At 42.7% G+C, this 72,089-nt stretch overlaps 1 protein-coding gene across 1 annotated transcript; it reads right to left on the bottom strand.

Moving 5' to 3' along the window:
* Positions 1 to 38,503: 38,503 nt before the first annotated feature.
* Positions 38,504 to 58,086, bottom strand: UTP14A (UTP14A small subunit processome component). The gene is made up of 15 exons (XM_074199505.1): positions 57,980 to 58,086; positions 56,619 to 56,697; positions 55,424 to 55,494; positions 54,960 to 55,024; positions 53,747 to 53,889; positions 52,132 to 52,287; positions 48,135 to 48,254; positions 47,726 to 47,820; positions 46,561 to 46,684; positions 46,400 to 46,477; positions 45,271 to 45,637; positions 42,777 to 43,192; positions 40,640 to 40,833; positions 40,265 to 40,364; positions 38,504 to 38,883 (listed from the first exon to the last, which is right to left on the bottom strand). Exons 1-15 carry the CDS (start codon positions 58,003 to 58,005, stop codon positions 38,626 to 38,628), a joined length of 2,292 nt encoding a protein of 763 aa, XP_074055606.1. The 5' UTR covers positions 58,006 to 58,086; the 3' UTR covers positions 38,504 to 38,625.
* Positions 58,087 to 72,089: the final 14,003 nt, after the last annotated feature.

Here is a 72,089-nt window from a genome sequence, read left to right as displayed (position 1 = left end):
TAGTTCAACCACTTCATTTTATAGTTGAAGACACTGAGCTTCAGAGTGGTACAATGATTAGGATCATAGAATTGGAGATTTCCGGGTAGAGGGGTCCTCACAGGTCATCTTGTTCAACTACCTCATTTTATAGAAAGAGAAAAGAGTCAATAGTGGTTAAGTGACTCATTCAAAGTTAGACAAGTATTTTGCAAAGCAAAAAGTATATATTATCTCATTTGAGCCTCAAAACAAGGCAGCTATTACAGATATCTCCACTTTGCAGGTGAAGAAACTGAGGCTCAGAGAGACTATGTGACATATCTATAGTTATATTGCCCTCTGAGGTGAAATTCAAACCCTGGATCAACTGACTCTAGGAGATAACAAAACCAATTAGAGAAGGAACCACTCCATCAGTCCATAGATCTCCAAAAGCCTTCCCAACTCCCAGCGGACCCACTGGGAACAACAGGCCCTGTTCCTAGGATGCAAGCTTAATGTCTAAATTCCTGAGTCCAGGCCCATCTGGATCAATGGGAGGGGAGAGAGAACATCCTTGTTCTGCTTGGCCTCAGATGGCAGAACTAGGAACAAGGAGTGGAAGGTGCTGAGAGACAAATTTAGTCTTGAGGTCGGAAAAAAAAAACCCAACCAACTTTCCACCAATGAGAACTGTCCCAAACTGGATTGGGCTGCCTTGGAAAGAGCAGGTTTCCCCTCACTGGAGGCCTTCCAAGAAAGGGCGCTTCTCTTGAGAAGATTCTTGGGTGGGTCCTGTCCCATTTGGACATTCTATGATCCTGGGAGTGATACAAAAGAATTTACCATCTTGCGGGGGGGGGGGGGGGGGGGGGGGGGGGGGGGGGGGGGAGGAACTGATTCACAAGATTTAGAGATGGAAGGGCCCTTAGGCCGGGCCTACTCCAACCCCCTCATTTTACCAAGGAAGATACCAAAGCCCAGAGAGGGAAAGAGATACTTGTCTAAAGTCACATGGAGGGGCAGCTAGGTGGCACAGTGGATAGAGCACTGGCCTTGGAGTCAGGAGTACCTGAGTCCAAATCCGGCCTCAGACACTTAATGATGACCTAGCTGTGTGGCCTTGGGCAAGCCACTTAACCCCATTGCCTTGCAAAAAAAAAAAAAACTAAAAAAAAATAGTCACATGGAAAGCATCATCTGACATCTCCCATTCCTGTGTCCTTGTCCCCAGACCTACAAATATGAAAGATATTATATAAAAATGTGTTAGATTCTGGGGGACAGACTGTTCATATGATTGATGGTCAGAGAAGATTTGAGGAGCATTTCCTTTTTTTTTTTTTTTTTTTTTTTTTTTTAGGTTTTTGCAAGGCTAACGGGGTTAAGTGGCTTTCCCAAGGCCACACAGCTAGGTAATATTTTAAGTGTCTGAGGCGGGATTTGAACCCAGATATTCCTGACTCCAAGGCCGGTGCTTTATCCACTAAGCCACCTAGTCGCCCCTGAGGAGCATTTCTTATGGAAGATAGGACTTATCTCAAAGTTGGAAGGAACAGGTAGAGTTGGACTCCCCAAGAAAGCCAAGGGGAAGGCGTTTGCCCAAGATGACATAATGAGTTAATGGGAAAATAAAGTTTTTTCCATCTTCCTTCTCTCCTTTCTTCCTTTTTTCTTTCTCTCTGTCTCTTTTCTTTCTTCTTTATTTTTTGAATAAATGCTTGAAAATTATTAGGGGGGAAAGTCTGTCAAATTTCTTCAATAAGATTTTTCCTATCTAAGAGATATGGACAACAAAAATAGATAACCCTAAAAGCTATCCCTCAATAGATGATAGATGAAAGAATATGAAAAGTTTTCAAAAGAAACTATTACCAACTATATGAAAGAATGTTTTAAATTACTAATAAGAATATAAATGAATATGAAAACAACCTTGAGTTTTCTCCTTATACCCAGAAAGTTGACAGCATAACGTGAAAAGAATAATGAATGTCGGAGGAGTTTAGAAAGATAGATAATGTGGAGACATTTGTGAACTGATGTTGAATACAGCGAGCAGCACATTATACACATTAACAGAAACATTGTGCAATAGTCAACTATGATGGACTTGCTCTTCTCAGCAGTACAGTGATCAAAGATAATTCTAGAAGATTGTGATGGAAAATACCATCCACATCCAGAGAATTATGGAATCTGAATGCAGACTAAAACATACTATTTTCAGTTTTTAAAATTTGTTTTATGTTTTATATGTTTCTTCCCTTTCATGGTTTTTTCCCCTTTTGTTCTGATTCTTCTTTCACGACATGATTATATGGAATTATGTTCAATATAGTTATACGTGTATAACTTAAATTACTTGTTGTCAAGGGGACAGGGAAGAGGGAGGGAAAAATATGGAACTCAAAACCTTTCAAAAAATGAATGTTGAGGGGCGGCTAGGTGGCGTATTGGATAAAGCACCGGCCTTGGAGTCAGGAATATCTGGGTTCAAATCCCGCCTGAGACACTTAATATATTACCTAGCTGTGTGGCCTTGGGCAAGGCACTTAACCCCCTTTGCCTTGCAAAAAACTAAAAAAAAAATGAATGTTGAAAATTATTTTTGCATATAGTTGGGAAAATAAATTGATTAATTAAAAAAAAAAAGATATTGTACACTATTATATTCTTGGTGGAGCCATAAATTAGTTAAAACCATCCTGAAAAGCAAATTATAAGTATTGCAGGTAAAATAGTGAGAATGTTCATACCCTTTGATCCAGAGATTCCACTAGGGATATGCCTCCAAGATGATGACAGAAAACCTTTCTATACACCAAAATATTCATAGCCGCACTTTCTCAGTAACTAAAAACTGGAAACCAAATAGATGCCCATTGATTAGGGAATGGTTGAGTTGCAGTAAGTAATGACATGTATTGTTATACTGCATTGTTATTTTTAAAATGTTAATCGGTTTTGGTGATTTTTTTTCCCCTCATCTTCCTCTCTTCTTTTTTTTCCTCAAAAAATTATTTGTTGGGGTGGCTAGGTGGCGCAGTGGATAAAGCACTGGCCCTGGAGTCAGGAGTACCTGGGTTCAAATCCGGTCTCAGACACTTAATAATTGCCTAGCTGTGTGGCCTTGGGCAAGTCACTTAACTCATTTGCCTTGCAAAAAAAAAAACAGCAACAACAACAAAAATTATTTGTTATATAAAATGATTCTCTGGGAGGGGAGGGAAATGGGGAAATTTAACCTATAGAAAAAAGAAAAGGTATCACTAAAAGTTCATTTTTAGAGAAAAAAATGAATATTGCAGAATCAGAAAGAATAAGTTTAGACTTAAAGACGAGATAAGAGAAAAATTTCTCCCCCAACTCCTTTGTAGAGGTGAGAGGTCTATGGATAGGAAATATTGTTTATAGTGAAGGGATTTTTTTGGATGAATTGATCAGATTTGGTAATTTTTCTTCTTTTTCTTAAAAAAGTTTTTTTTTTAAATAATAAGAGATAGCTCTATGGGAAGGCGAGGAGGAGGATTCTAGAAGAAAATGTAGGTGATATAAAAAATTCATTTGTTTAAAAAAATGCTTAACAATTTTACTGTCACTTTACAATGACATGCCCTTTCTTTCCCAGTTCCCAAACCCTCTGTTGGAACAAAGAAGTATAGTTTAACAAAATAAATCAACATTTGGCCATGTCTGACAGAGTATGCCTCATTCCAACAGCTTTTGTCCCCCATCTTTTTGCCAAGAAGCAGGAGACCTATGTTCACCATCTGAAGTCATGACTAGTCAATCTAATAACCTAACATCTCATCCCCTTTCTGTTTTCTTTTTTCTTCTTTCTCTTTCTCTTTTCTTTATTTCCTTTCCCTTTCTTCATTCTTGTTTTTGTGTCTTTCTTCTCTCTGTTTCTGTTTCTTTCACTCTTTCTTGTTTCTGACTCTGTTTTTCTCTTTCTGTCTTTGTCTTCCTTTCCTCCTCCCTTCCTTCCCTCCTTCCTTCCCCCCTCCTTCCTTCCCTTTCTTCCTTCTTCCCTCCCTCCCTTCCTTCCTTCCTTCCTTCCTTCCTTCCTTCCTTCCTTCCTTCCTTCCTTCCTGCCTTCCTGAGTTTTTCTCACTATCTCTGTATTCCTTTCTCTGTCTCTCTGACTGCCTTCTCTGTTTTTCTATGTCTTTCTTCTCTTCTTTCTTTTAAAAAAGAGGTGGGGGCACTCCCCTGGATTACCAGGTTTTCTTGATGCCTTTTGTCTTCTAATCATATCAGGGTCATTTCTGAAGATGTTCCCTATTCTTTCCACAACTCTCCAGACCTGGACTTGAACTATCCCTCATTACAAGGAAAACAGGTACTTGGTTGAGAAAAGCCCTTATTAGCCTCTTTCCGGAGGAAGGAGTGCCTGCCTCCTCTCTCCTGGACCTCCTCCATACACCTCTGGAATGTCCTTCCCCCAGGCCCTCCCTAAGGGAGAGGTGAGGAGCCAGGGCAGTCTGGGCAGGGGGAAGAGACCTAAGGGTGGCTGAGGAGGGACAGGGATAGGCCTGCTTCCTTGTGACGAGTCCCCACTACACCACCACATGGCAACTCCTATTTGGTCTCTCTTCAAAAAAGAACTTTGTGGTTTGGAAGGGGTCTTACTTCTGCAGCAGGTTGTGTCTGCTCTAGACACAATCTTGCCTCCACTTATCCACCCCTTGTCTTGCCCTTTGCTGGAAGTTTCCACATTAGATACTTCATAGCAGAATCCTCCATGCCTCATTCCTAGCAACCAGAGGCCTTGCTAGCTGATCTGTCGGCACCAACCTGCCTACTTTATCGGAAAAGGGAAACTGATCACAACAAAATCGGAGAACATTAGTGCTAGCGGGGCTTATAAGACTGGGTTGGGGAAGGGGGGGCGATTCTAATCTCTCATTTTACAGATTAGAGCAGTGAAGTGTATCCCTTTTCCCCTGGATATTTTCTTCTGGTTCTCCTTCTACCTCTCTGACCACTTGTCAGTCTTTTTTTTTCCTGGATCTTCGTCTGGGGTCACACCCACCAACCTGGGTGACTCCCAAGGCTCTGCCCTGGGCCTCCTGTTCTTCCTCTTTAATCTCTCTTTTGGGAATCTCCTCTGCTCTCATAGATTTCATGAGCATCTCTTTGTTGATGATCCTCAGATATATTTCTCCAACTGTAACCTCTCTCCTGACCACTAACCAACTGTCTATTGGATGTCTTGAACTGGACCCTCTTGAAATTTTGAACTCACTATGTCCCAAACTGAACTCATTTTCTTTCCCCCAAACCTGCCCTTCTTCTTAACCCCCTTATGAATGTGACCAGGCTGTTGGGCCGACGTGTCACCTCTGCTCTTTCCTCCCTCCTACTTACCCCCATATCCCAATTGTTCCCAAGAGCTGTAAATTCTCCCTTCCTAATAACTTGTAACATTGGTGAGTGCCTCCCATTTACATTGTACAGAGTCATTCTCAAATATAGTGGTTTTGCCATTAAAACAGGAGATCCTTGAGTCGGGTTCTGCATTTTTGCCTTGTATTTTGTCTCCAACACCTAGCCTATGGTCATGGGAAACAACTGAGCCCTTAAGAAATGCCACTTGACTGCCTTCCTGACAGTGGTGAGATGATCTGACATACCCAGAGGAAGTGACAGAGCTGGGATTTGAACCCAATATCTCTGTCCCAGCTCTGTCCAAGATTAGCCACCTTCCCCCTCCTTGAAGACACTTTTTCTGGAGGTCCTGGGAACTTTCATGCTTATAGCCTGTGTGTGTGTGTGTGTGTGTGTGTGTGTGTGTGTGTGTGTGTGTCTGTGGAGGGGGGGGATTGCCCAGTGGTGTCTCATAGGAGACTTTATACGTTTTCTTATATGTATTAAAATGTACCAGAAAAATAGCCTATTACTTAAGTCATTTACTAGCCAGTCTGAGTCTTGTGAAAATCTCCCATGGTCTCTAAAGGGTTAGAAAAGCCTGGGCTAATTCCCAGCCAGCCAGTCAGTAACAATGCCTGAAATTCCACCATTAAAACCTACACAGAGCCTGGGTGGAGCCAGAACATTAAACCCGTGTCAGCTAACACATGGAGGGTGGGGTTGGCCTGTCAGACTACCAGATACTTTCCAATCCAGGGAAACTAGAAAAGCAGCAAAGGACCCGCCTGTTCAAATGGGGCGAGGGAAGAAACACTGAGGACAATGGTCCCGAAAATAGGTGTGAAGGGGCTAAAAGTAGAGAGGGGAGGACACTACAAACTCTTTAGCCCATACCTCTGACTAGTCAGCACTTTCTAAGTCCTTCTCCCACATCATCACCTTCTCTATTTTCTGTTTCTACCCTCCAGAAGCAAAGAGACAAAAAGTCAGAACAGGGATATAGAGGGGGAAAGAGCCCTGGATTTGGAGTCAGAGAACATGAGTTCAAATCTCAGTTCTGCTAATTATTTGTTGGGTGACCTTGAGCAAGTAACCCTCACTGAGTATTTCCTCAAATGTAGGATGATTTATAAATAAATTTGTAAATACTTTATAAATATATTTATAAATAAAACAATCCTATGTTATTTATAAACTAAATTTTTATATATGTATATCAGTAGATTTATAAGTAAATCTATGTGATTTATAAACTAAAGTTATCTTAGACATTATTTATATATTTTACATGTAGATTCATAAATAAAATAAGCCCATGTGATTTATAAAATTATTCCAAGTTCTAAATCCAGGATCCTATGATTCTACCTACCAAGACAGGTTGAATTACTTTCAAGATCATGAAGGTGTATGTTAGTAAATGTTTAACAACCAAACTGGAGGGGAGAGGGGGAGGGGAACGTCTCCTGGCACACTTTTAAGTTTAATTTGCATTTTAAACTTTTTCTCTATCACTTTCTTAAGCCTAGACAATCAATTGGGGTCAAGCCCCAAAAGTCAAAACCCTATTCCCTTGAAAATTCCTTATTCCCTAACTCTTGAAATACTTGAAGACAGTTATTATATTGTCCTCCCCACCCCACCTCCACCCCATGTCCTTCTGTCTAGGTACAAAAACAGTTCTAGTTCCTTCCAATGATCCTCATTTGACATGATTCGAAAGGGCCTTCCAAGCCATCCGTGTTGACTTTCTCTGGATAGTCTACAGTGTGCTAATGTCTTCATTGAGCCATGGCACCTAGAAATGAACAGAACACTCCAAATGTAGTCTGACCAGGGCCAAGGACAGAAGGCCAGTCCCAAAAGCTCTACTTTTTTTTTTTTTAGATTTTTCAAGGCAATGGGGTTAAGTGGCTTGCCCAAGGCCACACGGCTAGGTCATTATTAAGTGTCGGAGGTCGCATTTGAACCCGGGTACTCCTGACTCCAAGGCCAGTGCTCTATCCACTTCACCACCTAGCCGCCCCTTACTTCTCTTTTTTGTAGCCAAAGGCTACAAGTTCTTTGGCCACCAGATTATCCTTTGGATTTTTTCTGAACTTACTATCCACTAAAACCTTCATGAAAACTTCTGCCTAGCCACAGTTCCTCCATCTTGTACTATGGAAGCTGATTCTTTGAACCCAAGTATAAAGATGGATCTCTCTGTCTCTCTCCCTTACCCATCTCTCCTCCCTCCTTCCCCTATACATTCTCATGAGGGAAACACACACACACACACACACACACACACATACACACATATATACTTTCTATACATATAACATGTATATACTTTGTATACATATAATCAAAATATTATTTTATATTATATTACACTTTACTAGATTTGACCTCAAAGTTTTCTGTATCTCAAGATCCCTTTGTATTCCTCTTTTTAAAATGTTTTTATTCATGACTTTGGTATTTATATTTACATTTTTATTTTTATACCACCATAGTTTTCCCCATATCCTTCCCCTTCCCTAAGAGCCATCTCACATTACAAATATAATTTTTATAAGAAAGTTAAAAAAGAAGAAAAATCAGCATAATTGAACAATAGCTGGAAAAATCTGAATATATATGCACCATGTCCCCCTTTATATTTTTAAAATTATTGAGACTCTCTTCAAAGAACTTTTGTTTTATAGGTTATAGCTAGTGATAATTTACTCTATTTGAAATTTTAGAAACTTTGTGTTATTGTGAAAAAAGCATTGACCTCTTAGATCCACTGAAAGGATCGAGGGGCCCCTCAGGGTCCCTTGGAACATACTTTGAGAACCAATCCTTTAGCTTATCAGTATCTTTCTGTACCCCAATTGTAGTTCAGTATGTCAACCCTCCCTCTCAGTTCTGTGTCATCCGTAGATTTGGTGAGTGTGTGATTTGTTATTTCATCAAAGTAACTGATGAAAATGGTAAGGAGAAATCCAAGTTTCCATTGAGTTTTGAAGTTCAGTCATTAGATTAGTCTCCCATTCACTTAACTGCATCCTCATTTAGTTCATACCTCTAGAAGGTGTCTGTAAGAAAACTAAGACAATGGAAAGCCTTAAAGTGAGGGAGATTCTACTGTAGGACTGAGTTCAGTTCTCTGCCCTTTGGGGTCTCTACCAATTGGGGAAGATTCATGACTGATTTAAATGTGGTTGGAATATTGTTCTTTTACCTTTTATATTTTTTTAACCTTTAAACTTTTTTCAATTGATATTTTATTTTATTTTTCCAGCTACATGTTATGAAAGTTTTTTTTTAACATTTATCCACATGCAGATGTATATTTTTTTTAGTTTTTTTTTTTTTGCAAGGCATTGGGGTTAAGTGGCTTGCCCAAGGCCACACAAATGGGTAATTATTAAGCGACTGAGAGCAGATGTGAACTCAGGCACTCCTGACTCCAGGGTCGGACTCTATCCACTGCACCATCTAGCTGCCCCTCAGATGTATATATTTTTTAATATTTAATATTTATTCACTCTCATTTTGTACAAATAATGTTTTTTATACATTAATGAAATATTCTTGTTTAAGAGTAAACAAAATACGGGGCGGCTAGGTGGTGTAGTGGATAAAGCACCGGCCCTGGAGTCAGGAGTATCTGGGTTCAAATCCGGCCTCAGACACTTAATAATTACCTAGCTGTGTGGCCTTGGGCAAGCCACTTAACCCCATTTGCCTTGCAAAAACCATAAAAAAACAACAAAATATCCCCTACCCCCAAAAATATAGACTTGCTTGAGCGATAAAGTAAAGGGGAGAGAAAAAAATTAAAATTAAAAAAATGATAGTAATAATTGTAGGTATGGCCAGGTGGTGCAATGGACGGAGCACCAGTCCTGGAGCCATGAGCACCCAAGCCCACATCCGGCCCTGTACACCCAACAATCACCCAGCTGCGTGACATGCAAGCCACCCCAACCCCACTGCCCTGCAAAAACCAAAAAAAAGGAAAAAAAAGACCCAAAATAAAATAAAATAGTAATAACAGTAGAGTGGTGGACAGAGCATTGGCCCTTGAGCCAGGAGTACCCGGGTCCAAATCTGGCCTCAGACACCCAAAGATCACCCTGCTATGAGGCCCCAGGCAGGCCACCCAGCCCCACTTGCCCTGCGCCCTCCCCCAAATAATAATAATAATAATAAAAAATGTGCTTCAGTCTTTGTTCCAACACCACCAGCTCTGTCATGGGAGGGTCACATTCTTTATGATAAGTCCATCACAAAAGTTACTTCCATATTTTTCCACCGTTGCCATTGCTGATCGCACCTTCCTCCTTTCTTATTTCTCCACTACCATGTACTCTTTTCTCTCTCCTTTCACTCTGGCTGTGCTGTAGAGTCGCTGAGTGGCGCAGCAGACAGATCCCTGGCCCTGGGCCCAAGAGGCCCTGAGCCCCCCTACCACCCCTTAGGCCCAGCATCCACCTGGCCCTGTGGTCCTGGACAGGCCATCCAATCCCAGCCCCTTGCAAGAAGTAAAAAAGAAAATGTGTTATATCTGACCACTCCCCCCCCCCCCACGGTCCATCCTCTACTCCTTCATTCACATCCCTACCCCTTTCCCCTGTCCCCCCCCTCCTTCTTACTCCAGATGCCTATACCCCATTGAGTATATATGCTGTTTCCTCTCCTAGTCACATCTGATTAGAGGAAAGATGCCCTCATTCCCCCCTTGTCTTCCCCCCCTTCCATATCATTGCAATAGCTCATTGTAATAAAGAAAAATCTTATTATATGAAATATCTTGGCCTATTCCCCCCCTCTCCTTTTTCTTTCTCCCATCACATTTCCCTTTTTTCTATTGACTCCATTTTGACACCATATTTTATCTTCAAATTCAGCTTTCTCCTCTGCTTCAACTATAAAAGCTCCTTCTACCTGCTCTATTAACTGAGAAGGTTCATATGAGTATTATCAGTGTCATTTTTCTATGCAGGAATACATGCAGTTCATCATCATCAAGTCCCTCATATTTCCCCCTCTCCTCCAATCTCTATGCTTCACCTGAGTCCTGTATCTGAAGATCAAACCTTCTGTTCAGCTCTGGCCATTCCAACAGGAACATTTGAAATTCCCCTGGTTCATTGAAATTCCATCTTTTTCCCTGGAAGAGGACATTCATTTTTGCTGGGCAGTTGATTCTCGGTTGCATTCCAAGCTCTTTTGCCTCCCGGTATATTATATTCCAAGCCCTGTGAGCTTTTATTGTAGTTGCTGCTAAGTCCTGTGTGATCCTGACTGCAAAGCCACGATTTTTAAATTGTGTCCTTCTGGCTGCTTGTAATACTTTCTCTTTGACCTGGGAGTTCTGAAACTTGGCTATAATATTCCTAGGGGTTGGTTTTTTGGGATGCCTTTATTGGGGGGATCGGTGGATTCTCTCCATTTCGATTTTGCCCTCTGCTTCCAGGATATCAGGGCAATTTTCCTGTAGTAATTCTTTGAAAATGGTGTCAAGGCTCTTTTCCTGATCATGACTTTCAGGTATTCCAAGACTTTTTAAATTATCTTTCCTAAATCTGTTTTCCTTATCAGTTGTTTTTTCAATGAGATGTTTCACGTTTTTTTTCTAATTTTTCATTTTTTTGGTTTTGAAGTAATGAGTCCTGATTTCTCATAAATTCATCAATCTCCCTGAGTTCTATTCTTTGTCTAAAGGATTTGTTTTCCTCAGAGAGTTTTCTTATCTCTTTTTCCATCTGGCCAATTTTACTTTTTAGAGCATTCTTTTCCTCAATAACTTTTTGAACTGTTTTATCCATTTGACCTAAGCTGGTTTTTAGCATGCTGTTTTCTTCAGCATTTTTTTTGGATTTCCTTGACTAGGCTGCTGACTTCATTTTCATGTTTTTCCTGCATCTCTCTCCTTTCTTTTCCCAGTTTTTCTTCCAACTCCCTCATTTGATTTTCAAAGTCTTTTTTTGAGCTCTGTCATAGCCTGAGCCCAATTTCTCTTTTTCTTGGAGTCTTTGGATGCAGGAGCTTGTGCTTCCTCATCTTCAGACTGAGTATATTGATCCTTCTTGGGATCATAGATAATGTATTTCTCAATGGTGTTCCTCTTGTTTCTCTGCTTGCTCATTTTCCCAGCCTGGGCCTGGTTTTGGGGTGCTTCCTGAGCTTTTGGGACACTCCCACAAGGGTCTCAGTGTGTGAGGCTCTGTCCTCCCTCCTGGTCTGTGAATGACCGCAAGCACCCCCCTCTGCCACAGGGCTGAGGTGGGGGGGCCCTGCTGCTCTATGGGGGGGCCTAGACTGCGATCAGGATCTGAATGTGGTCAGAGACCCAGAGTCCTGTTCCAAGGGCAGAGATTGGCAGTCTCTCTCTGCTCCCTCCCTTGGTTCAATGGGCTCATGCCCTGGGGGCTCCTGCTTACTGGCTCAGTCTGCTTCTGTTTCCTGGAACTGGCCATGCGGCTCCCTGTGTGCCCTGAGGGCTGGGCTTCACGTACTCTTTGCTCTCTCTAGCAGAGCTCCCCCGCTGTTCCCCCAATTTGTGCTGGTGCTCCCTGGGGCGTAGCTCAGGAAACTCCCACGCTGCTGTGAACTGCGGCTCCCAGTGCTCTGGGGCTGCCTACGGGAGGTTGAAGTTCTTTCAGTCTGGCCTGGCTGCCCCTCTGGCAGGCCGCGCCTCCGACCCCAGGGAGCAGAGCCTTTCTGCTCTTTTCCAGGTTACCTTGAGTAGGAGAACTGCCTCACTGGATCCTTCTGTGGGGTCTGTCTCTCGAAAATTTAGTTAAAGTCCTTAATTTTGAAGATTTATGAGAGAGCACCTAAGACACTATCTGCTCTTGTCACCATCTTGGCTCCCAGATGTATAGTTTTTAAGTTACATAATTTCCTTCTACCCTTCCTTCCACCCCTCCTTCCCTCAAAGGACAAACAGTCAGGTGAATATTATACATACACATTTCTGTTTAACATGTTTACAGATTAGACATTTTCTGTACAAGGAATCAGGATTAAAGGAAAAGAAAGAAAGGGCGGCTAAGTGGCGCAGTGCATAGAGCACCAGCCTTGGAGTCAGGAGTACCTGGGTTCAAATCTGACCTCAGACACTTAGTAATTACCTAGCCATGTGGCCTTGGGCAAGCCACTTGGCCCCATTGCCTTGAAAAATCTAAAAAATAATAGTAATAAAAGGAAAAGAAAGAAAACCACAAGGTAGGAAAGAAATAAAGAAGAGAATTTTTTTTTTTAGATTTTTTTTTTGGGGGGGGGAAGGCAATGGGGTTAAGTGGCTTGCCCAAGGCCACACGGCTGGCTAATTATTAAGTGTCTGAGACTGGATTTGAACTCAGGTACTCCTGATTCCAGGGCTGGTGCTCTATCCACTGTGCCAACTAGCGGCCCCCGGAAGAGAAATATTTAAAAAGTGAATGTTCATTCAGATGCTGTTGCTTTTCCTTTGTTTTGTTTTGTTTTTCTGCCTCTGGATGGGGATAGCATTGTCCATAACAGGTATTGCAAGGTTGTCCTAGCTCTCTGAATTGCTGAAAGGAGTTGCATCCATCAAGGTTGATCAACTCACAATGTTGTCGTTAATGTGTCCGATGTTCTCTTGGTTCTGCTCCCTTCACTCTGCATTAGATCCTGTAATTCCTTCCATGCTTCTCTAGAATATGACCATCTAAGGTTTCTTATAGAACAATAGTATTCCATAACATTCATATACCATGTTTATCCATTCCTCAATTCCCCTTAATTTTCAGTTCTTTACCATTACAAAAGGACCTGTTATGAATATTTTTGGAACATGTGGAACTTTTCCCATTTTTTATGATTTCTTCTGGATCTAGGCCTAGTATTGGAATTTCTGGATCAAAGGGTATGATCGGTTTTATTGCTCTTTGGGCATAGTTTCATTATTGCTCTCCAGAATGATTGGATCAGTTCACAACTCCCCCAACAATGCACTAATGTCCCACTCCTCCCACAACCTCTCCAATATTGATTGTTTTGCTTTTTTGTCATCTTAGCCAATCTGATAGGCGTGAGGTGATACCTCAGAGTTGTTTTAATTCGAATTTCTCTAGTAAAGATTTAGAACATTTTTTCAGATGATTATATATAATTTTAATTTCTTCATTTGAAAACTGTTCATATCCTTTGACCATTTATCAATTGGGAAATGACTTATAACTCTATGAATTTGAATGCAATTCTCTGTATATTTTAGAAATGAGACTTTAGAAATGAGCCCCTAGCTGTGAAAATTGTTTCCCAGCTTTGTTTTCTTCTAATTTTGACAACATTGGTTTTATTAGTGCAAAAATGTTTTAATTTAATATAGTCAAAATCATCCATTTTGCAATTTATAATGTACTCTATTTCCTGCTTGGTCATAAATTTCTCCCCTCTCCATCGATCTGACAGATAGTGTTATTTCTTCATCTGCTAATGGGTCTATGGTATTGCACTTTATGTCTAAATCCTGGACCCCATTTTGACCTTATTTTCGTCTAGGGTGTGAGATGTGGGTTTATGTCTAGTTTTTGCCATTCTATTTTCCACTTTTCCTAACAATTTTTGTCAAATAGTGAGTTTTTATTCCAGAAGCTGATGTCTTTGGGTTTGTCAAACAGTACATTACTGTTGTTATGTACTACTGTTTCTTTTGAACCTCTCCTAAACCATTGACCCATTACTCTATTTCTTAGTGGCTGGAATATCTTCCAAATTTGGGGATCCTGAGTATTAAGGCAGGCTCTTAAAAGAAAGTATAAGAGTCAATATTCAGCTCCCAGCAAACTGAATCAGGGAAGAGTTTATGAGATATGTCTGACAAGTTGTCACAGTAGGGATCAAGATAGAAAATCTTACTATGTCACTAGAATGCACAGTCAATAGTTCTGTTTCAGAAAAGCTTCCAAGGCAATGAAAGACTATTGTGTTTCTTACTACCTAGAAAGAAATCACATTTTCTCTGGGTAATGCTAGAGCAAGAGAGGCATTTCATTTTGAAGGGAAAATCTCAAATAAATAAAATTGTCAAATTTGGAAAAAAAAAAGAAGGAAAAAGAATAGCGTAAGAGCCTTTGTCAATTGCTTTGCTGTAATCTAGGAACAGTGAGCATTAACCGGATGTATCCAGGCTAGTAATCCTGTCAGAAAGAGAAATGAAGTTAGGGCGGAATAGATTTTGATGAAACTTGGCTACTTTTTCTTGATCATAGGAATGGTAACCATTATTTTAATATGTTTGATAATTTTTTTCCAGAAATCCAAGTCAAGATCATTGACCTTCACTTTCAAGGTTCTTCTCTTTTCCCTTTAACAATAAATGTGGAACAATAATCACCATTCTTCAGCTCTGTGGTGCCTCTCCTGTTCTCCCCCAGGCTTTCCAGGATCACTGGAACAATGACTCATCATCCCATTGACAGTGGACTCATCACTTCTTTCAGAGTGGATATTTGCATGTGCCTAATGACTTGGACTCAAGGCTAGCTAAGTACTCTTACATTCTTCCTCCCCATTTTGCCTATTTCGTCCTATCTTTTCCATTCCAAAGATCATTATCCTTGGCAAAGAAAAGAGGAACAAAATAAGAGGGAGAGCAGCTCTTCCTTCCTTCCATTATCTTTCATCATTTCATCCACCCCATGCAGGAAGCTTATCTTTTCTATGATCCTCCTTTTCCCCTCAATATAACTAAACCTTTTGAGGAGTCCTTAGCATTCCCAGCCAATCTCAATTCTTTCTGATACTATTCTTACAAAACTTTTATATTCATCTCCTGATATCTGCCCTTCCATTCATGCCTTTTAAAACTTATTTTTACATGCATTTATCATCTGTCCTTTCCATTGTACCACTTCACTTTGAACAAAACCAAGAGAGAAAAAAGAAAATCCTCATCATAAACAGCCATAGACCAGTAAAACAAATCCCTGTATTGCCCATGCTGGAAAAGGTATGTCTCTGTCTTTGCATTAAGTTCATGGCCTCCCTGGCAGGAGGTGAGTGATGTGCTTTATCTTCTGTCTTTTGGACTCATGATTTAACATTGCCTTGATTAGAGTTTGAGAACAACTTTTCAAGTTGTTTTTCCCCCCTCCTATAATGGAATTATTATTATATAAAATTATTCTAGTTTTGCTCACTTTGATCTGCATCCATTCAAAAAGGTCAACCCAATTTTCCCTGGAAGTGTCCACTTCATCATTTCTTATGGCACAATAATATTCCATTACAATCATATACCATAATTTGTTTATCCTTTCTCTAATGGGAAGACAGCATCTTAATTTCCAATTTTTGGTTACAATGAAAAAAGGTGATATAAAAATTGTCTTATTTTTGTACCTATTGTTCCTTTTCCTGTCTCTTTGATCTCTGGGATATAGACCTATTAGTAGGTGCATGACTTTTGGGGCATGTGAGCTAATTTCTTCATAACTCCTCCAACATCTATCGTTTGTCCCATTTGTCATCTTTGCTGCTCTGATAGGTGTGAGGGAGCATCTCAAAGTGCTTTAATTTGCATTTGTCTGATTGTTAATGATTTAGAGCATTAAAAATAAATTTATTTTACCAACTACATGTAAATATACTTTCCTACATTCTTGTTGGGGTTTTTTTAGGTTTTTGCAAGGCAATGGGGTTAAGTGACTCGCCCAAGGCCACACAGCTAGGTAATTATGAAGTGTCTGAGGCCTTATTTGAACTCAGGTCCTCCTGACTCCAGGGCCGGTGCTCTATCCACTGCACCACCTAGCCACCCCCACAAATTCTTTAGAATTTTCTTTGAACATTGTATTGCTCTTCTTAGCATTCTTACTGTTATTGTTCAGTGTTCTGTTCTGCTCACTTCACTCAGCACCAGTTCATGCATGTTTTTTCCAGGCTTTTCAGAAGTCCAGTCAATCATGAATAATATTACTCCATCACATTCATTTACCACAATTTGTTCAGCCATTCCCCAAGTGATGGACAAAGCCTTAATTTCCAAAAATAGCTGCTATAGATATTTTTGCCCAGGTGAGTTTTCCCCCATTTCTTAGGATCTTTTTGAGATACAGATCTAGTAGTGCTATCTGGCTAAAATGGCATGCACAGTTTTATTACCATTTGGTCATAGTTCCAAATTTCTGTAGTCCTCTCCAGGAAGGTTGGATCAATTCATAACTCCACCACAAAGAGCATTTTTTATATGGCTTGTTGATACTTTGGATTTCTTCTTTTGCCTGTTCTTATCCTCTGACCATTTATCTACTGGCGAATTGCGCTTAGTTCCATATATTGGAATTAGTTCCTTACATATCTTGGATGTTATTATTGTTGGTCATCATTTCAGTGACCCCATTTGGGGTTTTCTTGGCAGAGAGACTGTAGTGGTTTCTCATTTCCTTCTTCTGGTTCATTGTACAGGTGAGGAACTGAGGCAAAAAGGGTTCAGTGACTTGCCCAGGTCATACAGCTAGTAAGTGTCTGAGGTGGATTTGAGGGAAGTTGAATCTTACTGATCCTGGCTAGGCACACCATTCATTGAGCCACCTAGCTGGATAAGAGACCTTTATCACAGAAATGTGCTGCATCCTATATTAGATTAGTTTGCATAAGAAATTTCAATTTTTTTAAATTAAAATAGTCAATTTTAGCTTGTTCAAGTTATTAACTTTTCCCTCAACCATAGATTTGAAAGGTAATTTTTTCACTTATTCCTCTAATTTATTTAATGATGTGACCTTTTATATCTAGGTCATGTATTCATTTGGAGCTTATCTTGGTGCATAGTATGAAGTTTTGGTCTGAACTTAATTTGTACCAGATTCCTCAGTGCTTTCTAGAAGATTTTATCATCTAGGGAGTTCTGCCCCCTCCCCATAACTAGAGTGTTTGACTCTATTGAACATTATGACACTGTGTTTGTCTCCACTGATGAAGGGCTTCACTTTTTAATCAGTACTACATCATTTTAACGATGATTGCTTTGTAGTACAGTTTGAGATCAGGTACTGATAGAACTCTTTCTTTTTTACTGTTTTTCATTACTTATCTTGAGAGTCTTGACATTTTGTTCCTACATATGAATTTTGTTATTACATTTTCTAGTTCTACAAAGCATTCCTTCGGTGGCTTCAATGGTACAGCAATTAATTTGTATAGTTCTGTCCTTTTTATTTCATTGTCTTGATCTACCCACAAGCAATTAATATGTCTCCATTTATTTAGGTCTGTCTTTATTTCTGCGGAGTACTTTAGAGTTGAATTCACACAGTTCTTGGGTGGATATTTATTTTTTTTTTATTTTTAGCTTTTTAGTTTTTGCCAGGCAATGGAGTTAAGTGGCTTGTTCAAGGCCACATAGTTAAGTAATTATGAAGTGTCTGAGGTCGGATTTGAACTCAAGTCCTCCTGACTCCAGGGCTGGTGCTCTATCCAACTGCACCACCTAGCAGCCCTTCTTGGGTGGATCTTGATAAATATATCCCAAATATTTTATGGTTTCTCTAGTTATTTTGAAAGGAATTTCTCTTTCTAGCTCTTCTTCTTGGCTTTTGTTGGAAAGGTAGGAATGCTATTCATTTATGTGGATTTATCCTGCAAATTTGCTTTATTTATTAATTGTTTCAATTAATTTCTAAACTGACTCTGGGTTTTTCTAAACAGATTATCTTGTCATCTGAAGAAAGTGATAATTTTGTTTCTTCTTATACTTATTCCCTCATTTTCTCTTTCTCATCTCATTGCACAACTAGTATTTCTAGCACTTTGTTAAATAGTAACAGTGGTAGTAATCGGCATCCTTTCTTTACCTCGGATCTTATGGGGAAAACCTCTACATTTTATCTACTACATATAATGCTTACTCTTGGATTTAAATAGGTATTATTTACTATATTAAGGTAAGATCCATTTATTTTCTTTGCTTTCTAGAGTTTTTCATGTGAACGGATCCTGGATTTTGTCAAAAGTCTTTTCAGTGGCTGAACAAGTGGTGGCGTATGAATGTGATAGAACACTATTGTTCTAGAAGAAACCATGAGGGCCGGGACTTCAGAATAGCCTGGAAAGACTTGCATGAACTAATGCTGAGTGCGGTGAGCAGAACCAGAAGAACATTATGCACACTAACAGCAACACTGGGTGATGATTAGCTATGATGGACTTTTTTTTTTTTTTAGATTTTTTTTCAAGGCATTGGGGTTAAGTGGCTTGCCCAAGGCCACAACGGCTAGGCAATTATTAAGTGTCTGAGACAGGATTTGAACTCAGGTACTCCTGACTCCAAGGCAGGTGCTCTATCCACTGTGTCACCTAGCTGCCCCTATGATGGACTTTCAAAGACAATTCTAAAATACTTGTGATGGAAAATACCATCCACATTCAGAGAAGGAATTGTAGAGTTTAAATACAGATCAAAGCTTACCTTCTTCAATTTATAAAAGTTGTCTTATGTATTGTGTCTTTGTTCTCTCTTTAATTTTTTTCCATTTGGATTTTATTCTTCTTTCACAACATGATTAATATGAATCTGTGTTAGGCATGGTTTTATATATATAGCTTATATTCGATTGCTTTCTGTCAGGGGAAGGGGAGGAAGGAAGGAGAGAGGAAAATGTAAAACACATAATTTTGCCAAAAATAAGTGTTGAAAACTATCACTGCATGTTGGAAAAATAAATAAATAAAATATTTACTTAAAGAAAGCCTTTTCAGGATCTATTAATATAACTTTATTATTTATAGTATTAAGTCAGTTTCTTTCATTTATAGTCTTTTTTATGCTGAACCAACCCTTCATTCTTTGTGTAAATCCATCATAGTATATAATCATTTTTTTGCTGTTGATGTGAAAAATTTTTTTCAAATTATATGTAAATTCAGATTTTTTAACATTTGTTATGTAAAATTTGGAGTTTCAAATTCTCTTCCTTCCTCCTTCCCCTCTCCCCCTTAGACAGCAATTAGTGTAATAAATAAATTAGTGTGTAATCTTTCTAACCTTGTTGTAGCCTAAACGGCAATATTTTACTTGAAATTTTTGTATAAATGTTCATTAGGGTACTTTGTAGTTTTCTTTCTCTGCTTTGTTTCTACCTGATTTAGATATAAATACCATACTTGTATCATAGTAAAAAGGTTGCCTTCTTTTCTTATTGTAAACTGTTTATGTAATATTGACATCCATGTCTTTTTTTCTGGGTAATTTTTAGTAATTTTTAGTTTCTTTTTTTTTATTTTTTAGGGGTTTTTTGTAAGGCAAATGGGGTTAAGTGGCTTGCCCAAGGCCACACAGCTAGGTAATTATTAAGTGTCGGAGATTGGATTTGAACCCAGGTACTCCTGACTTCAGGGCCAGTGCTTTATCCACTGTGCCACCTAGCCACCCCAAATTTTTAGTTTCTTTAAAAATTTTTTTTTTCCTAATACCACTACTAGGGCTGTACCCTGAAGAAATCATGAAAAAGAGTAAAAACATCACTTGTACTAAAATATTCATAGCAGCTCTGTTTGTGGTGGCAAAGAATTGGAAATTGAGTGAATGTCCATCAATTGGGGAATGGCTGAACATTGTGGTGGATGTGTGTGTTATGGAACACTGCGGTTCTATTAGAAACCAGGAGGGATGGGAATTCAGAGAGACCTGGAAGGATTTGCATGAATTGATGCTGAGTGAGATGAACAGAACCAGAAGAACATTGTACACCCTAACTAAGCAACATGTGGTTGATGATCAATCTTGATGGACTTGCTCATTCCATCAGTGCAACAATCAGAGAAGATTTTAGGGTATCTGCAATGGAGAATGCCATCTGTATCCAGGGAAAGAATTGTGGAGTTTATACAAAGACCAAAAGACCTTAAAAAAGTTATTTTATTATGTAAGTTTGCTATCTCTTATATTTTATTTTTTCCCCTTAAGGATATGATTTCTCTCAACACATTCAGTTTTGATCAATGTTTAACAATGTAAAGACTATCAGACTGCCTTCTGTGGTGGTGGGGGGAGGGAAGCGAGATTAGGGGAAAAATGGTAAAATTCAATAAAAGTACAAATAATAATTAAAAAATATAAGTAAATAATTTTTCCCACTTTCATGTAGAGGTAGTTTTCAACATTCATTTCTGTAAAATTCCCTTTCTCCCTCTCTTTCCTCCCCACTCCCCAAGATAGCAAGTAATTCAATAAAGGCCATACTTTCACAATGGTGTGTCCACATCTTTTTGAAATCAAAATTAGTTGATAAACTTTTTGTGCATCTAAAAAAGTCTCTTTCTATTGCATCTAGATTGTTTCTCTTGCACAAAAGAAATTTCATTGAGAATGTGATAATTTTATGAGAACTTTCAAGCCTTCCTGGATTGACTTTCACTGTGGAGTTGCAGGTCTATGACATCATACTTTGCATGATCCTGACTCTGTGAGCAAGTATTATTTTGAGGTGCTCAGAGGCTAAGTGACTTGCCTAAGGTCACACTGCTGTAATCTGCAAATAGCAGATCTGGGATTCAAATTTACATCTCCTAACTTTAAGGTGTTGTTTAAGCTTTTTGCTTGTTTTTGTACCATTTACCAATTTTATTTTTTGCCATTTTATTATTTTGATTCTTGCATAAGTCTGGAATCTCACTGATGTGGGTCAAAAGACTTCTGTTCCTTTTCATCCTGTGCATTTCTTGACAATGTTCTGAAAATCTTCGAGAGGGGATACATTGAAAATGAGGTGGGCAGACTTTCCCTGCCAAGATAGGGTCTGGAAACTTGTTTTGAAAATACGTGGGCGACAAGAAGGGATCGAGTCTTAGGAGCTCTCTGATAAAATTCATAAGCTAAGGAGTCTAACTAAACTTTTGAGAGACAGAACCCACAAAGGGACCCAGTGAGGCAGTTCTCCAACTCAAGGTAACCTGGAAAAGAGCAGAAAGGCTCTGCTCCCCGGAATCGGAGAGGCAGCCTGCCAGAGGGGTGGCCCTTCAGAGCCAAAGAACTTCAGCCTCCCAGAGGCAGCCACAGGGCACTGGGAGTCTCAGCTTAAAGCAGCAGGGGAGTCTCCTGAGCTGCACCTCAAGGAGCACCGGGCACAAAGTGGGGGAACAGCGGGGGATCTCTGCCAGAGTGAGCACATGGAGCCCAGCCCTCAGGGCACACAGCAAGCATCATGGTCTTTCCCCAGGCCAGATCCAGGAAACAGAAGCAGGTGGAGCCGGTAAGCAGGAGCCTCCAGGACATGAGCCCATTGAGCTGAGGGAGGGGAGTGAAGAGAGACTTCCCAGATCTGTCCTCTGCCCCTGGAACAGGACTCTGGAGCTCTGACCACATTCAGATCCTGATCGCAGTCTAGGCCCCCCCCCCCATAGAACAGCAGCCCCCCCCCCCCACCTCAGCCCCGTGGCAGAGGGAGGCGCTTGTGGTCATTCACAGACCAGGAGGGAGGACAGAGCCTCACATACTGAGACCCTTGTGGGAGTGTCCCAAAAGCTCAGGAAGCACCTCCAAACCAGGCCCAGGCTGGGAAAATGAGCAAGCAAAGAAACAAAAGGAAGAATATTGAGAAATATTTTGTAAATGAGCCCAAGAAGGATCAAAATACTCAGTCTGAAGATGAGGAAGCACAAGCTCCTGCATCTAAAGACTCCAAGAAAAACAGAAATTGGGCTCAGGCTATGATAGAGCTCAAAAAAGACTTTGAAAATCAAATGAGGGAGTTAGAAGAAAAACTGGGAAAAGAAAGGAGAGAGATGCAGGAAAAACATGAAAATGAAGTCAGCAGCAAGTCAGCAGCCTAGTCAAGGAAATCCAAAAAAATGCTGAAGAAAATAACATGCTAAAAACCAGCTTAGGTCAAATGAATAAAACAGTTCAAAAAGTTATTGAGGAGAAGAATGCTTTAAAAAGCAAAATTGGCCAGATGGAAAAAGAGATAAGAAAACTCTCTGAGGAGAACAAATCCTTCAGACAAAGAATAGAATTCAGGGAGATTGATGAATTTAACAGAAATCAGGAATCAATACTTCAAAAAAAATGAAAAATTAGAAGAAAATGTGAAATATCTCATTGAAAAAAACAACTGATATGGAAAACAGATTTAGGAAAGATAATTTAAAAAGTCTTGGAATACCTGAAAGTCATGATCAGGAAAAGAGCCTTGACATCATTTTCAAAGAATTACTACAGGAAAATTGCCCTGATATTCTAGAAGCAGAGGGCAAAATAGAAATGGAGAGAATCCACCGATCCCCCTGATAAAGACATCCCAAAAAACCAACCCCTAAGAATATTATAGCCAAGTTCCAGAACTCCCAAGTCAAAGAGAAAATATTACAAGCAGCCAGAAGGACACAGTTCAAATATCCTGGAGCTGCAGTCAGGATCACACAGGACTTAGCAGCAGCCACGTTGGAAGCTCGTAGGGCTTGGAATACAATATACCAGAAGGCAAAAGAGCTTAGAATGCAGCCAAGAATGAACTACCCAGCAAGGCTGAATGTCCTCTTCCAGGGAAAAAGATGGACTTTCAATGAACCAGGGGGATTTCAAAGGTTCCTTTTGGAATGGCCAGAGCTGAACAGAAGGTTTGATCTTCAGATACAGGACTCAGGTGAAGCATGGAGATTGGAGGAGAGGGGGGAAATATGAGGGACTTAATGAGGATGAACTGCATGTATTCCTGCATAGAAAAATGACACTGATAATACTCATATGAACCTTCTCAGTTAATAGAGCAGGTAGAGAGAGCTTTTATAGTTGAAGCACAGGAGAAAGCTGAATTTGAAGATAAAATATGGTGTAAAAATGGAGTCAATAGAAAAAAAGGGAAATGGAATGGGAGAAAGAAAAAGGAGAGGGGGAATAGGCCAAGATATTTCACATAAGATTTTTTTATTACAATGAGCTATTGCAATGATATGGAAGTGGGGAGGCAAGGGGGAATGAGGGAACCTTTGCTCTCATCAGAGATGGCTAGGAGAGGAAACAGCATATATACTCAATGGGGTATAGACATCTGGAGTAAGAAGGAGTGGGGAGCAGGGGGAAGGGGTGGGGATGTGAATAAAGGAGGAGAGGATGGACCACGGGGGGAGAGTGGCCACATATAAGACATTTTCTTTCTTACTTCTTGCAAGGGGCTGGGATTGGAAGGCCTGCCCAGGACCACAGGGCCAGGTGGATTCTGGGCCTAAGGGGTGGTATGGGGGCTCAGGGCTTCTTGGCCCCAGGACCAGGGATCTGTCTGCTGCGCCACTCAGCGACCCTACAGAAGTGTTAGAGTGAAAGGAGAGAGAAAATAGAGTACATGGTAGTGGAGAAATAAGAAAGGAGGGGAGTTGCGATCAGCAATGGCAACGGTGGAAAAATATGGAAATAACTTTTGTGATGGACTTATCATAAAGAATGAGATCCACCCATGACAGAGTTGTTGGTGTTGGAGCAAAGACTCAAGCACATTTTTTGTTAAATTTGGGGGAGGGTGCAGGGCAAGTAGGGCTGGATGGCCTGCCTGGGGCCACATAGCGGGGTGATCTTTGGGTGTCTGGGGCCAGATTTGGACCCAGGTGCTCCTGGCTCAAGGGCCAATGCTCTGTCTGCCACCCAGCCACCCCTACTATTATTACTATTTTATTTTATTTTGGGTCTTTTTTTCTTTCTTTTTTTTGGTTTTTGCAGGGCAGTGGGGATGGGTGGCTTGCATGTCACACAGCTGGGTGATTGTTGGGTTTATGAGGATGGATATGGACTCGGGTGCTCATGGCTCCAGGGCTGGTGCTTCGTCCATTGCGCCACCTGGCCATACCTACAATTACTACTATTTTTTTATTTTAATTTTTTCCTCTCCCCTTTACTTTTTTCGCCCAAGCAAGTCTATCTATATTCATGGGGGAGGAGGGGCATTTTGTTTACTTGTAAACAAGAATATTTTATTAATGTAAAAAAAATTTGTACAAAATGAGAATAAAAAATAAATTTTTTAAAAAAAGAAAGAAAGAAAAAAAAAGAAAAATACCTTGATGGGGGGGGGGGCTAGGTGGCGCAGTGGATAGAGCACCGGCCCTGGAGTCAGGAGGACCTGAGTTCAAATCCGATCTCAGACACTTAATAATGACCTAGCTGTGTGGCCTTGGGTGAGCCACTTAACCCCATTGCCCTGCAAAAACCTAAAAAAAAAAACCCTAAAAAAAACCCCTTGATAACTGTATTTCAATATAAATAGTTTTCTTTCTAATCCTATGTATTTTATGTATGTTACAAGGTTATTCTGAGAAGGGGTCTATTGTTTGTCTTTCCTTCATTTTTTTTTTTAGGTTTTTGCAAGGCAATGGGGTTAAGTGGCTCGCCCAAGGCCACACAGCTAGGTAATTATTAAGTGTCTGAGGTTGGATTTGAACTCAGATCCTCCTGACTCCATGGCCGGTGCTCTATCCACTGCGCCACCTAGCCTCCCCTTTCCTTCATTTTTGAAGAGGTCCAATGACATCACAGGGTAATGTTACTTGCCCATGAATTGGATTTAAGTGAGGCAGAGTTGCTCAAAGTCATCATCCTCCCTCTTTCTTCCAGAGTCATTTATGCCCACTGGCGAGACAAAAGTTGATATAATTGACAATGGCCTGGCATGCATTGGATGAACTTAGCATCTTCCATGCCCATCTAAACTCCAAGCACTCCGCAGCACCTGTCTACCCGCATTCATGACCGCTGGAACAAATTTTACTCACCCACTCATTCTGCTAGGGGATGTCTTCACATGCTCATGGTAAATATCCCCCTAACTCACCAATGGACTAGAGGCCTTTTGGTTGCCCCTCAACCTGATTTAGTCTGTCTGCTCAGAGTTTAACTGGCATGAGGCTGCTGCACCTACTACAGATTCTTGGAGCCCCAGGTAAAAGCTGGGTGACTAGTTGGACACTAAAGGTGAATAAGATCCCTGAAAAAGGACTTCTTGGCAAACATTCACACCAGAGGTTCTGCCAAAGGGTTTCATTACACACACAGATAGCTATAGCTCCCTGGGATATATATATACATATATAATATATATATATATTATATATATATATATACATATATATATATGATATATGCTCAGACCCTCCTGATGGTGTATGAATACCAGTGAAATATATGAGCTTCCAATTAGCCATTTTTATTATAAATTTAAAAAATCCCCATCAAGAAAAATAAGTGACAAACACGAAATAAGGAATGAAATCTTCCCTACAGAATTGTAAATAGGAATCTTTGGAGTTGGAGCAAATTCAGATGAGGGGGACAGCTTGTTCTGAACACAATACTATTGGCAAAGGAGGTGCCCCTTGCTTCCTTAAGGTGCTTAAGGAAAAGTATGTACTCTTAAGCCCTAGGAGGAAAGAGGGGAGCTTCACCTTTCTGGGTCTGTTTTCAGAAAAATGATATGGTTAGACTAGCAGACCTCTGAGGTTCCTTCCAACCTAAAACCCAACAATTATTGGAAGTTGCAAGTACTAGCAAGAATATGAGCTCTCCTGGCACTTAGTCACTGGGTGGTAGACCTGGTGGTGACTAAAGGGGTACCATGGTAATGGGGCCCTGGAGGTGACAACTTAGGGAATGGGAAGGCCTGGTGGGGTGACTTATATGGAGGAAGTATGTGTGACACATCTCTACTTCTTCCCACCATATTGGCTCCCTGGGACAAAGGCCTAGCTGCCCAATGCTAGTTATACCTCGCTTACATAAACCCTTGGAATTTAACAGAAGAGAACCAAAGAATTAACAACATAGGAAATGAAATCAAAATGTGTTTGCTCTGTGTCCCTTTTTGAGTCTGAAGTTCTGATATCTTTGGCTTAGTTTTTTAAAAAATATGTAGTGCCGGGGCAGCTAGGTAACACAGGGAGTCAGGAGTCCCTGAGTTCAAATCTGGCCTCAGACACTTGATAATTACCTAGCTGTGTGGCCTTGGGCAAGCCACTTAACCCCACTTGCCTTGCAAAAACCTAAAAAAAAATGTACTGCCAATCAATGTGTATAAAAGCCCAGTTTTGCAGACTTTTCTTTGTATCACTTCACATAAGATCAGTGTCCTTCTCCCTATACCACATAATCTTTTACAAGCTCTGGGGTGTTCAATCACTTTCCCTCTCTGTCTATATTCTTTTGTAAAATGAATGTGTTGGACTAGGTGGTCTCCAAATTTCCTTCCATAATTTTAAGGCCCCTCATTTCCACAATTCTACATTGCTTATCACACTGGATTAAGGAAAGGGAATGTTTCTGGGTGAATTTTGACTTTTTCAAGACTCCTGACCATCCAACACAGGCCAAATAGCAGGTGCTTTGGTGACTTTATTTAACAGCTGGTTGCTTTCTTTTCATTAGGGAGAAGTCACCTGTACCTTCAGTTGGGAAAGTATTATTATACTTCTACTTATTCTTCCATCCTTAATATTAATTATTGAAGTTAAAGTGCTCTTGTGACAAGAATAACTGACATTTTATGTGTCTTTGCTTTACATATACAATTTCATTTGAGCCTCACTTAAAGCAACCAGGCCAAGAAAGCATTTAAGGTATTATGATTCCTACTTTACAGATAAGGAAACTGAGTACTAGGGACTTATGACTTATTCCAGAGGAACAGAGCTAGAGAGTGTGTGTGTGTGTGTGTGTGTGTGTGTGTGTGTGTGTGTGTGTGTGTGTGTGGACATCTGAACCCAGCTCTTCATAGTTTCAAGGTCTAGTTCTCTCATTGACTGTACCAGGCTCTCTTTGCCCCCGTATCTGGCCTGGAGGTGGCCCTGAGTTCTCCAAATGCTATGTCAACAGAATACAAGCACTGACAGGTTTCTACCAAGCTAGAGTGGCTGGTGACAGACCTCATGCCTGCCATCCTGACAAGCCAGCCTAAGTCAATTTGAAGAGAGGTTTCCCACCCAGTTGACCCCAGCAGGATGAATGATTCAGTCAAGTAGACTGGAGAACATCAGATCCTCAGTTTCCATTGGTTTTGATGGAGGAAACATCCATCTTTAGGAATCTGAATCTGGGTAAGCTTGATTCTCCTTTGCTAACTCTTACCTTTTGTTTCACCTCTCTGGGCCTCAATTTTCAGAAAAAGGATCAGACTAGACAAACAGACTTCTGGGGATTCTTCCAGCTGAAAACAACTGTTGGAAGTTGGAAGTATTAGCAAGTACATTGCGCTCCTTTGGTAAACCACTGCTCTTAACCTGGTTAGATTGTAAATTCCTTGAAGGCAAGAACATTTTCTCTCTCTTTTTTTCTCTTTTCCCCAAAACTTAGTACAGGGCCTAGAACATTAATAAATACTTAAAAATGTTTCTTGACCGACTTCTTTGAGTTTCAGCTTTCTCCTCTGTAAAATGGGGACAAGAGGGTTGGCAATTGACATCCCAGGGTCATCGTGATGAAGTCTTTTTAAACCCAGCCCCGTAGAAATGGGAGTTATTTCATTTCATCTCAATTTATTTATTTGCTCAGAAGCTGCGATAGTATCAGTCTCTGTAACTGCCACTTTTTTAGTAAGCCTTATTGTGCTGATTGTGGATGATGCACAAAGTGGCTCTCATGAACTGGTTCAAATTATACCAGATTCTTCAAAAAGCTATAAAAACAGAGATCATCCCTTTTGATAACTTGGGAGTTATTAATATCAAGTGAGACATAAAACAGAGTTGTATGCTTGATGGAGGACATCCAGTAGAGAGTTGAAAAGTCTCCTAAATATAATTTGTGAGTACTCAAAACAGTTTTATTTAACTGTCCACAGTAGTTGAAAACTGTTTCTCATTCAGGCTGTAAGATACACTTGAATGGACAATCTATATGATTTACCCATTAGAATGTCCATGTATATCTAAAGACGTTTATCTGAATATCTACTAGCTTTTCCAATGTATATGTAACAGGGAAGAGTATGTGGTCCATTGGAAGAGGTCAGGGTACATGTTCAGACTCTTTTTTTTTTTTAGGTTTTTTTTTTTTTTTTGTAAGGCAAACGGGGTTAAGTGGCTTGCCCAAGGCCATACAGCTAGGTCATTATTAAGTGTCTGAGGCCAGGTTTGAACTCAGGTACTCCTGACTCCAGGGCCAGTGCTCTCTCCACCGCGCCACCTAGCCACCCTATGTTCAGACTCTTTACCCCAGTTACAAACACACACATATGTCTGGGTAGTATCTCGGGCAAACTATGCAAATGGACAATGAGCTGGGTCCAGAATTGAACAAACAGAAGAAAGTGGGCTGCATTGCCTTGGGATCATTGCAAAGTTCTCTTATGTATTCTAAATTTCTCCCTGAAAGAAAAAGGACTGACTTTATAACCCCAGTTTCTTTTAGATTTCTGATATGCTATGGCTGTGAATCATGGAATACTACAGTCTCTGAAGAATTGAAGTTGAGTATTACCCAAAAGGCAAAGGAGAGGCAAGGGGTGGTCATGAGAAGATTGCAACACATTATAAACCTGGACTAATGCAAGAGAAGTGTGGTCAGGGGTCATTAAAGAAATACATGAACAAAAGCAATGCAAGTAGGATAAGAAAGAAAATCTTTGGTTGGGAAAAGGATCCAACCAACTACCTCTGGATAAGGGTCTAGTACCCTAGATAGATTCATACATACATACAAAATACTTTATGTGTCTATTTGCATGTTTGTATGTGTAATTTTGTGCATATACATCCATACACATATGGAATCCACAAATACAGAAAAGCAGAAGCCACTCTCCGATAGGCAAGGGGTCAAAAGACATGAACAAATTTGTCTCAAAATTAGACTTGGGAAACTAGTAACAACAATGATTATTCCAAATCACTAATAATGAGAGAAGTTCAAATTGGATCACCTCATACCCAGCAAGATGTCAAAAGTAAATATTGGAGGGGCTGCAAGAAGACAGGAACTCTAGTACACTTGGTAGAGTTGTAAAGTTATCGATCCATTAGGGAAAACAATTTGGAATTATGCTTTAAAAAATGACTAAAGTGTCCATATCCTTTGACCTAGAGATCCCACCGTTAGGCATATATGGGAAAAGAGTTAATGTGAGAAAGAAAGGTCCTACAGATACCAAAATAGTCACTGTAGCATTTGGGGGTTGGCAAAGAACAAGAAACAAGGTAGGTCACCAACAGTTGAAAGGTGGCTAGAGCAATTGTGGTAGATGAATGCACTGGAATATGAGTGCTCCAGAAGAAACAATGAAGATAGAGAGAAGCATGGGAAGACATAGGAAATGATGCAAAGTGAAGGAAGTGGCGAGAACCAGAGGAATAATGCAAACCACGACCACAACCATGTAATCAGAAGGACCAATAAAATGAAAAAATGCCAGAGAGGAGTTGAGAATTCCCCTTGCCTCCCTTTTTCCCTTCCTTACAGAGATAGCAGAATATGGATGTGAGAGAATGCATAGACATGTATAACATACTGGTTAGTTTTGTTAAACCGTATTTTGTTTCTCCTTTTCAAATTTTTGTTAGAAGGTATACAGAGAACTGAGTCAAATTAAAAAAAAAAATAAGCCATTCCCCAATTGAGAAATGGTCAAAGGATATGCAAAAGCAATTTACAGATGAGGAAATCAAAGCGATCCATGGTCATGAAAAATTGCTCTAAATCATTACTCATTAGAGAAATGAAAATTAAAGCCTCTCTGAGGTACTACCTCACACCTCTCAGACTGACCAGAAAGGATAATGGTCATCGTTGGAAGGGTTGTGGGAAATCTGGGACACTAATTCTTTGTTGGTGGAGCTGTGAACTCATCCATCCTTTCTGGAGAGCAATTTGGAATTATGAACAAAAGGCAACAAAAATGTACATACCCTGTGATCCAGCAATACCACTACTGGGTCTATACCCTGAAGAGATGATGAAAATGGGTGAAAACATCACTTGTACAAAAATATTTATAGCAGCCCTGTTTGTGGTGGCAAAGAATTGGAAATCAAGTAAATGTCCTTCCATTGGGGAATGGCTTAGCAAACTGTGGTATATGTATGTCATGGAACACTATTATTCTATTAGAAACCAGGACGGTTGGGAATTCAGGGAAGCCTGGAGGGATTTGCATGAACTGATGCTGAGTGAGATGAGCAGAACCAGAGGAACACTGTATACCCTAACAGCAACATGGGGGTGATGATCAATCTTGATGTACTTGCTCATTCCATCAGTGCAACAATCAGGGACAATTTGGGACTGTGTGCAATGGAGAATGCCATCTGTATCCAGATAAAGAGCCATGAAGTTTGAACAAAGACCAAGGAGTATTACCTTTAATTTAGGGGGGAAAAAACCCTGATATCTTATTGCCTGATCATGTTATCTCATACTTTATGTTTCTTCCTTAAGTATGTGATGGGAAATAATGTAAAGATTGGCAAATTACCTTCTGTGGGGGGGGGGAAGCAAGATTAGGGTGAAAATTGTAAAACTCAAAATAAATAAATAAAATCTTTAAAATGAAAAAAAATTGTTAGAAGGGATAAAACTCTGAGGAGAAGGAATATATTTGGAAATGAGTGTCATGTAAAACATAAATGTAGCAGTAAAAATCATATTTTAAAAAATAAAATAATTGACAAATAACTAAAAGCACCTGTCCTGCAAGAATCTTAGAAAGTTAACTGAGACACAGAGGAGTTAAATGACATATATGGGAAAAGACTATGTGTCAGTGGCAAGTCTTGAACCCAGTTCTTCCTGACTCCAGGGCCAATTCATTTCCAATGTCACATTAGTGTTGTTATTGAATTGTTATCATAGAATGCCAGAGATGGAAAGGGTCATAAAAGTCATCTACTCTTAATTCCCTTGTTTTACAGATGGGCAAACTGAGGCCCCAGTGCACTTGTACAAAGTTAACAAGTAGTAAGCAGAACTGGGATTCAGACTCAAATTCCCTGGTTCTAACTTTCTTATCCGTAAAATGGGAATAATAATATTTTTTTTTTTACTACTTACCTTACAATGCTGCCTCAAGGCAAATGCTCTATAAATGTGAGTTATTCTTGAAATGCCTCCTTTTGATATGCTAACAGTCCGTAAAGATGTGCTAACTGCCCCCTTTGGTATTTTCAAAGAGACAAAGTCTGGAAGGGTTTTCTAAAGACTTCCATACAAAGCAGCACCAAAGGTAGAACTTCTCAGAGAGGCAGGATTTCCAAGCCCTGGACTGGGAATAGGCATGGTCACACACACTAATAGTGTGGTGGCCTTGGCCAAGTCATTTCCCCTCTCGGGCAGCTACCTGTTAAGCAATATGTATACATATTGGGGTGGTGGTGGTGATGTAGTCTAATTCATGGGGGGGGGGGGAGATGAATTAAATGAGGGAAGGAAGAAAATAGGTAGATGAAACTGCAGAGAGGAAAATCCGGGGGTATGGGGGTTCAGTTTAACTTATTTCTTAGTTGACTAGGCTCCAAAGATCCCTCTTTTCTTCACCTACCCAGCCCAGCCCTATTTCCTCTCCACAGTCTCTGAGGGATTTTGGCATGTCTTGCCAGCACAATGAGCAAATCTGTGCCAGAGGCAGAGGAGGCTGGAACTTGGGGGCATCTTTGCCCCAGCAAGTCCCTGACACTGTCTGATTGTTACCTTTTTTTTTTTTTTTTTTTTGGTTGTTGAACATGCCCATTTAGAGTAGAAGGCTAGGGTGGGACCCAAAGGCCCTGTCCCTTTTCCAGTCCTAGGCGTCTCTGACGATGAGGCTGGAGCTGTGACAAACCGGAGCAGCCTGGGTGTCCCTTCTACTCCTCACCACTAGGGTTGGAGGGGCTGGAACGGTGTCCCATTAAAGTTCAAGGCCACTTTTGGAAGGATCAAAGGGAGAGAGAAGGCGGTGTCATGAAAGGGAAAGGTCACAGGTCAGATTGCTCTCCAAGGGCTAAGAAGCTAGTTCCAGAATGAGTGCTACCCTCAACCAGATCCCTCACGAAACACCTGTGCGCCATCACAAGAGGGGTCAAAAGAGAGTGTGGATGGCTCAGTGTGGAATTTTGTGTCCTGGTAAATATTCTAGGGAGATGCTGTCAAGAGCCTCTCACTTTTTTTTTTTTTTTTTTTTGCACAGAAAAGGCAGAACATCGATGTGTTTCCTTTGGGAGCATTTTAGACTGGGAAGAAGTCAAGGCAATTGCAGAGAGCATCTTTGGTCTAAAGTCTTGGCTTTGAACTTTACCTCTGACATTTACTGGATGTATGATTCTGGGAGAACCATTTTCCTCTTGGCCAGTGTTTGTCTCTGATCTTTGAGAGTCTTTAAGTCTTCTAGATCAAAAAAAAAATCAATTAAACTGGAGGGGGGTGTAGCTAGGTGGTGTAGTGGATAGAGTGCTGGCTTTGGAGTCCTGAGTTCAAATTCAGCCTCAGTCACTGGATACTTGCTACATGTGTGACCTTGAGCAAGTTCCTTAATTCTATTGCTTTGCCCCCAAAAAATGGAGGGTTCCTAGTTAGAGGTGCTGGAGTGGCACAGCTGTCAATTAAGAAGTATTTGTTGAGCTCTGGGCTAGGTATAAGACAATTGTGAAATAGTTTCTGTTCACAGGCAGCTTATATTCTTACATATCAGGTTGGGTCATTCCTTTTAAAGGATAGCTAGGTGGTAGGGTGGATAGAGCAGAGACTAGGGAGGATGTGAGTTGAAATCTTGTGTGTGACACTTGACAGTAGCTGTGTGACTCTGGGCAAGTCACTTCACCCTTACTGTCTTGTACTTGATTCATATGTGGCCACTAGCCCCAGATGGCTCTGGAGGAGAACGTGAGGCTGGGGGCTTAGCACAGCCCTCCTCACTCCAATCCAATTCATGTGCTTGTCCTGGCATCACCTCCCTGATGTCCTGGGCTTCTTTGAGAATGAAGGGCAACCATAATCACCATCAGGTTTGGTTGTTTTGTAGGCTTCAGGCCCCTCAAGCATTGTCACAGGACAGAATAGCACAGTAGTGACCCTACCTCTTGTGAGTGATGAAATGGGCAGAAGGCAGGCCTCCCTTAGGTGTTTGATGTCTTAAGCATCAAACAGCGCCTTCGTCTCCCTGCAGGAGCAGCCCATCTATTACAGTTCTCCCAGGTTTTGCTAACACTTCGATTCCTCTTTTCAGGCAGCATCCAACTTGGCATTTGCCCACAGAGTTGAGAAGACTGGTGGTTGGTCTTGGGGCATTTGATTCCATTGGCTGCTGGCTTCGAGCTGGGGTAGGGTTATTTAGGTAGAGGAGCGGTGGGCCGTAGGGTTTGAGGGAGAGCTGGGGCTGTGCTCTGGGCCCCTTTCTCCCGGGCCTACCTGGCGACTGAATGTTCTTGGGTAAGTCAGCTAAGGTCTCGGTCTCTATTTTCTTTTGTGTCACCCCGAAGCTATCGCTCTGGAGGCTAAGAATTCGTTTCTTCTCTGCGTCCCTGCCTGGTCTGTTGGGCAGAGAAGATCTTGGCGCTCTTAGGGAACAACTCGAGGAGAAGTTCACTGGGGGGCTTTTCATCATTGAATGACAGTGACACTTCGGACAGAGAAAGGAGAGAAAATTGGCCCGCGACAGTGTGACGACCCGGCCTGCGCTGGGGGCGAAGCTTGCCCCCTCTTCCAGCGCCATCAGAGAACGTTTCCTGGCGGGGTTACCTTGGGCGAGTGCTCTTTCTCTCTGGACCTCGGTTTCCTCCATTGTGAAATGAACATGTCAGATTTGGAAGGGCCCATGGCTAGTGTGAGGTCCTAGTCCAAGGCTCTCGTTTTAGAGGAGGCAACTGAGGCTGGAGCAGCGGCTCGGCCAGGAGGCTGACCCCTGGGAGCCGGCCTGCCCTGCCCCACTTGTCGTGGGCGCGATGGGGATGAGGGCTAAGCCCCCCCCCCCCCCCCCCCCCCGCCCCGGCCCGCTCGCGCCCGGTGGCCCCAGGGGCCGGCCGGGATGCAGCGGCCAGCGCCCCGGGCCACTTCCGACGGCCCTCCGGGCTCTCCCTGGCTTGGGCTTTCGGGAGCAGGGCCGGGACCTGCCCGTTTCCTGATGGGGGCCGCGGGGAGCCAGAAGGGGAAGGGCAGCCCAGAGAAGTCGGGAGCCCCTGGGGGGGGTGAGGGAGCGAGGCCGGCCCGGTGGCCGGAGGAGGGGCCGCGGAGGGCGGGGCCCGGGGGGCGCGGGGGGCCTTAGAGGCGGAGGAAGAGACAAAAGGACGGGATGGGGGGAGGCGCATGGAGCTGGGGGCGGGGCCTAGAGGACACGGGGTGACCCCTGGAGGGAGGGGCGTGGATGGGGGGGTCCACCGAGGCTTCGGGAATGGAGACGCAGAAGGGGGCACCCCACGTGGTTCGGGGCTGCGGCGCCCGGCGGGGTGCGCGCGAGGGGTCGGGGGGGGCAGGGGAGGCGGCTGGCGATCAGCTGGACTGGCGGGGAGGGCCTGGGAGCCGCGCGCGGGTGGGGAACCCAAAGGCCGCGGAAGGGGGGGGATCTGACGGGGCAGCCCACGACGGGGCGGGCAGGGGCCGGTCGGGTGACAGCGAAGCCAGGAAGCGAGGCGTTCGGGGCCGGAGGGGCGCCGGGACCCTCGGAGTTAGAGGAGGGCCGGCTGGGGCGGCCCCAGCTCGGCAGGAAGGCGCCGCCACCGTCGCCCTCCCCTCGTCCCCAGCGCGCCCCGCCCCGCCCCGTCCGGGGGCCCTCAGGGCAGCAGTCTGGGCCGTAGGGGAGCCGAGCTCGGACGGTACCATTCAGAGCAAAGGGGGGGGGGGCCGGAGCGAGAGCGCCAGAGAAGGGAGGAGTCAGGGGTCAGAGCCCTGTTGGGGGCGGGTGGGGGGAGAGCCACACCCTGGGAAAAGGGCTTGGACACATCCGGAACGGACCAATCAGCGAGCAAGGCCAGGGTGGCGTCAAGGGGCAGCTGCGGCCAATGGGAAGGAAGAACACTTCGGAGGTTCGGAGGAAGAAAAGAAAAAAAAAGCCGAACATCGAAAAAAAGGACAACAAAAAACCCACCCAATCCCCCCCGCCCCAAACCCATGAAAGGCTCCGCTCGGGAGCTGGGGAGTGCAGGCGTCCGGGGCTCGTACAACGCGGCTCAGCCGCCCCTTTACAGCACGGCCACCTCGGCATCGCTCCCTGACCGCAGGGAGCCCCGGGAGCCGAGGAGGGTCCCGGGAAAGTCCATGGGATTGGCCACTCGCTGGGGGCCCTTGATTGGGCGCGTCGGTCGGCTGCGGGCTGGGAGGGGGCCTGGCCGGCCGCCTGGGGGGACAGCGGATCCCGCCGCCGGCGGGCTCGAGTCCCCGTTCAGTTATCTGCTCCATGCGAGCCAGGGCAGCGACCCCACGGGGTGGGGGCGGAGGGGGACTTCCCCCAAATCCCTGGGCATCGCAGGCTCCGGACTGCAGCGTCATCCCCCCCCCCCCATTCGGTGCTCGACCCTGGCCAGACCCTCTCCCTTTGCCCACGCTAGCAGCTGCCAGACCTGGGGGTAGGTCCCCGTGGCACTCCTTTCGGAGGCCACACAATCGAATCCGCCCCACACTAGCGACTCCCATAAATCCCCGGCGGGGGGGGGGGGGGGGGGGGGGGCCCGTGCGGGCCTTCCTAGCGCTCTTTTGACCTCGTGTAGCTGTCCATTATTTCTCTCTCCCCTCACTCCGTCAGCCCGGCCCGCCTCACTTTCTGGGGATGCATCTCGCCGAAAACTTTTCGGTAGCCTGCCCTTGCCCCTTTCTTCTGGCAGCGAGTGGCAAGCAGCTTCCGTTATTATCTGGGTGATCCGCAAACAACAATCGCATGGAAAATGCCAATTGTCTAAGCAATGATAGGCAGGTGGTGAAGTCCACATTGCACATGGACGGGATGCGCCCGGAACTAAACCAAACGAGTGGGCTGAATTACTTGGGGGAAATTGGGGCAATTGCAGTATGTTTCAATGCCGTCCACCTCCGTGCCCACCCAGCTAATATCGTGCATTTATTCACAGCAGATTATGGGATGTGAGAGTGGAAATGGACCTTAGAATGTAAGCAAATTCAGCCCTAAACTTTGAAGTCAGCCTGGTCTCTGCCACTAATTCCACAACTGGTTTCTTCCATCAATGTGGCCTCCCCCTCCCCACCAAAAAAATCAGTCCAGTCGATATTTGATGCCTATTTGGTTTTTATTTGGTTTGGACTTGTGATTCTGTTGGTGGAGACCATGTTTTCCAGTTTTCCAATCTCTTCATTTTTACAAAATTGGGCAAGACAGATCTACAGTCGGGAAGTGACTTGCACAAGGTCACACAAATACTAAGTACAGCTAAAGGGAATTACAATCTGAAATCACTCCAAATCGTTTTCTTTCCCTTACCCCTAGCAGATAATCTACCCAGGCATAACTGAGTCTAGCATCACACAGGACTTGGAGCACACCATGAAGTCACAACTGAATAAAATGTAAATAGCATTGCTTACTGGAGGACAGAGGCAAGGCCTTAAGGGTCATGACGACCTGGGTTCAAGGCCTATCTCTGACAATGTGTAATCCTAGACAATTTCCTATCCTAAGCAACCCTCAAATGACAACTTAAAAACGAGCTGTCCTGCCAAGCAGCATCAGAACAGTGGTTTTCTACACAAAATTCTTCAACAAAATCACAAATCCAAACCAAATAAAAACCAAATAGGCATCAAATACCTCCTGGACTGATTTTTTTGGTGGGGAGGGGGAGGCCACATTGATGGAAGAAACCAGTTGTGGAATTAGTGGCAGAGACCAGGCTGACTTCAAAGTTTAGGGCTGAATTTGCTGTTTCTGCTTTTTTCCTTGTATCCCCAGTGTTTAAGACAGTAAGTGCTTAATTAATGCTGATGAATGGAAGAGACCAAGGAACTCAATACTGAGTCTTTTAGAGGACACTATATATAGTGACAATCTGTCCCTCACCTTCTGGAAACAAGGTAGCTTTTGCTATCTGTTTGAAGTTGGCACCAGAAACGATTTCCTCTGCTTTACAGTAGGTTTCACCTAGCTGACATTGTGAAATATTGTGCAATATAGGAACTGTCCTGACCTCTTACTTGTGGATGCGGGCTCCAGCACTACGTGGGAGTCTCTTTTCATTTGCAGGACACAGAACTCTTCAGCAAAATACTTCTGTGTATCCTTCAAGGCTATCCTTCAGTGGCCATTCATGAAAGAACCTTTAATGATAAGAAGACATCAATCTGCCCAGCTTCCAGGCAGCTCTAGTCTTCCCTACAATTGCCAGTTCCAATTAGCATTGGAAGCAAGCATTGCCATAAAATAGGAAAATAGAGAACTGCCTTAAGTGACGGGGAACTCCTCCCTCTCTGCAATGCCCCAAACCAGGGACACAATCTCATGGGGTACAGAGTGCTCCTCCTAGGGGCAAGAAAAGAGATCTGACAAGTGTTTAGTGCATGGCCAAAGTGATCCCCCAAAAGAGTTTCCTCTTGCTAGCTCTGAAGAAAATTGCTCCTGGATCACAAAATTCCAGGAACAGCCTTGTCCCTTGGGTATGGAACAACTGGATAACAAAACTCCCAATTCCTCTAAAATGAAACTGGAAAACTTTACTAGAACTGGAGGAACCAGTGCCAACTATGGCACCTGGGTCTTGTCCTCACTGTGCTTTCTCTCTGCATCTATTTCAGATCTCAAACACATTGGAGCCCGGAATCCTTAAGGATCATCTACTGACCAGGGGTTGCCTTTTTGGTGTTACAGTCACTCTAGCATTCTGGTGAAGCCTATGGAAACCTTCTCAGAATGTTTCCAAAAGTACAAAATGGCTAAGAAACTACTCCTATTGAAATACATTACCTTCATCCATATTCCCACAGATCCCAAGTCAGGAACCCCTGATCCACCCCCTCATTTTCCAATGGAGTGCCAGAAATCTGGACGGGAAAGGAATTGCCTAATGTACATTAGTAGCCTGGATAGAGTGACTATACTATGGGGATGCCTTTTCTGCTCCCTTTCCCTCTCCCCCTTTCTCAGTGAGAGGCTAGGAAAATGCTATGAATAGTTGGCCAGATGAATGGCACGTATTATTAAATCTGCTTGGCATTCTTTGAGTTTTCTTGCCCAACTTGATCTCTATTAGGCCATCTAATGAGCTTCCAGTATGAGCAGGAGTGAAGACACCTTCAGCACATCTTTTGCTGGTAAAGGGGAGAGGAAGATGACTGGAGAAGATATGATCCACTGCACTCCATTTATATGGAAGGCTTGTTTTATTTCCAAAGAGGCATCCTCCCCACCCACAGCACTATTGCCCCATCCCAAGTACTCCTGGCCCTAGGGTGATCACTAGGACTTAAGAGGCTTTCTTTAGCCCTTTTCTCTGTTGGCCATGTTGCTCTTTCCTCTGCAGAGTTGGAGGGCCCAAGTTGGAAGGAGAGGACTCAACATCCTTCGCCTTTATGGGCTCAATGATGTGGCCGGGCTTGGTCACCACCTGGGGAGCAGTCAACTTCTGGAAGGCCCTCTGTGTGTTCCATGTGGTTCCCACTGGTGTCTTGATGGTCTCTTCAAACTGATGCTGGTGGGTGAATGGGAATGGAAGCACATTCACCTGCAAAAGAGGGGAAAGAAGCTAAGGCAGAGGAACCAAGGCTCTGGATGGCTCTAGGTTATGTCAGGAGGGTGTGAAGCTAGAGAGGGAACAGTGGACATGTGGCTCTTTGGCAACACTGTAGAACATGAAAGGTATGGGGTGTGATGTGACCAAAACGGCCTTGGATTTAGGGGCTCAAATCCTAGTCTTGTGTGGCTTGTCTACGTGGTCTGGACAAGTCCTTTCTTTGGGCCCTAGTTCCTTCAGGAAGTGTTGACTTTTTCAGTCTATGACCTTGTGAGTGATTGGTAGACAGAATGCTCAGCTCAAGATCAGAAGAACAGGGTCCCAGTCTCAGCTCTGACACTAGGGATGGGCCCTTGACAACACTCGAGGCAACTCTCTGAGGAAGCCTTTTGGGGGGTATGGGGGAGAGGTTCCTTTGAGTCCTAATATAGCGGGGGGGGGGGGGGGGATATTTTTATCCAGTTCAAGAGAGAAGGCACAATCCCAAAGTACACAATGCACTTTCCTACTCAAGAAGTCAGCAAGGTCTTTTCACCTTGAAAAATAAGTGATTGCTTTGAGGGGTGGGTACTTCTGGCTTATGAAAAAATGAAAATACTGATTTTCTCTTTCTACTGATTAACTCCAATCCTTAGGCTCAGCTTAAGTCTGGTCAAAAAGCAGTTTGGAGAGATTATTCTTCCATTCAGTATGTGGGCAGTTCTCTCTTATCTGGGATTCCTAGATTTCCAGAGCTGGATGAGCCCTTAGAGGTTATCTAGTGACCCTGGCCTCCCCCACCCCATTCCATTCTCAGGGTGGTGATCAAAGCCCCTTTCGTGTTCTTCCAGGTCTCTTATACCTTATAGCCAGCCCCAGTCTGCATCTGCTTGCCCCCTTTCCATCTAGTATTTTCTCTGGCTGTGCTTCATGCCAGGAAGGCTCTCCCTCCTCATTTGGCTTCAAGTCCCAGCTAAAATTCCACCTTCTACATGAAGCCCTTCTCAATCCCCCTTAAGCTGGGGATCTTCTCTCTGAGATCATCTCCACTCTCTCATCTGTGTACATCTCCACACAAAAGTTGGCATGCTGTGTCCTCCATCAGACTTGGATCTCCCTGAGGACAGGGATGACTTGTCCTTGGCATTTCCTTTTTGGGACCTGGCATACCCAAATATTCTATTCAACTCCCCCCCCCCCACGGACCCCCAACCTAAGCAGGGATTGTGCAAAATGTTGAGGCTCAGAGAACTTAAAAGAGATCTGTCCCAGGTCACACAGCTACTGGGAGCCAGAAGCAGGTTTTTGAACCCAGGTCTATGTTCACTCCATGTCCTATGCTCTGTTGGCTAGTTCACTATGACACTGTGTCACCTCTCTCTCACCACCCTACCTGGTGGGCTGCTGCCTGGACGTTCCTCTTCTCACTTATGACCACATTTGGCAAACGCTTGTCTTTCCTTGGAGCAGTTTTAGGGGCTTTGCGGAGAAACCTGAGTAGCAGATAACAAGATGGCTGGTATAAGCACCTGAGACAGCACATTCAGGTAGGGCTCAGAGGCTCCTGAGAAGCAAGCAAGGATTGGAATCCTTTTGCCTGGGGGAACCTCTCCCCTCAGAGTCTCAGTATCCCTACCCGAAAAATGGGCAGAGCAGTGATCTGCATTCCCTCTCTTCCCCTCCCTTCTTCCCTCCCAGTTGCTATGTGGAAGGCATTTTGTAGATCTCAAACGGCTCTAGAAATGGATCTAAATCAACTGGGGCTTACTGGCGTCTCTTCTTGGCACTGATCACCAAGCCTGGGCCACCCCACTGTCCCCAGCCTGGTAGGCTCAGGTCAATATCTTTTGGCTTGCTTGCTTTCTCAGCTTCTCGTTTCTCCTTCTGGAAGTCAGCGATGACATCGTCCCCAGCGAAGGCCTCCTTTATTATCTGCTTTTGGGTTACCTCCTCGTCACCATCCTGGGAGGAGACAAGAGCAAGAAGCAGATGGGAGTGAAGGTTGCCAACTGCTCAGCAGCATGGACCGCCTGGGGTGCCAGCTTGTGACGCTTCAGCGCCCCCTGGGGGAGGCACTGAACAATGTCCTATGTGCAAACTGGGTGGAAGAAAGGCCTGGTTCACCAGATCTGACCCTTGTGGAGGCCACATCCTTCCCACCTTTCTCACCTCAGGGAGCCTAAGGAAAGGCCAAGTACAGGGCCTACGCTCCAAGGGAGACCTTCTGGCCAGAATCCATTCCACTTCCTTGCCTTGAGTAGAATCAAAACCCTGGAGCTAGCCAGAGGCTTTCATCACTAATCCCTACACCCTGGCATCCTCAGGCCCAGGCTCTGGCCAAGGCTTCCAGGCCCAGCCTCCAATTCACTTTGCATTGGAATTACTCCACTATCTAAAGGAGGCTTTTGTAATCTATTAGCTCAGCCCAGATATCAGAGCAGCCCTAGCTTTCTTTGTATAATGCTGCCCATACATTTGAACCATCCAGACCAAACTCGTCCTCTGACACCAGGCAAATCCCAAGGTCACACAGAAGGTAATAGGGAGTGAACTGAAGATATAAAGCTGGGAGGGTTTGTTTAGCTAATGCTGGATGACAGTCAGGATTCCAGAAGATCTTGACAGGCTGGAACATTGGGCTGGATGGCTCAATTTGGCCCTAGCCTCCTTTTTCAGACTTACAAACCAACCAAGCGGGCTTATCTGCTATTTTCCAAATTCCATTTCCTATCGTGCCTTTGGACTGGTCACTTCATAAACCTGAAATGCCTTCATGTTATCTTAAGAGTCTGCAGCTTCCTGCAGGTACCACCTCACTTCCTCTTCTTCAAAAGACTGCATATACCCTTAAGCTAGGGTATTTTTTTTTTTTTGCAAGGTAATGGAGTTAAAGTGGCTTGTCCAAGGTCACACAACTAGGTAATTATTAAGTGTCTGAGGCCACATTTGAACTCGGGTTCTCCTAACTCCAAGGACAGTGCTCTATCCATTGGGCCACCTAGTTGCCCCCAGGCCAGGGGTTCTTAAACTCTTCTCTGTCATGGACCCCTTGGGCAGTTTGGTGAAACCTATGGATGGGTCCCTACTCAGAAGCAGGGTTTTAAAATGCATAAAATAATAGAAACTTATAAAGGAAAACAAGTACACTGAAATAATAGTTGTCAACAGAGTAGAAAAAGTAGATAAGCTCCCAGTGCCTAGGGGAAGAGCTCCTGCCCCTCCATGGGGAGAGATCATTTTTTCAAATTGTCTTTAGATATTCAACACTTATAGCTTGCAGAGCCTAGCACAGAGAAGGCACTTGAGAAATGTTTGGTGGACTGGATTAGCAGAGCTCCCATTGGACAGGTTGGGAATCCTCCTAGGGGATCAGGGAGCAGTTGCTGCCTCAGTCCCCTCTAGCTGAAAGCCATGCTACTCTGCTCCACCTTTCTGGCCTCCTACTGCTGCTATTGGCACTGCTGACTCTGCTGTAGGGGATCTGGGGACCAGTCCCACTGCCCAGCCTCCCCAGCAGCCAGGGCAGGAGACAAGGGATAGCAACAAGAGCAATTCTAGGGGCCCAGGTAAGAGGCCACTAGATTTTGGGTTGGAGCACCCAGGACACAATCAGAATTGTTACGTACATCTATGACCCAGGTGATCCTGGGCAAGTCACTACTTGGCTCCTCTGAAAAAGGACATTGTACCAGTTTGAGTTTTGGGGTTCCTTCCAATTCTAAATCTCTGACTCAATAAGCAGCTTGGGTTACAGAACATCTGTCAAACCATGGACTCATTGAATTTGAATGAAGGATTTGGGACACTGCAGTTACCCCAAGGCCACCTTAAAATCTTAGCCCATCCCTGAGTCAAGCAGCCAGGGATCTTCTCCCCCAAATGGCCCCGGGCCCAATCCAACTCACCTCCTCGTCTACAATGGTGGGTACTGACAAAGAAGAGCTTGCCTTGTGGGCCTTCACACCAATGATGGTGTGTAGATCAATCATGGTTTCCCGTTCCATCTTGGGAGGACTCTTTTGCTTTGACTGACTACTTGGCTGTTGCTGCCTTTCCACTCCAGGCCTAGGGAGTTTCTGTTCTTGGTTAACTTCTTCCATGCTCAGAGTCTCAAGGTCCTCCATGGTCTGCAGCCTCTCCAGTCTCTCATCTATCAAGGACTGCTCCTCTCTCTGGACACTTGGCTCATTGGAGGCAGCTGGGGTGGAGCTCACAGACTGTTCTCCATCATCTCTCATCTTCTTGGCTTTTTGATTTATTTGCTTAGACAGAGTCCTCAGTTCAGCTAACACCTCCTCATCCTCCTCCGATCTCCTGGGTGCTAGAAAAACAAAATCAGCTATTAGAGAAGGGAAACCCAAAGGTGCCTCATCATCGAACAATTGTTAATCAGCCATGGGTGACGGGGTGCTTTGAAAGACACTTCTGGGACAAATGGGGGAGTTTCCATGTTCTGGAGTTCTGGGACAGTTTGCTAACCATTGCCTGTCAAGCAGTGGGCAGAGGACTTTAGTAAGGAGAAGCCCTGGAGCTTCTCCTGGCTTCTATTCTCAGCCTCACCAGTACCAGTGATTCACTGAATAATTATGCAGGGAAACCTGCTGACGTGGAGAACCCAGGGGTCAAAAAAGAGGTGGTCTCTCTGAATAGCAGGTTGCTTTAATTTATGCTCTACTGTTTACAAAAGTCAACAGAAGGAATACTGTTCACTTCGAAATTGGAATTATTCCATATTATCACGCTGAGCCTGATCATCCACTGAATCATTCATGGAACTAGAAGCAGAAATTTCCACAATGGATGTAGGATGCTTACTCTGTCTGGTTATCAGCAACAACCAGGTTGCGTAAGGTTTCAGAGCTGGAAGGGACCCCAGACTAGGTGGTTAGTCTAACATCTTATATTAGAGAAGATAGAAAATGAGGGAAGGGGATTTTCCCAAGATCCCCTAGGAGGAATGCAAGTTGAGAACTGGAAGACACTGTCTAGAATTGAGTCTAGAGAAATCCTCAATCCTCAATTTTGCTGATGAAGAAACCAGGAGTTGGTTAGACCATGTTTTGGACATCCATCCATCCGTCATGTCCATCCATCCATCCCTTCCTCCCTCTCTCCCTCCCATTGGTCAAAAGGAACAATTACTATTTTTTAAAAGCAAGTAACAGTAATAGTAATAATAACGATGATGATGTCCAGTGCTTAATCTGTTATCTCATTCGATTTTCACAACCACCTTGGGAGGTCAGTGTTATCATTATCCCCATTTTACAGATGAGGAAATTGAGGCTGTGAAAGGTAAAATGACTTGTCCAAGGAAGTATCTGAGATTGCCTCAGAGACCACATGATATGTGAATAAGAATTCCCTTGACATTGTGTGGACGCTGTTTTCAGACCACTGGGGAAAGTGTGCTACCTCCTCAAGTGACAGGAGGTGGGCAAGTGTCCATTTTCAGAAGGCTTGTCCTCTGAGGTCTATTTAGTTTTTGTCGGAGACAGTTCAGCTCCATAGTCCAGACCCATATTTCAGAACCCAGGCAGAGAAGAATGACTTTGAAATCAAGTTTTAGCATCACAGATCATTTCTGTATTTTTTTGTTTTTGTTTTTTGCAAGGCAATGGGGTTAAGTGGCTTGCCCAAGGCCACACAGCTAGGTAATTATTAAGTGTCTGAGGCCAGATGTGAACCTAGGGACTCCCGACTCCAGGGCCGGTTCTCTATCCACCACACCACCTAGCCGCCCCCACAGATCATTTCTGGATTAAATCCAATCCACCATCACTGCCGTGAGTCTCCCTTGCAACAGGAATGAAACAGGCACATGAAACCAACTGACAAAGCAATGGAATCTCACAGAAAAGGAAACCTTCTGGAACCTGGGGACTCCCGCCTTGCAGCATCATGTTCTAGGGATCAGGTTTTAAGATATCTCTGGTACTCCAAACCTTTGGCATTCGTGCCCTAATTTTCTTTGAAAATCATGTGGCTTGGCACAGACAACTGTGACTAAAGGAAGGGGCTTTTACCCACTGAAGGGCCTGCCATGCATTCAGAATGATAACTGATGCTTTTTTTTATTCATCACAGGGGTGAACGGTGCCTAGGGACAGATTTGGCCAGGAAAGAAAGAACCAGTAGTCAGAGCTGACCCAAGTGAAAGGGGCTGGTTGCCTCAGGACGAGGCAGGCTTCACTTCTAAGGAGGCTGAAAAACAAAGGCTGGGGGGGGGGGAACCAATGGAGAGGCTGCTTTGGTGATACAACCTGTCCCATGAAGTCAGCACTGTACCCATTTCTATACAATTTTACACATTGCTGCCCCTTGTGATAACAATGCTGTTGAGACCAGCTCTACTGTCTATACTTCAGAAGTAAAGAGACTCTCACAGGACTAGCTTACCTTTTGTTCTGTGTCCCTGCTTCTGTGACCCCTGGTCAACCTCTGACTTTTTTCGCAAGAATCGTCTTTCTTCCACTTCCTGTAGCACAGCCTCCTCCTCTGCCTCAGCCTCCTCTTCTTCCTCAGGTTCAGACTCTTCATCGGCAACAAGCTTTTTCTGGCTGTGAGAGGCCTTCAGGTGGATTCCACGGTTCTTCTGCATCCAGGGGTTTGGTCCATCAATGCTCATCTGCACTTCATTTACAATGTCAGGGATGAGCCCACTGTTTTCCTCGGTATCTTCATCCTGCTCATTGTCAGAGGGCACTGGAAGTTTCTGGGTCAGTTCTCTGTTCTTGAGCAGCTGTTCCTGCATTGCTTTACGGGCCTGAAGGAGATACAGCAAGAGTTTAGAGGAAAGCCTCAGTTCTCAGTCCCTGACTCATGCTCTCAACACACTGGCCTCAAAAATCCAATTGTACCAAAATATGACAGACCTAATCTGCCTTGATTTCCTCACCTATAAACTGGAGATCATAATGTCTTAGCACCTATGTCCTTTGAAAGTTCAAATGAATGAGTTGAAGTACGTAAAGCACTCTGCAAATTCTAACAAGCTTACAGAAATCCCAGGTCTTGAGAACTACAAAAGCAGCAGCAGAAATGGTCTCTGCCTCTAATATGGTCACAGCTCCAGGGCTGGCAGGGACCTCAAGAGGGTAGTTAATCCAATCCCCTCATTTTAGAGGAGGAAATGGCAGTCCAGGGAGGTGACTGGCCCAAGATCACACACAACCATAGCACCATCTAATCAAATTCCCTCATTTTGTTTTTCAGAGTAGGTCAGACTTGGAGAGATGGTGGAGGTTAGAACGGTTATGGTCCATGGGGTCCCAAAGACAATTGGGAAGGAAAGTGATTAGAATCCTAGTGCTGGAGCTGGCAGGGTCTTCAGAGGCCAGCAAGTCCCACTCTTTGTCATTGAGTTTACAAGAAGTGAAATTAGCCACCTCATCTACTCCATTTGACAAAACCTTAACAGCTATCATCCCTGCCCCTCTCAACTCGGCTCATGTCAGTCCCCTTGTCCTGAATCACCCCCCCCCATCCCCTGCACCCATAATTTCTTCCTGGCCACTCCAGTGCTTACCTCCAGGTCATACTTGGCCATAATAGCCTTTGACTTGGCCCACTTCCCACTGTTTTGGTGCTTGAGGCTCATTCGTTCCTGAGAAAGGGCAGAGAGTGATGTTAATGTGGTTTGGGGAAAGTGTGCTGGGTCATCAGAGTGGGAGGAGAGGTGAAGCCTACCTCCATTCTGGCCTTTTCCATTTTTTCCAGCTCTTCTAGGGCAGCTGTGGGATTGACCTTCTGCAATTCTTCAAATTGCTTGAGAACCTCCTTGGCCTTTCTTTTCTTCAGCACTTTGTGAAATCTGTGGGAGGACGGTCACAAAAGGCAGGAGGCACTGTGACAGTGGAGGGGAGCCACATCTGACAGCCCTTCTGAAGAGAACCCCAGAACCTCTATCCCACTGCCAGCAGTCCTCCAAGCTCGTAGGGTCATTCTGGGGGAGGGTAGGTGGGAGGGCTAGAATAGAGGGCTGCCCCATTGCTCCCCAAAGACTGATGTCAACTCCTGGTAGGCTTCAAGGTGGGGTGAAGGGATGGCTTTCTGGCACAGCGCTGGCCCCTCCTTGGGGCCTGGGTAAGAGGAGCTCATTAGGTCAGGACTATCCCAAAGAAACCAGAAAAGGAACTTTTTTTTTTTTTTTTTTTTTAGTTCTTCAAGGCAATGGGGTTAAGTGGCTTGCCTAAGGCCACACAGCTAGGTAATTATGAAGTGTCTGAGAGCAGATTTGAATTCAGGTCCTCCTGACTCCAGGGCCAGTACTCTATCCACTGTGCCACCTAGCTCCCCCCAAAAAGGTGTTTTTTAAGCAGACTACCCAAAAGGCTTATGGTTCAAGGGATGCCTCACTGGACTAGAGAATCCCCTGCCCATTCACACTGCCCCTTCTGGGATTTGGAGCCAGAGTATCCCGGTGGCATGACTGGCTCGCTTCCATACTACAGTCCAGTGGGGGGCTAGCCGAGTTGCTATCCTTCTTGGGGCTCTCAGTCATCTCCTCTCAAAACCTAGTGGGTTTGGAGTAAGATGATCTAGGTTCTTTCTAGCTCTAAATACTAAGATTCAAAAGCTCACTGAGCCCAGCCCCCTCAGTTTCTAGACAGGGGAACTGAAGCCAACAGAGAGGAAGAGATTTGTGCCCCCCCCCCCCCATGCAGGTAGGAAGTAGCAGAAGCTGGGATTTGAAGCCAGGTCCTCTGCCTCCAAAGCCAGTACTTCTGTTGCTATATGGTACTGCTTCTGGTCAGCAGGGTATTTCCTTAGGGGGTTATAGCACAGCCTAAACAGCTGCTTCCCTCTAATGGAAAACCCCAAACAGCCTGAGCTCCCTGGGACAAGTTCTTACTTTTTGCTTTTGATTTTCTTCTCTCTTCGAGCCCTGGCCTCATAGTAAGACTGCAGGGCCCGGGCTTTCTGGAGCTCTGCCCGACGTTGCTTGGCCTACAGTGAAAAGACAGGAATGGTAAGATCAGGGCTGCTGGGCACCTCTGGGAAGAGCAGGCATGCTGAAGGTGCCAGTCAAGGAAAGGGGAGGAAGTTGGGGGGTAGAGGAGACCATGACAGCCAGGCACCTCCAGGAAGAATGGGCATGCTGAAGATACCAGCCAAGGAGAGGGAAGGAAACTGTGGGATAAAGGGGGCCATGGCAGCCAGGCATCTCCAGGAAGAGTGGGCATGCTGGAAATGCCAGCCAAGGAAAGGGGAGGAAGCTGGGAGGTGGGGGGAAGAGGGGGACACGGTAGCCAGGCACTTACCTCCTCCAGACTCATGGCTTTCAGGGAAGCCTTTTCCACTGGTGTCAAAAGAGGGTCAGTCAGAGGCTGCTTATTCTTGTGGAGGAGGTTAAAAATTTCCTGTTCCAGGGGAGTTCTTGCCTTCACAATACAACAGGACACAGCAAAACTGAGCAAGGCGCCCACACCTTTCCTTCCTACCTCTACCTGTTCCATGCCACTGGAGACGGACTAGGAAGCTAGCCAAGGCTGGCTGTCCTGGGCCAAAACCCAACAGCGGAAGCTCTAAATAGCTTGCAGCCTTGCTCTTCAAAGTTCTGGGGGGAGCTCTTCTCATCCAATTTTCAGCCCCAGGGGCCAGGGCTACTCATGACCCAGAAAATCAAAGAGCACTATTAAGGAGTGAATCTGGTCAACTTCCTCTAAGAGCACACATGCCTCCCAGTTCTAAAGTGCTTTAAGATTTGCCACCCAGCCCCTGTATTCAGGAGCTTCTATTGGGGAAAAATGGTCCTGAATGTGAAGTCAAGACCATCTGGGTTCAAATCTGGCAAGTCTCTGTTCTCTTGGCTTCTCTGCTCTGTAAAACAAGTGGGTTGGATTAGTATGTCTCTAAGGATCCTTCCCAGCTCTGAAACAGATGCTCTGGTGAGATTTTCAGAGAGAAGAAAACTGGTGTTCAGAGAGGTGTACAGTTAGTTGTGTCAGAGGTGAAGGAGATGCCTCCTGATCACCCAAACCAGACTCTTGCCTTGGCCTCTCAGTTGCTTCTTGCTCTAACAGAGAGATGATTCCTCTCAACACTCCAGATGATCGGAAACCCATGCAAAATGTTCTCTATGGCCCAGAGCAAGCCTTCTCCCCACCCCCACCCCTACCCCCAAATTGTTCTCCAGGTTTCAGATCAGATCTTTCCCTTTGCATTTATTTGGGATGAGAAGGTTAGAGTTTAAGATCAGTATTCTTGATAGTGATGGTAAAGCAGGGGCGAAAATCTGGCTACCAGCTTCGAAGCAAAACCCATCACAGCCAGCTGCTACCAATCATGTGTACACACGGCCCATGATATGCCGTTGTCACTTCCCAGCTCTGTATTGTTCACCAGTGATGGGACCAAACGAGAAAAACAAGACATTTTGGGGGCTTACAGTTCTAGTGGCTTGTTATTTTTTTCTTTTTTAAATTTCCTGAGCACAAAAGGACGTTGCCCAAACAAAAATATGACCTTTGTGTAATTAGCCTATTTCCTGACAGTTCAAATTTAACCCTAGTCATTTCCTTACTTTGCCTGCAATTCCCTAAACTCCACAGTGCATTTCCCACTATGCCTTGGTTCTGTATGCAGGAAACAAATGGGCTGAAATACCAGGAGCTGGACTGGAGGATCTCAAAGGTCCCTTCCAGTTCAAACTCCTCTGACTCTGTTTTCTTTTTTGGCAGCAGCCAGCAAAGATGGCCACTGTTCCACCAGGCTGGCTGTAGTTGCAAACCCTCACATATACATCCTCCACTCCTTTTATCACACAGCTTTCCTTAGTGGGAAGAGCTGACCACAATCATGATCAAAATGATAAACACTTAGACAAAATCTAGAAACAAAGCTTCTTTATTATCAGCCTAGAAAATACACTTTTCTTCAGAAAAAAAAAGATGCATAAATGGCAGGACCAAATTTTCAACGTCAAAGCTCTATGAATGGAACCTTTACTATTGTCTACCAAGATAGCCTTCAGGAGTTATTAGTTCCCAAAGAATTCCTCATCTCTGGGCTAACCTAGGTGGCTAGGCCTCACTTCATGAGGTACAATTCACCTATGGAGTCATGCTTTTATCGGGAGAGGACCCATCAGGGCTTGTATTCTGCTGGTATGGCCACCAACAAAGTTCTTAAACACCTCAGTGTGGTATCAAAGGAGACAACCTGGGCTCCCATGCCATCCATCACTTAGTATCTGTGTGATCTCAGTCAACATGTTTCATCTCCTTAGCTTCCCTTTCAGTTCTGAGGGGAAGACTATAAGGATGAGGGTAAATTCTTCCTAGGACTCCGTTTCTTCTTTTGTACAACGAAAGAGTTGGATTAGATGGCCTCTGAGATGCTTTCCAACTTTAGGACTTATTCAAGGTCCCCTCGGCAACACTTGGGGTGTTGAAAGATAGTGACTGGGGAGTTGTGACAAATTCAAAGCTACAAAATGGTTTCTACCATTTTCTCCCTATCTTTTCAGTTTAAAAAGGAAAGAAAAAGAAAAGTTAATAAAAACTCTAGGAAATAGGACCAAAGTCATAGTATACTATGTTAAAGATTCCTGACCCTTGGAGAACTGTTGAGAAATGTTCTGTGTCAGCCTTGTGTCTTTTGTCTGACCAGCTACCATGAAGAGGTCACAAGCTGTCACTCTTTATTAAAGAGCTTGTACATCACCCTGGAGGCCTAAACCAGTGATGTCAAATTCAAATAAAAAGAAGCACCTCTAACGTGTCCAGAAAGGTCCCTATGGGCCACAGAATGACTTAGTTTTAAAATGTCATGTTCTTTATCTGTGATTGGATTACTAATTATTTTGTTGACTATTTCCTCATTACAGTTTAATCTATCTTGGTAGCAAAAGCAGGTGTGTGTTTGCTATCTCTGGCCTGAACCATCCTGTAAGTAAAGTGTAAGTTTAAAAAAAAGAAAGAAAAGACAACCAAAAGCCCTCACAAGTGACAAAACCTATATGAATACTTGTTATTTTTCTCTTTTGTCTAATGCATCACAATTTTCCCTCCTGACAATGAATTTGAAGATGTGACTTGTGTGGGTCATGTCCAATCCCAATAATCATGTAAGATTTGGAGCCCAGCTTGCTCATGTTCCGTGGACAGCCACCTTTATTGTGCAACATCCTCAGCCTCTTACTGAGGAAGAATTGCAAAATGTTGATTACTCCCCTTCGGCCACGACACAAACAGCTGCAAGGAGCCGTTCTACAATTTCTGCTCAAGACCAGCCATTCAATGCACATTTGCAGATATTCTAGGCCTAGCCCCTACCCTAGAGCTCATGCCCCTTTGACTAAGAACTAGCTGCTCTGACAGTACACCATGCTCCAGGCTTAAAGAGTTACCTTAGTAGTTTTAGTCACTCCCAGAGGGTGTTTCAGTGGGAAATAGTTTTCTTTCACTAGAGGCAGCATATTGCCTCTGACATTCTCCAGCTCAGGATTCTTAAACCTGCCTGAGCCTCAGTTTCTTCCTCAGTAAGATGGGACAGCAATGTCTCTGGCACCTGCCTCTTGGGCTTGTTGTGTGACTCAAAAGAGATAATATATGTAATGGTTTGCACACTTAAAACCTTCCAGAGACGTCAGTTTTTACTGTTACTTCTTGGCTGTTCTGTGAGCAAACTTTAGGCTCTAATAAGGATTTATCCAACAGGCATAATTCTGTATAAGGAATCCCTGCTTCCTAAGATACCTTTGAATATAACTAAATTTCTCTGTGCTTACAATACTAGAATTGAAGAAAGAAAAGAATATCATCTCCAGTGCTAGGGTTGGAATAGACCAGAGGTGTCAAACTATTGGGACTAGGCTAAAATATCATTGGGAAATGTTTAACTGAATAAAAATACAATGCAACATAGGGAATGTTGATTTGTGGTTTTCAAAGGCAGATGGAAAAATGATGATGTGGGCCTAGAGAATGGAAAGGATAGTACCAAACTTTTCCCTGGTCTAGTCCCAGCATCTAGAACATGAAGAGGATCGGCCTAGACTCTTGAAGCTCTCAAATTTTCTCAAAGCTATCTTCACTGGTTGCTATTTTTGTGACAGAACACAGATGACCTGGTCCCTTGTCTTCCTTATGGACAGAATTCAATGCGCCAGGAGGTAATAGGGAGGGTTATTTGGCAGAACCAGATGAGTTAATGGGTGTGTAAAGCATTCTGCACACACTGAAAGGCCAGAGTTACTTCTCTACCATGGGATTTTGGACATGAGGTCTCACCACGGTTATCTTGAGTTCAACCTACCTTCCAGACCCCAAGCACTTCCTCAATAGGGATATCTCGTACTTGCTCCTGCTCCAGAGGGAAGACTAGTTGTGCTGCTCTCCGATTCTGCAAGACTACTGGATCCCACTTGTCCATGTCTTGGGAGGTTTTGTTGTATGCAGCTTCCCTGTGGATCTGAAAGAGGCAAGGCAGCCAAGGCCCAGAGCTCAATGTCAAAAGATCTTTCAGATCTGCTCAGAGACTCAAAGAGCAAGAGTTGGTTTTTATCATGTTGCCAGGACTCCAACTGCCCCTGAGATTCCCAATGTTGCCAACATGCTGCCCCTAAGCCAGAAGCTGGAGCTCTAGAGCACATTTTTTCTTAACCTAAATAGCAAGACTGTCCATGTGTTGAACTGATGTCCAAGAAGTACTCTAAGATCCAGAGGAAGGGTTCCAGGAGCCTGGTGTGGATCTTTCATGTAGAATTTATGGATATCAAAGGATAAGCTATACTGAGAATGCGGAACCATAGATGAGCTGTCATCTGAACCAGCAGAATAGCCACCCCAATGAGATACTGATCCACTGAATTACTAGTGGCCATCTGAAGTTCCAGGTTGGGAGGACCAGACTTTCCAGATAATGTCTGATTTTGGTTGGCTCTATGAAAGTATCTTCTCATGAAACTGCTGAAACGGGGACTGAGAGCCTACTCCCAGTTGTAGAAATTAAAATGGAGCTGGAGTTGAGATGTTCCCTAAGATTACCCCAGTTGGCAAGAGAGAACCAGTCTGTTTGGTAACAGAATTCCCAATGATTCTGTCAAAACTGATTCATCTTTAGCACAAGACCTTTAACTGTGCACCGGGGTAAGGATCCAGTTAATGAAACTAACTTCTTTGAATTGTTTTTGTTTTATTGGCCAATTATCCTATTTTTCAGTAGTTAAACTATACTTCAGGAGCAGAACCAAGAGAACATGGCACACATTAACAACAACACTGTGAGTTGACCAACTATGACGGATGCAACAGCTTCTCTCAGCAGCTCAGAGAGCTAGGCTAACCCAACATCATCCTCACCCAGAGGAAAATAAAAAAGCAAACATATAAAAAAGAATAACAGATTTGGAATAAATACTATGCTCGCTTTTTAAAAAACTTATAATGTTTTCTCTTCTTAGCCCATGGTTTTCTTCTTTTCCTTTGGTCCCAATTCCTCATCCACAAAATGACTAATAATGTAAACTTGTTAAACACAAATGTATAACTTTTAGTAAACTGTTCCCCACTGAGGGGAAAGAGTGGCAAGGGAAGGTGGTAAAAAATATGTAACTTATAAAAATATAAGTGGATGAATGTTGAAAAACTTTCATAACATGAGATTGGAAAAATAAAATTAAAAAAAAATAAAACTATACTTCAACCTGTTAGTAATATAAAAAAATCTAGGCAAGACTACATATAAAAGGATTTCTGCCCACATGGCCCATTCAATATGGAAAACAATGGGATGCCCCTGACCTGAATTATTTTTAGTCTTTTTTATTGCAAGAGGATTGTATAGGTTTAGGCTTTTTCTATCCAATTAGCCCATCATGCCATCCAAATCCTTTTCTTTCTCTTTGTGGGCTATATTCCAGATCACTCACCTGTTCATTTTCCTCTTTGCTAAGAGGTAACTCCACAGTCTTCTTATTTTTGACCTTCTTCAGTCGCTTCTTCACACTGCCCAGTGAAGAGGAAGACTTGATGGGTGCCAGCAGCTCTGCCAGTTCCAGCTTCTCCCCTACCCCTGTACAAGTACCAAACTTCTTAGTAGGTGACAGAAGGAAATGAGGGAAGAAGCAGACGATGAAGGAGACCAGGGACAATGCTGTTTGGGAGGATGAGGTGTTTTGTGTGTGTGTGTGTGTGTGTGATGCATGTGTCTAGTACCTGAACATCTGGGGCACTCCTTTCCATTCTTTTTACCATAAGCCCTAGCCAGACTGAAAGTACTGCTTTTCCAAACACAATGAACAAATGGATACAAACACATTCACATTTTAACATCTAAAAAATATCCTTAGCATTCTGCTTGCCCGTACTGAGGAAATCTAGGGAGGAAACAAAAACAATATTGGCTATTACTCACCTGGCCCAAACTAGTATTTGCTCTAGGTAAATATATAGTTCTTGGAAAGACAAGCCCAGCCATATAACTAAGGTGAGGGGGGGAGGGTTGGAGGGGTTCAACAGGTACCTTGAATCCATCCCTTTTAAATTAGAAGCCAGTTATTGATGGGTGGCTGTCCAAGGTGGGAAAAATTGAAAGGGGAGCAGATTATTAATAAATCACAGATCTTAGGCAGCTGGGTAACGAGTTCAAACCTAGCTGCAAACACTTACCACTAGCTGTGTGACCTTGGTCAAGTGACTTCACCTGTCTGTCTCAGTTTCCTCATCTATTAGAAATGGATAATAAATAGAACTTCTCTCTGAGGGTCATTTTTGTGAGGATCAAATGAGATAACATATGCAAAGTTCTTTGCAAACCTTACAGTGCCATATAAATACTAATTATTATTATTGCTAGCTGTAGTATTTAATCTCCTTTCAGTTACTCTGTCCTTCTATCTACCTGTGCCCTTTCAGGGCTGCTCATCTTGCTGTCTGCCTCCCCCCCACCCGCCACCCCTAAACCTCTGAAGGAAATGTTGGCCTTAGAACAAGGTAGCTGGTGAAAAGGCAAGACTGGAAGTGCCTGCTGCCTACCTACCTCCACCCTCTCACATGAGGGTGAACAGTGACTCAATAACCAGAGGTGCAAATGATGAGGCTGGATCTGCAGAGGCAGACACACCTCTGATGCTCCTGACTTACCTTCAGTGCTGACATTGAACTCTGATACCTGCAGACTGGCCTCTGACCGCTCAGCCAATCTCTGCCTAAAATGATACAAAGGAGGAATGTGAACATGGAAATAAACTTGCAATCCCAACGAGAGGCTCACTTAGTTAAGGGGCATTTGGGCATATGCTAATCTTGACTTTTAGACCTATCATCCTTGAAAGCTTTGCATAATGGGCTTATATTCTAGGAATGAGTGGAAGAAACCTTAAGAAAGTGAAGAGCAGTGGAAAGAGTAAAGAATTTGTAGTTGGAGGCCCTGGATTGGTGCCCTGGGCACCATTACTTACTTAAGAGTAAGGACCTCCTCTGGCAAGTCAATGATGTTTCCTGGACTTTAGGTTCCTCCATTGTAAACTGAAGGATTAGACTAGATGACTTTTAAGGGCTCTTCTATCTCTAGATATAAAGCCTGTCTAGTCTCAGGTACATATTACCTATTCTTTCCATCCAGGCCACCAATGGTCTCCAGGAGCTTTCGATGTTTCCTCTCTCCATCACCATCCTCCTTTAGTGAGAAAAGGATACAAAGAGTTACCCCTCAGTCTAGAGGGAAGAGCTTATGGGAATTGGTATGTAAAAATGAGTCCTCAATCTTCTAGGTGGTGCAGTGTATAGAGTATGAACCGTAGAGTCAGGAGGACCTGAGTTCAAATCCAGTCTGATACTTGATATTTACTACCTTGGGCAAGTCACTTAACCTACCAAAAAAAAAATACTAAAATACTAAAAAATACTAAAGGAGATCAATGAGGAATAGCTGGCAGAAATTACTGATAAGCTATCCATCCAAAATAAGGAACATTAATCGTCTAAGATCAGCTGGGAGGATCCATGTCTTTGTATTCACTCCTCTGCTTTGGGAGGAAAGGTGATTTGTGACTATAAAGCATTATTATGTAACAACATACACTGGCACCCTAACATGTGTTACTGTTACAGTTACTGTGGGTTTACTTAGTATGCTACTTAATAATGGTGTGACCTTGTACAAGTCCTCTGCCCTCTTGTTCTCCCAGATTCCTCATCTGTCAAATTAGGGTGATAGACTACATGACCTCTAAGCTCTCTTCCAACCCTAAATTCTATGGTCTGAGATAGCCTGTCCTAGGAAAATAAAATTCCATATCACCATTCCCAGTTTTCCTGGGAGAAATGAATATTTTAATCATTTATTTCAAAAGTTAAGGAATGATTAAGGAATTTAGAAACTACAGTATACGTTCGCAATCCAGTAAAGCACCTTTTAATGAGATGATCGTGGCAATCTCTGCAGAAACTGAAATAGAGAGAATGGGGAAATTCTGTAATGAATAGGAAAACTAACTCTAGCTCAACTTAATGTTCTTGAGCGGGAAGTAAGTCTTGGATTTCTTTATGCTCTACATGCTGTGCAGGCCATATAAGGTCCTCCAGAAATATTTACTGATTTGATTTGAGCAGCTGGGGAAAAGCCCCAATACTTATTGGCTCTTTGCTCAGGAATTTATTCCTCAGCTTTAAGGAGGAATGCAGAGCCCACTCTGGCACTTGGGACACAGGTTGAGTGACTAAAAGTGCCATGGTTTCTGCAAGGAAAACTTGTCTTGTATTGGGGCTTTCTTGAGTTTTGATTTGGTCGTGATCACTTACCTCATCTTCACTGGCACTGAGAGGATAGTCTTTAAGCAAATCTATTACTTCTTCCTGTTGGCTCAATGCCAGAAGGTTTCTAGAATACAACAGAGAAATATTACCATCGAGAACATCTCTCCTTCCTCAGATTCTAGTCCAACAAAACTATTTCCTCCCATAAGCCTGGGAAACTAAACAAAACTTGAGAAATCTTTAAAGCCAAACACCACTTATAAGCAGGAGTATCATAGAATTCTGTGACTGCAGTTTTTTTTGGATTTTGTTCCATTCCACTATCCTATGCTTTCTAGTCCTAGGTCATCGTCTCAGGTTTTAAATGAAGTGTGGACAAGTGGTGGATAAAATGTGGACATTTCTGGATGAAATCTATGTCAATAGACTGGGAACTCTCCAAGGTTGAAAACCTCCTTATACAACAATGCTCTAAAAATAGGTTGCTCAAAATATTTCATCAAGTAGCTGGTATTTCATCAGCTATTCCCAGGCAAAGTAAATTAAGAAGAGAGGTGATTAAGCCACGGCCCAGTGTCTGGGCATGGTCAGAAACAAAAGGATAAGAAATACATGGGCTAAGGAGAGTGTATATTCGGTATCAAAGCATCACTTTTTTATAAGGAGCAGTTTACTATTGCAGAAAAGGGCAGGGGATCTGGAATCAGACAATCTGGGCCACAAGTCATGTGGCCAAATCATTTCACCTCTGTGAGCCTCAGTTTCCTCATTTGTCCCCTAAGGTTTTTTTCAGTATTCTCATTTGCAAAATGAAGGAGTTGAACGGAAAGCTCTGTAAACGTCTGTTCCAGCTCTCAATCCTGGGACCTCATGAAAAATATGCCGAGAGACAAGTGCAAAATAATAGGTATCACATAAGATAAGGGCATTAAGATGCTGAAGAGAGCCCGTGGGAATAAAGGATTGGGCAGTCAGGGAGTGCCAGCGTAGCGCCTGGCACAGGATGGGGGGGAGGGACTACAGAGTTTAGCTCAGCCGATCCGAGCACCTGAAGGAGTCTGGGTAATACCCAACCTCAGAAAGTACGAGCACGAGTCAAGTCGAAACATGGAGGGAAGGGAGGGTTCTCACCAATCCAAGAGTTCGGAGAAGTCCTTGGACGTGGAGAGTGATTGGGTGCTTAGAACAGCACGGTGGTGGGAAGGGGCCCCCGCGGGCTCAGCCTGGAGGGTGGCTGAGGGACAAGGGGCGCGTTCGGACGCGCAACAGCGAGTGGGGAGCGTGGGAGAAAGTGAGGGGCGCCCCATGCTGCACCCCGCAGCCGCCGGAGGCTCCCGCCCCGCCCCGATCGCGCGCAGACCCCTCGATCCCTGGCCCGGGCCATCTGAGCCCAACTTCGAACTCACCGCTTTTCCACAATCTTCCCTTTCATGTTGGTCAGCAGCTGGTATCCTCACGTGGGGCTGGGGGCGGAAGTCTGAGCACGCCACTGCCGGGCCGGGCGGCGGGGGCTTCCGCTTCCGGCCCCGCCCCCTGCGCGTCACTTCCGCTCTCCCCGACCGAGCCTTGGCCGGGCCCGCTCCCTCGCGGGCCGTGTGGAGGGCCCGGGAGCTTTCCGGCCGCCTGACCTTTTCTTCCCACTCCCTCCAGTGCCCCCTCTTCTCCCTCTGCCCCTGCAGCCTTGGGCTCCTCCTGGCTCGCGGTTTCCGGCGAGCCGGGGGGCGGAGCCAGCCAGGCCACTTCCGAACTCTGACGCCAGAGCCTCCCTCTTAGCCCCCTTTACGTGCCGTGTCGACGTAGCGCCCTAGCCGGACCCAGAGCTCCTTCGTGCTTGGCAGACACCGGAAGAGAGCTCGAGCTTTCGGTAGGAATGCCAGAGTGTCAGTTTCCTCTTCTGGAGTCCCTTGCAACTTCACGTGTGCATCTAGGCTCCTATGTAAGGCCTTGGAACGAATCCCTCCCTCTTCCTGAGCCTCCGTTTCTGCCTCTGAAAACGAAAGCGTTGAACTGCATGGCCCCGAAGGCCCTTTTCTTTTGTTCCTTTTATTAAAAATACTGTTTATTTTAAGTTTTACAATTTTCCCCTTAGCCTTGCTTCCCACCCCCCAGAAGGCAGTCTGTCAGTCTTTACATTGTTTCCATGGTGTGCATTGATGTCAGTCTTTACATTGTTTCCATGGGGTGCATTGATCTCAGCTGAATGTGGTAAGAGAGAAATCACATCCTTAAGCAAGAAACAAAGTAAGAGATAGTAAGATCAGACAAAAAGGTATCAGGGTTTTTTCTAAATTAAAGGTAATAGTCCTTGGACTTGGTTCAAACTCCACAGTTCTTTCTCTGGATACAGATGGTATTCTCCATTGCAGACAGCCCCAAATTGTCCCTGGTTATTGCACTGATGGAATGAGCGAGTCCATCAAGGTGGATCATCGCCCCCATGTTGCTATTAGAGTATACAAAGTTCTTCTGGTTCTGTTCAACTCACTCAGCATCAGTTCATGCAAATCCCTCCAGACTTCCCTGAATTCCCATTCCTCCTGGTTTCTAATAGAACAGTAGTGTTGCATGACATACATGTACCACAGTTTGCTAAGCCCTTCCCCAATGGAAGGACATTTACTTGATCTCCAATTCTTTGCCACCACAAACAGAGCTGCTACGAATAGTTTTGTACAAGTGAGGTTTTTAACCTTTTTCATCATCTCTTCAGGGTATAGACCCAGGAGTGGTATTGCTAAATCAAAGACTATGCACATTTTTGTTGCCCTTTGGGAGTAGTTCCAAATTTCTCTCCAGAAAGGTGCGATGAGTTCACAGATCCACCAACTGTCCCAGATTTCCCATATCCCTCCCAACATGGATCATTGTCCTTTCTGGTCATATTGGCCAGTCTGAGAGATGTGAGGTGGTATCTCAGAGAAGCTTTAATTTGCATTTCTTTAATTAGTGATTTAGAGCAATTTTTCATATGACTATGGATTGCTTTGATCTCCACATCTGTAAATTGCCTTTGCTTATCCTTTGACCATTTGTCCACTGGGGAATGGCTTTTTTTTAAATATGACTCAGTTCTCCATATATTTTAGGAATGAGTACTTTGTCAGAAACAGTTGTAAAGATTGTTTCCCATCTTACTACATTTCTTTTGATCTTGGTTACAGTGGTTTTGTCTGTGCAAAAGCTTTTTAATTTAATGTAATCAAAATCATCCAGTTTGTTTTTAGTGATGTACTCCATCTCTTCCTTAGTCATAAACTGCTTCCCTTTCCATAGATCTGACAGGTAAACTAGCCAGAGGTTCTTTTCACCTAAAAATGTATGATTCTGGAATAGGCACTTAACATATACTTCCCCTGAACCTCCTCCCTAAAATGAATTGGACTCTAGTTGACTCCCGAAGTCCCTTTAATCTCCAGATTTCTGATACCCTGTATGACCCTAGACAAGTCACTTCACAGACAGAACGTTTGACCTTAGTTTCCTAATCTGTAAAATGTTATGTTTGGAATGGATAAGATCCCAGATTCTTTCCAGATCAAGACCTTTAATCCTATGTGTGATCTTGGTCAAATGATTATACCTTCTAGGACCTCAGTTTCCTTATCTATACAATGAGGGAGTTGGACTAGATAGCATCTGAGGTCCCATCCAGCCCTAGGGAGGGAAGTAGGAAATCATCATTAAGTGCCTACTATGTCCCAGGCAGGCATTATGCTAACCACTTTAAAGATATTTCACATTTAAACCTCTGTGTTATCCTAGCAAATCACTTCAACCCTTCTTGGATCTCTGTAAAATAAAGGCTGGATGAAATGACCTTTCAGGTCCCTTCCAACTCCAGGTTCACATTCCTGTGATCTTATTGGTAGAAACCAAATCTTATTTCCTGGAAATTTTTATTAAACAATATGAAACTAGGTCCCCAAAGTCACTATATTGCAGGTGTCCATTGACATAGCTCTCTAACTCTCTCTCCAAGGATTATATATACCTCTAAAGGATCAAAGAAGAAAAGGACCCATATATATACAAAAATAATAATAATAGCCCCTTTTTAGAGACAAAGAACTAGAAATTTAAGGAACCCATCACTTGGAGGAAGACTGAATGAACTATGGTATATGAATGTAAGGGAATACTATTGTACCCCCCCAAAATGACTAAAGGGATGGGTTCAGAGAAACCTGGGAAGACATGTATAAACTGATACAGAGTGAAGTGAGCATTACCCAAAGAAAAATGTCTAAAACAACATTATAAAAACAAGTTTTTTGAAACTTAGCATCTCTGACCAATGTAACAAACCACCATGATTTCAAAGGATCCAGAATGAACTATGCTACCTGACTCTTAACAGAGCAGTGATGGACTCAGAATGTAGAATGACATGGATATGGACATGAATAGCACAGGAATTTACAACCCCCCTCATGCTAATCTAATTCATGTGCTTGTTGTGCTCTCACCCCCCTGATGTCTTGATCTTCTTTGAGAATGGACATCAAATATCATCATTATTTGCATGATAATGCATATTTCTTGTAGGGGTTTTGTTTTTCTTTAAAGTGTTTGGCAGATGGAAGGTTGAAAAAAAATTGTGTGAAGAATTTATTAAACACTTTTTGAATGCAGAGCCCTAAACTGGACATGGGGTGATAACAAATTTAAGAATATAATTCCCTCTTTCCTATTGTTTAACCTTAATGGGTTCAAACCCAAATAGAAATAGATCCCTAAGGGCCTCATGTTGACTTAGAAAACCATCAATTAACATTTGTGTTTTATGATAACATTTATTTTGTTAAATATTTCCCAATTACATTTCAATCTTATTCAAGAAACAATGAGAGGACCCATAGTCTGCTTATTTGATATACCTCTGGTTTATACTCTGATAAGGAGAAGCTAACACATTTAACTATGATACAAACAAGCTTATTATAGAGGGGCAAAAAAAACCCAGTTCTAATTGAAGAGAAAATATTGGGGTGTATGGGAAATAAGGAAGGCATCTAATTTAGGTTATTTCAAGAGGCAAATAAGTGACAAGAGTTTTCAATGTTGGATTGAACTCTTGTGTGTCCATGAGACAGATTGACCCTTAGCTCTGAAAGGAATCTCTGATGCCATCTTCTCCACCTCTCATATTTTTTTAGGGTTTTTTTTGCAAGGCAATAGGGTTAAGTGACTTGCCCAAGGCCACACAACTAAGTAATTATTAAGTGTCTGAGGCCGGATTTGAACTCAGGTACTCCTGACTCCAGGGCCGGTGCTCTATCCACTGCACCACCTAGCCACCCCTCTCATATTTTTTAGATGAAGAAACTGAGGCCCTGACTTGTCCAAATCTCACAGTTAAGTAGCAGAATCAGGATTCAAACTCAGCTCAGGTTCATTTTACAGAGAGGGGAACTGAAGTTCACGTAAGTTAAGTGATTTGCTCAAGATCCTATCAAGTCAGTGGCATATCCAGTACAATAACCTAAGTCTTGGGCAACTTAGCAATGTAGCTAGAGTCCTGGACTGGAACTTAGGAAGACTGTGTTTGAATCCTGTTTGAATTGCTTACTAGATATGTAACCCAAGTAGTTTCACCCTAAAGCCTCATTTCCTCAGTTTGTGAGAATAGATCTAAATAGATCTAAAGTACTTTTCAAACCTTTAGCTATTGTTTGGAACTCCATCTCAGTGCCCTTTCTTCTAAGGCAATAGATCAGTGACTAGACTTACAAACTGAGCATACTGAAAACAAAGTTTAGAAAGAAAGGTTAGACTTTATTTGCAAAGGGGCTTGGATTCCAGGTTGAATGAGGAATTTGGATTTTGGCAGCCAGACACATGAGAGGAATAAATCAGATTATTTTCCTGAACTTGAAGAGAACCAAATTGGTAGTGGTGGTGGGGGTTTTTGGGGGAAAATAACAGAAAAAAATCATACAGTATGAAGTAATGTGATCAAACCAAATCTCATTGTGTGTGTTTGTGTGAAAGATAAAATCAAAACATTACTCATCCTTGGAGAGCTTGTATTCTATTTAGGAAAAAAACCAAGGATAAGGTGCACCTGATAAGAGTTACAAAAGCATTTGCCTGGAACCTTGAAATACCAAGTATAAGGGCACCAGTGTCCTAATCACACAAGTTCACAACCTCCTACACTTCACTGTCCTTGACCACTATCCCCATTCATTCACTCATCATTCAATCATTTGCTAAGTCTTTTCTATACAGCTCTATACAATTTTTATACATCTCTACTTCCCATTGTACTCTTCTTTCCTCATACAACTGTGGTTGTTGACACCGAGCAGTCATCACTGCTATGACTATTACACTAATTTTCTCATTTTGTTACCAGCATCTCTTCTCCATAATCTATATTTCAATAGCACTACCAATGTAAGATTTTAAAAAATCATGCAATAACAATGATTTAAAAATATAAATGGAATCTACTTTAAACCCTATGTGCTTTATACATTTTTTCTAAAATATATTCCCCATTCATTACTAATAAAAGTAATATTAACAGCAGTCCTATGTAATCAAGGCAGTGCATTAAAAGAGTAAAAACACTTTTAGGAACCAGACAATGCAGTGTATTCTCACCATTCCTCTTTGACAGTGTGGTTCAGTGCCTGAGTTTTAATTCAGAGCAACACCACTAGGCAGTCAAAAATTATATTGAAATAAATTTAGCATATTGTAAAATAAATATCCTTTTTTTAGGGTCAGCTAGGTGACGCAATGGATTGAGCACCAGTCATGGAGTCAGGAGGACCTGAGTTCTAATCTGACCTCAGACATTTAATACTTAGCTTGGGCAAGTCACTTAACCCCACTGCCTTGCTAAATAAATAAAAATATCCTTTTTTTTATTAATATGTCCCTCCTACCCCTACCTTGAACAAATTTTTAAAAAGCCCCTCAAAATGAGATTAATACATAGATTTAGTAAGGGAGAACAAAATCCCAATTTGGCCATATCTAACAACATATGTCATTTTCTGCATTTTAAGTTCATTAATTATGTCAGGTGGTGAGCAGTATGTCTCATATTCATTCTGTTTTATCATTGCATGTTAAGAGTTCTAAAGTTTTTCAATGTTGTTATCACTGTATAAATTGTTCTTCTCCATCAGTTGGTAGGGGTCTTCTGTTTCATTTGAAATTGTTCATTTCCTCATTTCTATGTAAACAGCCCTAACCTTACAACCCAGATGTGTCATCCTCAGCTCCTTACCTCCTCATCCTCAACACATATCCAGTCAGCTGTCAAGTCCTGATGTTTATACCTTTCTTTTTTTATTAATAGAGAACTCACACATAGCAAGGGCTCACAGGGGCATTAAAAGTAGTACAGGGACACCCTGGAGGTCTCTATTAAGAACTTTGGAATTGATTATGCAGCATGGGAGACATTAGCACAGGACCGCCCAGCATGGTGTGCCCACATCGGAGAGGGTGCTGTGTTCTATGAGCATGATGGAATGGAAGAAGCTCAAAGGAAATGTGAGATATGTAGAGGAACCAACCAGGTATCTACATGGACTATTTGTGCCTGATCTCTGGAAGAGCATTCTGAGCTCATATGAGTCTGATCAGCCACAGTCAGACACACTGTAATCTGTCTCTAACATAGTGTCATTTTTGTCTTCAAAATAATGAAGGACAAGAACTGAGCAACCAACTGACCTTCCTAGTATTTCGCCTGTTTACCTCCTCTAATACTACCACTGGCCTAGCACTGGGCACCATTACCTCATTATCACAATAAGGCTATTGCTTATAGCCTGGTGGTTGGTCTCTGGACTCCATGCATTTTCACACACTATCCATCCCCCCATGCCTAGAATTGTCTCATCTCTACCTCCTGGCTTCTATAGTTTCCCTCAGATCTCAGCTAAAGTCCTACCTTCAAGACTTGTCCATTCCTCCTTAATGGTAGTGTCTTCTCTTGGTGATGATCTCCAATGTATCCTGTAGATATCTTGTTTATACTTAGTTTTTTTGAATGTTATCTCTCTTCATTTGCTTATGGACTTTTTCAGAGCAGGGACTTAGTTTTTGCCTTTCTTTGTATCCCCAGGGTTTAGTGTAATATCTGGCACATAGAAGGCATTTAATAAATACTTGATGACTGATTGACCAGTTTCTTATGGTACAATAATATTCCATTACAAGCATATACCACAATTTGTTTCACCATTTCCCAATAGGAGGACAATCTCTTAGTTCCAATTTTAGGTTACTTTGAAAAGAGTTTCCATAAATGCATTTTTATACATATAGATCTCTTTGTACATGGGTCCTTTTCCTCTTTTTTTGATTCCTTTGGGGTTAGGCCTAGTGAGTCATAGTTATAAATTGCTTTCCAGAATGGCTGGGCCAAATCTTAGCTCCACCAATAGCTTAATAGTATACCTGCTTACCCACAGCCCCATGAACATTTTTCATTTTTAAAATTTTTTTTGTCATCTTTGCTAGTCTGATAAGTGTGAGTTGGATCCTCAAAGTTGCTTTAATTTGCATTTCTTTAATTATTGATGACTTAGAGCATTTTTCTTATGATTGTTGATACCTTGAATTTCTTCCCCTGAAAACTGCTGGTTCCTATCCTTTCACTATTTATAAACTGGAGAATAACTCTTAGTCTTATAAATTTTATTCAGATTCCTTATATAAAGATTCCGTATACATATATCTTGGTTAGGAGACCTTTAGCAAAGGAAACTGCTTAAAAGGATTTTCATAGGAGGCAGCTAGGTGACACAGTGGATAGAGCACCAGCTCTGCAGTCTGGAGGACCTGAATTCAAATCCAACCTCAGACACTTAATAGTTACCTAACTGCGTGACCTTGACCAAGTCACTTAACCCCATTGCCTTGCCCCCCCAAAAAAGATTTTTTCTATTTACTTGTTTCTCTTGTAATTTAAGCCTATATTAGATATTTGTGCAAACAAATTTGAATTTTATATAATTAAAATTGGCCTTTTTCCTCTTGTGTGATTCTTTCTATCACTAGTTTAGTCCAATATAATCTTTGTGAGGCACAGGCCTGACTGTACTCCCCTACTCAAGAATCTTTAATGGCTTCATGTTGCCTCTTCAATAAATGCCTCAGTTTGGCATTTCAAACTCTTTGCAGTCTGATTCGCAACAGCCTTTTGAGATTTATTCATATTACTTTTTTCCTAATGTTCTGTTTTCCTTATTACCTGACCTACTTACTGTTCCCCAAACTCAGTTGTTCACTTCCTATTTCTGTATGTACTTTGGTACACGCTGTCCTCATAGCTACAAGGCATTCCCTCCAAATTTGTGCCTCTTAGACACCTTGTTGTTGTTGCTGCTCATTTGTTTCAGTGGAGTCCAACTGTGTGACTTTATTTGAAATTTTTTTGTTTGTTTTTGCAAGGCAAATGGGGTTAAGTGTCCACACAGCTAGGTCATTATTAAGTGTCTGAGATCGGATTTGAACCCAGGTCCTCCTGACTCCAGGGCCGGCGCTTTATCCACTACGCCACCTAGCTGCCCCTCATTTGGAATTTTCTTGACAAATTTACTGGAGTGGCTTGCTATTTTCCTTTCCAGTTCATTTTACAGATAAGGAAACTGAGGCAAATATGTTTAAATGACTTATCAGAAGTCTAGTGTCATTCATTTGTTTTATTGTTTCCTACTTTTTGTGACCCCGTTTGGAGTTTTCTTGGCAAAGATACTGAAGTGGTTTGCCATTTCCTTCTCCTCATTTTACAGATGAAGAAATTGGGACAAACAGAGTTAAGTGACTTTCCCAGGATCACATAGCTAGTAAGTGTCTGGTACCAGTTTTGAATTTGGGAAGATGAGTCTTCCAGACTCCAGATCGCAGTTACCACCTAGCTACCCTTAGCTTCTTTCAGTGATTAAGGTTCCATCTCCTATGGGAGGTTTTTCCTCATACTCTATCGCTATTAGTACTCTCTGTCCTTAAATTCTCTTGTATTTACTTGCCTGTGTCCTTCAATAGAATGTATATTCATTTAGGGTAGGGACTGGTCTTCCTTTTGTCTGTGAATTCTCTTTCCCCAACCTTGTATGTGTTAGTTACTTAATAAATACATGCTGACTTGAATAGCATCCAGATCTAAGTAGGAGACAGTCCAGGGCTGTCCTCTGCCCTGGTCAGACCATATCTAGAGTATTGTGTTTCATTTTGGACAAAACTAGAAAGCATCAAGAGGGTAATCAGGATGGTAAAAGTCTTTGAGAATATGCTCTAAGATCTATTAAAGGATCATGAGATGTTTAGCCTGGAGATAAGAAGTCATGAAAGGAATGTGATACTTGTCTTCAAGATTGTGAAGGACTCTCTTATGGAAATGATACTGGACTTGCTCTCTTTCATCTGAGAGGGCAGAACCAGAAAACCATGGTTGAAGGAATTAAAGTTGCAAACTTGGGCTTAGTGTGAGGAAGGTAAGTGGAGCCAAGGAAGAGATAACCAGTAAGGAAAACTTTTCTTTTTTCTTTTTCTTTTTATTTATTTATTTATTTGTTTGTTTATTTTTTAGGTTTTTGGCAAGGCAAATGGGGTTAAGTGGCTTGCCCAAGGCCACACAGCTAGGTAATTATTAAGTGTCTGAGGCTGCATTTGAACCCAGGTACTCCTGACTCCAAGGCTGGTTTTTATCTACTATGCCACCTAGCCGCCCCACTTTTATTTTTTTTGTTAATAAATTTCTTTTTAAAATTTTTCCAATTGCATGCAAAGATAGTTTTCACATTCATCCTTTTTTAAAAAAAATTTTATTGGGGACAGCTAGGTGGCGTAGTGGATAGAGCACCGGTCCTGGAATCAGTAGGACCTGAGTTCAAATCCAGCCTCAGACACTTACTAATAACCTAGCTGTGTGACCTTGGGCAGATCATAACCCTATTGCCTTGCCTTTTGTTTATTTGTTTTTCCAACCACATGCAACTATAGTTTTTACCAATTTTTTTTTGGCAAAGTTTTGAGTTTTACATTTTTCTCCGTCTCCTTCCCCTGACAGAAAGCAATCTGATCTAGGTTCTACATTTATAATCATGCTAAACATAGATCCATATTGATCACAACATTAATCCTTTTGCAAACTTTTGAGTTCCACATTTTTCTACCACCCTCTCTTTCCTCCTTCCTTCCCATGGCATGGAGCAATCTGACATGGGTTATACATGTAAAATTATGTTTGATGATGATGATGTTCTCAAAGAAAACCATAACAAACAGGGACGTGATGCCAAGAATTGGATTCGAGTGAGGGGGTGTGCTAAGTTACCAGCCTCACTTTCTCTTCTGGAGCCATCTGGATGATTGGAGATGGCCCTGGACATGAGGCAGTCAGGGTTAAGTGACTTGCCCAGAGTCATACAGCTAGTAAGTATCAAGTATCTGAGATCAAATTCTATTTCCCGCCCTCCTGACTCCAAAGCCAAATCCACTTTTGTGTTTAATGTATTAAGGAAAACCTTTCTAGGCAATTGGAGCTATCCCAAAGTGGAATGGGCTGCCCTGAGAAGTATAGAGCTTTTCCTATGTGAATGTCTTTAAGCAAAGGCTGGGTGACTAATTGTCAGGTTTTTTTGAGAAAGGATTCTTTTTCAGTCTTTAAGGTCCCTTCCAATCTCAAGGTCCTATGATTCTCTCTTTTCTTACTTAGCTAAGTGTCATTTTTCTTTGCTAAACTATAACCCTCCCCTCCCTTGTTTTTCAAACTTTTCTATTTTCCTGGGGAATTTTTGGACAGGTCCTAGTATCTTTTGATTGCTCCTTCCCACTGCTTCCATGGCCCTCTTCTCCCCACTCCCTCAATACTAATATTTCTGCTATGCCAGAAATATAGGTGATGTCACTGGTCCTCTTTGAGAAGGGATGAATGAACAGCATTCTGTAAGGAAAGACTTCCCTTTGTCCTCTTCCTCCTTTTTCATTGGCCACATGTAGCCCCTCTTTCCATTGGGGGTGTCATACCTTTACATGTGGGTACTTTGTCCAAAGGAATATAACTTAGTCACTAATGTTTTGTAATTTCTTGGGGGCAGCTAGGTGGCGCATTGGATAGAGCACCGGCCTTTGAGTCAGGAGGACCTGAGTTCTTAAATCTAATCTCAGACACTTAAAATTTACTTAGTTAGCTATGTGACCTTGGGCAAGTCACTTAATCCCATTGTCTTGAAAAAAAATTTAAAAAAAAGGTGGGGAGAGGAAGATATCTTAGGATTTGGGGGCTAGATTTTTTTTAAATTTCTATTTTTTTCCTCAAAAGCTGAGACAATTTACTCTTTCCTAACACCATTTTCATTAATTCTTGAAACATATCTCTGGAAAAAGTCTTTCAAAAAAGCTTATAGTGTTTCAAATGGAGCTATTTGACTAAGTCTTTAAACTCAAATCATTCTGACTTTCATTGAATGGCCAATAATAGGTTCTAGCCCAAGCCTCTGTTGCCTATTGCTTGGACATAGAGAAAGTACAAGATAGTAATTGTTTTCTGTTCTGGACAGAAACTCTGAGAGTCTTCCCCACCCTGAATGATACTTTTAATGGTCTATCTAGTCCATCCTTAGTCTCAAGTCTTACCTAAACCTTTAGTCACTGAATAGTGTTAACTCAGACAAACTGAGACCTGGGAAAGCCCTTAATTTTAAAAGATCAAGGCCACGAATTGCATTTGGGGCTATGGCCAGTTATCTTGACTTTTGTTTTGCCAGTGAATTCTGATGAATCTGGAGGAGAGAGTGAGGCTGATGACTTTGTATATTTTTGTCTCATTTAAATCCGATTCATAGACAAGTCAAGAGAACATCCCAGGATGGCATTGATCCTCTGAGAACAAAGGTTGAACAACAACATTTTGGGTAATGTATCAAGATTCATCAGGTCCTTCTCATACTTCTTTGCACTGGGATATCTGAAACCTGACTAATTTTTTTTAGGTTTTTTGGCAAGGCAATGGGGTTAAGTGGCTTGCCCAAGGTCACACAGCTAGGTAATTATTAAGTATCTGAGGCTGGATTTGAACTCAGATACTCCTGACTCTAGGGCTGGTGCTCTATCCACTGCACCACCTAGCCGCCCCCTGACTAATTTTTATATAAGTGAGATAACCCTAATGCAATGTGAACTTCAAAGATTTAATGTAAATATTGGGCTGTTGGCCAGAAGGGGGAAAACAGTTGTTAAAATTGTTCCTTAGAATTCTGTCTCTTCATCTACTGTCAAGACCAGAGGTGCCAAACATGTGTCAGCAACAAAAGAATGTTGCCTGAAGCATATTAAAATATAAATGGGAAATATTTAACAAAATAAATAAAAATAAAATATAACAGGAAATGACATTTTAAATTAAATTTTGTCAATTTGAATTTGATACTACTCAAGACTGATCATTTAAGTACTCTGACTTGATTAAAGTTAATGCTATTCACTAATAAATAATGCTTGAATTCCTATATCCATATTTTATAGCAAGGGCCCGACCAACATTTCTTTTACTGAAGATTTTATTTTGTTTGATGTCATTTGTTTTCATATCGAATTCATTATTAAATATATTCTTCCCCCTCTTTGTCAAGAGTCTTCCTTTGTATCAAGTTTTCCTTTAAAGTTTAGCAAAACCATCATATGGACTGTATATGATAGCATATTCAACCAACATTTTACTGTGCTATAATCAACTGTAAAATCACTAAACCAATAAATGATTTTTTCTTTTTTTCAGATATCTATTTCATCCCAATTGTATGTAAAAACAATTTTTAAAATTTCCTTTTTACTTACCCAAATGGTAAGTAATTTGATATAGTTTATGTATGTGCAATCAAGCAATCACAACAATAATAATGTTTTGAAAGAAAACACAGACAAAAAAACCCCATAAAAAATTAAGTGAAAAATAGTATGCTGTGTTCAGCATTCAGATTTCATCAGTTCTTTCTCTGGAGATGGATAATATTTTCCATTGGGAGTCCTTTGGAATTGTCTTGGATCACTGTATGCTGAGAATAGCTAAGACATTCACAGCTGATTATCATACAATATTGCTGTTACTTTGTACAATATTTTCTTGGTTCTACTTACTTCACTTTGCATCAGTTCTGAAACCATCCTGCTTGTCATGTCATATAGCACAATAATATGTATTAAAATCATATACCACTGCTTCTTCAGCCATTCCCCAATTGATGGACAGCCAGTTCTTGGCTACTCCAAAAAGAGCTGCCATAAATATTTTTGTACAAATAGGTCCTTTCTCCTTTTAAAAAAAAATCTCTTTGGGGTACAGATCTAGAAGTGGTGTTGTTGGGTCAAAGGCTATACACAGTTTGGTTGTGCTTTGGGCATAGTTTCAAATTGTTCTCCAGGATGGTGGGATCAATTCACTACTCACCAACAGGACATTTTAGTGTTCCAATTTTCCCACATACACTCCAACATTTATAATTTTTCTTTTCTTTCATATTAGCCAATCTGATAGGTGTGAGGTGGTATTTCAGAGTTGTTTTAATTTGCATTCCTCTAATCAATAGTGATTTGGAGCCATTTTTCATATGACTACAGAGATAGCTTTGATTTCTTCATCTGTAAACTGCCTGTTCATATCCTTTGACCATTTATCAGATGGGGAATGACTTGTATTCTTTTTTTTTTGTAAGGCTTGCCCAAGGCCACACAGCTAGGTCATTATTAAGTGTCTGAGGCCGGATTTGAACCCAGGTACTCCTGACTCCAGGGCTGGTACTCTATCCACTGTGCCACCTAGCTGCCCCTGATCTGCTTTATCTAAAGAGAAACTTTTCTTACAATAAAAGCGCACTCAAAGTGAAATGAGCAGCCTTGAGGAATTATGAATTCCTTCTTAGAGATGATTTTCTTTATTTTTTATTTTTAACGTTTTTGCAAGGCAAATGGGGTTAAGTGGCTTGCCCAAGGCCACACAGCTAGGTCATTATTAAGTATCTGAGACCGGATTTGAACCCAGGTATTCCTGACTCCAGGGTCGGTACTCTATCCACCTAGCTACCCTCTAACATCTTTTATTTTTTTTTATTAAAGATTTTATTTATTTTGAGTTTTACAATTTTTCCCCTAATCTTACTTCCCTCCCCCCACCCCCCACAGAAAGCAATTTGTCAGTCTTTACATTGTTTCCATGTTGTACATTGATCCAAATTGAGCATGATGAGAAATCATATCCTTAAGGAAGAAACATAAAGTATAAGAGATAGCAAGATCAGACAATAAGATATCATTTTTTTTCTAAATTAAAGGTAATAGTCCTTGGTCTTTGTTCAAATTACACAGTTGTTTCTCTGGATACAGATGGTATTTTCCATTGCAGACAGCCCCAAATTGTCCCTGATTGTTGCACTGATGGAATGAGTGAGTCCATTAAGGTTGATCATCACCCCCATGTTGCTGTTAGGGTGTCCAGTGTTTTTCTGGTTCTGCTCATCTCGCTCAGCATCAGTTCATGCAAACCCCTCCAGG

Source organism: Macrotis lagotis, chromosome X (genome assembly GCF_037893015.1).
Source record: "Macrotis lagotis isolate mMagLag1 chromosome X, bilby.v1.9.chrom.fasta, whole genome shotgun sequence".
Taxonomy (NCBI): domain Eukaryota; kingdom Metazoa; phylum Chordata; class Mammalia; order Peramelemorphia; family Peramelidae; genus Macrotis; species Macrotis lagotis.
The sequence above is the reverse complement of the archived record's forward strand: the minus strand, read 5'-3'. Positions and strand labels throughout refer to the sequence as shown.

Bases quoted from the DNA above. Each gene is read 5' to 3' on its own strand.
- UTP14A (XM_074199505.1), bottom strand. From the start codon at position 58,005: ATGAAAGGGAAGATTGTGGAAAAGCG. The intron at 56,698-57,979 runs GTGAGTTCGAAG...GTTGTATTCTAG, and splicing joins GGGAAGATTGTGGAAAAGCG to AAACCTTCTGGCATTGAGCC. The intron at 52,288-53,746 runs GTGAGTGATCTG...TGCCTCTTTCAG, and splicing joins GCAAAGAGGAAAATGAACAG to ATCCACAGGGAAGCTGCATA.